The 72,089-nt window shown below is 42.3% G+C and overlaps 2 protein-coding genes across 3 annotated transcripts; one reads left to right on the top strand and one right to left on the bottom strand.

The window, feature by feature from the left end:
* The first annotated feature begins 33,132 nt into the window (after window positions 1-33,132).
* On the top strand, window positions 33,133-49,064 carry LOC306963864 (solute carrier family 41 member 3). Of its 2 annotated transcripts, XM_079557612.1 has the most exons (11): window positions 33,133-33,268; window positions 33,826-34,121; window positions 41,149-41,256; window positions 41,527-41,598; window positions 41,665-41,809; window positions 42,439-42,585; window positions 42,801-42,945; window positions 43,018-43,097; window positions 45,597-45,731; window positions 46,692-46,840; window positions 48,529-49,064. In XM_079557612.1, the coding sequence occupies exons 2-11, from the start codon at window positions 33,831-33,833 to the stop codon at window positions 48,700-48,702; spliced, it is 1,446 nt and encodes a 481-aa protein (XP_079413738.1). In that variant the 5' UTR covers window positions 33,133-33,268; window positions 33,826-33,830; the 3' UTR covers window positions 48,703-49,064. The 2 variants fall into 2 exon arrangements, with proteins under 2 accessions (XP_079413738.1, XP_079413739.1); XM_079557613.1 differs by lacking the exons at window positions 33,133-33,268; window positions 33,826-34,121 and adding an exon at window positions 36,924-37,993.
* Window positions 49,065-52,664: 3,600 nt separating this feature from the next.
* LOC306963881 (carbohydrate sulfotransferase 11-like) lies at window positions 52,665-67,064 on the bottom strand. The gene is made up of 4 exons (XM_079557636.1): window positions 66,574-67,064; window positions 55,525-55,604; window positions 54,270-54,431; window positions 52,665-53,601 (listed from the first exon to the last, which is right to left on the bottom strand). Exons 1-4 carry the CDS (start codon window positions 66,713-66,715, stop codon window positions 52,918-52,920), a joined length of 1,068 nt encoding a protein of 355 aa, XP_079413762.1. The 5' UTR covers window positions 66,716-67,064; the 3' UTR covers window positions 52,665-52,917.
* Between the last annotated feature and the right edge of the window lie 5,025 nt (window positions 67,065-72,089).

Genomic DNA, 72,089 nt, shown 5'->3' with positions numbered 1-72,089 from the left:
CAATAAAACCTACGGAAACTTAACCCAAACAGATGTACACCATTCTCTTGATCCATTACATGCAACTTGTCGTTTTGTTGATCGTATATACAGTACAGCCACAGATGCCCTGGGTTAACCTGACTGAAATGACGGCATCATTCAACCCCTGTGACCATCACCACTCACCCAGGATACCTACTCTCCAAGATCAGACGGGAACAGGCATTTACAAGCCAGTGCATTTCTCTCAACTACTGTGGATAGACTATATGGTTGTTTACTAGAATTAATAATAATAATAATAAAAACAAATAAACCAAAAACCTCATGTTGATAGTAAATGTAAAACCTCCATTGGGCCACCCACCAGCATCAGCACAAAAAAACGCTTTGTAACAGCAGTGTCTATATGTAAACATACCTGTGGATAATCGAAATACTGGAAAATCCAGTTCATGTCATACTGTGTTACTATGTTTGCTGAAGTTTAGATCACACACAACAACCAACGCACTGCTATGTGTCTTAGCATGTGGCTGAATCCTGCTAGGAGTTGTGAATATGTGGATTACTTTATAAAACTCAAATTTCATGCAAGAGTGTTATGGCTACAGTGTAAAATTTCAGAGCGTCGCGAGTGTCCCGCAGTGACCCATAAATTCCATAGGATTTGGACTCTTTTCTGGATGCTGGTTATGAGTTGACATTCGGGGCTTTACAGTGTAGGCCCTCCCAGGTCGACTTTTACAAGCATGTTTTGACATTTGGCCAAACAGCTCCACCCGGCATTAGGAGGTGTTAGAGGTGCCGTACCACACATGATGCTCAACATTTACAGTTCAGCTTGTAATAGGCTAAAGAAAGAGCTATTAGGGGGTTCACAAACACTTTAAAGTAAAATCTGAAGGATGGTATTTCATCCATCCCTCCACAAGTGCCTCAGGGCAACCTCTCAGGATCAGAGGGCGACCGCAGAGACCCATCTCCAGGTCCTCAAACAAGATCTTGGCTAAGCGACTGGATCATTACTCTAATGTTTATATTTAGGTTGTATGTTGGAATACAAGCTTGAGGACCCACTTAAGTTAAAACCCTGTTTGGTCTATACTATACCTTGCAACGCCAATTAAAATCAAATGCTGAGTATAGTTGTATACAAAGCCATTACCCCCTTGTGTGTTTGGCTTAAAGCATATTTGGTCTCAATTATAACAGGGCACAGGCCTAACTCTTCAGGCTATTAAAACAAAGCAACCACAATTTACACACTGAAAAACTGCCATAACTTGAGCACAAACTTTCTTTTTTCATAAAACATATCTCCATTATTACACTGTATACATCCAGCATCTGGTTTCTATTTGAGTGTGCGCGTAAAATGGTGATTGTGGCTGCTGTATATGCCAGGGTTTTTCCGTCTTTATTTGCTACACTTTTATTTGTTCTCAACATAGCTCTGAAATTGTATATCCATAATGTGCGCCCTGTGTTACAGAGCAAGACTGACAGTTTAATGCCATGATCCTATGCTGGCAACTACCACACAGAAGTCAGAGCAGTCAAGAGCCCAGAATTATTTCGACGTGGGATAAAGACGTTGAGTATAACACTTTGAGATCTTAATCTGTTGGTCTGCTGCCTTGCGCAGAACCAGAAAACGTACTTCGTTTTGCAAGACCACGGGTTGTTCCATGACTTGCATCATCTTATGCACTGAAAGATCCTATTTTTGTGACACAATTAAAAAAAGTATGTACAGTATGTGTCTATAAAATACCCCTACAACTTCAGATACACCCCAGGGCAGGTGTAGCTTCCACTACCACTACAAGGTGAATGAATAACGCATGAAACTGTAAAGTGACTTTGAGTCTGGAAAAGAGTTACATAAGACTAATGCTTAAATATGATGATGATGATGATGATGATGATGAATATTGAAATTGTTGTATTATTATAGGTTTGACTATGCATACAATAAGAAATGAGAGAATGAGTTATTGTTACAAAAAGATCCCGATTTGCTTGAGCTCTTGAGCTTTGTATGGGGATAATCTCTGCCCTCATACACAGCCACATGCAAAGGTTTAAACTGTCAGACAGGAAAGTACAAATAAGAACACATGACATTCATAAAAAAGGAACTCTCTATAACTCTGCTGCCTTGTACCGGAGTAAAGGAGGAACAGTGAAAGACGATCACAGTCCTGTCCCGGTCCCTGCTGGCAGCCCTGTGCTCTGTGGTCAGCAGGATTTCAACATGCCCCGCTATCTGTTACACTTTAACGCATGTGCTCCCCCCGTTTATAGTCCACAGACACGAGGGCAGACACATCTGTATGTCGGAGCTCTGTCCAGCTTCAAGACTGAGAAATCGTGATGTGTATTATAATTTGTGCTTTGATGTGCAATGATGCGTCTGCTCATTCACTTGAATGTAATGGAATTCAAAAGCAGTTGCATGCAATGTACATGGACACAGACCAACAGTAATTTAAATATTTCCAGCTGGGGGATGTGTTGCTTGCATTTTAAGAAAAAACTAAAGAAAACTATGTACTTGTACTGTGACTCCGTCTAATTCCAAACTACCATTAAAATGCTCACAGTACTCACAGGGCCGCCCCAACCCCTGGGCTTGCATGGGCTGGAGCCCAGGGGCCCCAGGGACCCAGAGGCCTCCAAAATCAGTTCATGCATACATTTTTTTTCTCCACCTCCACCCTTTCTCCAGCCATTTTAAAATTCATAAAATGGCTCTGATTGCTTACATTAATGAGTAAGCTGAACGTGTAGTGGAGTCATCTCGGGTTAGAGTGAGTGGGTGTGGGTGTGAATCAAGATTTTCACTGCACTTTGCGGCATGACTGACCGTATGCGATGATTGCACTGCGCTTTATGTGTGTACCTGACTACCTGGAGAAGCCCGCCCTACCTGGCCCAGAGGGATACATGTAGGAGTAGCAGGGTTAGGGTTTTTGTGGGATTTAGGGTTAGGGTTATAGGTTAGCGTGAGAGTTTGCGCTGAGGGGGGGTGGGGGCCTACAATTCTGTTTAAGCCCCGGGGCCTATGGGTGCATTAAGGTGGGCCTGGGTACTCAGCGTTCTGAGCCTGTCCATCTGAATACTGTGTTTTTGTAAAGTTGATATCCATTTTTCATTTTATTTATTTATTTTTCCCCCCAGGGCCTGGCCATTTACTTTGCCTGCAAGCTGAATTCTCTCTGTATTCACCGTTAAACTAAATGTGGTATTAAATCATAAGCATTCATTGCCTGGCCTACCAAACTACATGCTTTTTCAAAGATTTTTCAATCACCCTGTCGGCGTGATTGACAGACGGAATCAACCAATTAGAGAAAGGCTGGATAAGACACAGGAACAAGCGGCAGCTGCACAGAGGGTTCTTCTTTAGAACAGAAAGGAGGAGCATCTGGCTGGCCAGGCTAAAGCATACATTGTTGTGAACATTGGTGTGCCAAAACATTTGGCTCTAACCCTTTCGCTTACTCATTTAATTAAGAAATCACCAACATAGACAACACATTTACACACTGCAATAATCTGCATTAACTGTCTAGACAAACCCTCCACCCAGAACTCTCTGGAATTAATTGTTTCAAAAGGTCTTGCAAAACTCCACGTGTTGGTCTTTCTCCCTGCAGGTTTGTTTATCCCTGTCTCTGAGAAAGAGATTTTATGTTTTACTGGCTTTCATCAATCATTCATCAGCGCTGTGTTCTGTAAATCAAAGCACGAAGGCAACATGGCATTGGACATAAAAATAAGAAAAGATGTGTTTGGTGTTACTTCTCTGACTATCGGGTGGTGACGATACAGCAAAGAGGAAGCAAGCTGTCTGTCTTTGATATCATATACATGTTAAGTGAGACAGTGGCTTAGATGCACTGTGATTACAGCAGACATCATATAATTTGCAAAGGAATGTGGGAAATGCTCTGGTGGTGGCAATCGGGGGTGTGTTGGGTTATGCTGTGGCTGGAGGAGACTGTGTGAAGAAGGCTAAGCATATGAAAGTTCACAATGAGCACTACTAAACAGACTGCATAAGGATGTCTTTACTGAGGTAGATATTTGGGGTTTCAGCATTTTGACTTCTGTGCAACAGCGCCGTGGATCAAATCCTACAGATGAGCTTTTGCAGCTTCTTGAAATCAGTGAAATAGTGAGCAACGAAACTCGGTTAGATGCAGGAATAATGCTTAGTAAAGTAAAGTTGAATAATAACAGCAAAAAATCTGTCTGTCCTCAAATACTTTGAAGGGGCCAAATTTGCCTGTGACGAAGATGAGGCTCCCTGCAGGCCTGTCGGAGGCAGTCCGGGACCCGACTTCGACCGCAGCTCCGTCCTGCCAAGCCATTGTAATGTTAAAACAACCACTGCATTCCTCACACTGCCGCGCAAGACCCGAGCCAGCCCTGGAAACTTACCCACTTGGGGCCCCAGCTATCCCAAAAGCCGTAATAATAGCCGCTCGATTGTAAAGCCAATATAACAATGAGCTGCGAATGAATGGGACTTTGTGGAGACAGAATAGTGAAGAGGTCTAAAAATAGACAAAGCGTCTAACTAAGCAACATAAAGAACATTTCTGACAATAGTTTATTTGATGGTTATATCAAGAGGGCCAAGAAGTTAGTGTATTCATGTGTGACAGTGTGGAGGGCATCTGCCCTCCCCATACCTGTTTCTCGGGGCGCTCCTCCTCGCGCTCCTCCTGGCGCTCCTCCTCGCGCACCTGGCTTGGCAATGATTGGGGGGTGGAGACCCGAAGGGATTTAGGCTTGGGTTGGTGGATCAGATCCCTCTTGCCTCTTCCCCGCGCTGGTCTGTTTGTGGGTCCACGGAGTTGCGCCTTGGGAAGCGTTTGTGGTGGCTTCACACGCCGTGGTCACCGCAGTACTCACTGCTTTTACCCTACGTTGGTGAGTTCTGTATGCCGCCTGTTACGCACAATTCATGCACACTTGGCGCTCAACTGTGCTCTTTCCAGTGCTCTGGCGCATGTTGACGCCTGGTCGGCTGTCATATTCGGCTGCTGCTTTTGGAATCACCGCTTACTCCTCTCCGGTGAGTTTGGCACATAGTTGCTTCTCATGCCACGGTACTGTGCATGGCAGACACTTACGAGTGTTCTTCTCCTTCCCCAGTGTCACTGCGGCCCGTAGAGGCTGCGACAAGGCTCGTTGTGCCACCAGCGTGGGACGTTGGGTAGGCGGCACGTCTTGCCTTTTTGACCCGTCTGGCCGTGCCCTGCCCGTCCTATTCCTGGTCTATTCAGTGTGGTGCGTATCGCGCACGTTTGCGGAGGCTGGGAGTGCACCTCCGCCGGGGTCTAGAGACCGGTGCTTTTCCTGTCGGTAAGTTGCTGGTTTCTGCCTGACTCCTCTTTTCCAAATTCCAATCCACGGTCTCCTAACATGGTGCGTTTCCACCATAGCGGGACCAACTGCACCTCCCGCGTCAGCTGGGGATACCGCCTTGGCCCACACCATCCACGCGCTGCTACAGCGAAAACTCCTCCCACCCTGTTGTTCTGGATGACACGAACTGGTAAAACCTCTTTTGAGTTCCATTTATTTCGACCAACGAGTTTCCGCAGTTGTTCCCACAACTGTTCCCATCTGTTCAACGGGAACAGTTCCATGTACATATTGTATATTTTTAACTGTATATAACGGTGTTTGATTTATTTTGCAATTTGTTTGTTGCATGGTTTGTACTTTTGTTTGGGTTGTCTTTATTTTGTTCCACTGTGCGATTTTAAAGAACATTGGCCTTTTAACTGTTAAATAAAAATATACATTTTTATATTAAAGGTTTTGTCTCTGCCCTACTTTAAAAAAAGGTAAAACGAACCTGTGTCTGCCTTGTGCAGGGTCCTAGGCCTATCCTAGGTGGCGTTGTTGACTAACTATTGACCTGCATTCCTCACCATGCCACATTTTGGCGTTGTTGGCAGGATACCACAAAATTAAAGGGGCAGAGACATTTTTATTTTTTTTGGTAACTTTTATATTTGCAAAAACAAAACAAATCCAGAACAGCAGTGGTGGTGTTAGGACTCAAATTTTTCTGTTTGGAGCGCTTGGCAGTTTTCTTCAGACGACATGGAAGAGGAGTTGCAGCAGCTAAAAGATCTTGTTTTACAGCTTCAGGCAGACAACGAGCAGCTCCGGCAGGGGCGCGCTGGTTCTTTGGACCCTGGCGTGGGTGCCGCTCAGCCCTCTGCTTCATCTGCTAATGCACTGCCCCCTGCCCCCGCTGTAACGGAGCGGTTGGTGGTTATACCTCGGGACCGCAGGTGCTCTATCTTTAGTGGAAGGACTGGGCTGGGGATCGCTGAATGGGTCGAAGAGGTTGAGGCGTGTATGCGTGCTCGACATCTCACTGCTGCTGACCGCGCTTTATTCATCTTCGACCATCTGGAAGGAGAGGCCAAACAGGAAATCAAGTTCCGGCCTGTTGCTGAGCGTGGGGACTCGGTTAAGATTCTTTCGATCCTAAAGGAGCTTTATGGCTGCCATCAGTCTTACATTACTTTACAGCAAGATTTCTTTGCCCGGCATCAAATGGAGGGTGAGAGCCTTCAGGAATTTTCACTTGCCTTAATGTCGCTGATGGCACGGGTTAAGCAGCAGGCACCAGATGGGATGCCTAATGCGGAAGTGTTGCTTCGAGACCAGTTTACCGAATACGTTCTTGATTGTGCCTTGCGCCGCGAGCTTAAACAACTTGTTCGTAGGCAACCAACAATCACCTTGATGGAGCTTCGTGCGGAGGCGATCAGGTGGGAGCGCGAGGGCTTGCCAGGGGGCGCTAGGGGCCGGAGCTATTCTGTACCTTCGGCCTTGGGCCTTCAATGTGGGGTGCAGGGTCGTGTTCAGCCTAACCCTCAAGTTGACCCACCCGGGCCTAGTCTAAGAGAGCTTATGGACCTTTTGAAGCAGCAACAAGAACAGTTGAATAAACTCACTCAAACTGTGGTGTCATGGCAGGCCCCCCGTCCTCAAGAGGATAACTTGGATCCCTTTCCACTCATTTGTCACAGGTGCCAGCAACCAGGACACTATGCTAGGAACTGTACGGGTCCTAGGGTTTACAATCAGCAGCGACCAAGTAGGCACGATGGTCAGGGGTCAGGGAATTCGAGGCAAACCCATTCCAACTGGCCGTCGGAAAACTAGAACCCACTGAGCTGTTGAGCCACAGTTCAGGTGGGGAGCCCTTAGGCTCACGATTAGACACAGCTTGTGGATTGATTGCGCCCTGTCCGAATATAGATGTCTCAATTGGGGGGGTTTCGGTTTCGTGCTTGGTGGATACTGGTTCCATGGTTTCTACCATCACAGAGAGCCTGTTTGTGGAGCAGTTCGCACAATGGGGACAGGATCGCCTTCGTTCCTGCAATTGGCTTCAGCTTAAGGCGGCTAATGGGCTAGCTATCCCCTATGTCGGCTATCTGGAACTGGATGTGGAGTTGTGTGACAAGGTTATTCCGCGCTGTGGGATCCTGGTGGTAAGGGACCCCCCTGGTGCTGGTTCATCTGTCCCTGGTATCTTGGGGATGAACGTCATTCGACGGTGCTATGCTGAACTTTTCAGCGCGCTCGGCTCTTCTCTTTTTGATGCACCGGCCGTATCCAAGGCCCCTCACCCGGTCGTCATTGCGTTACAACAATGTCACGAGGTGCGTCCGGAAAAGGATTTGTCAGTTAGCACAGTGGAAGTTCGAGGCAGACGAGCAGTGCACGTGCCGGGAGGTACTATGAGATTGGTAGCTAGCACTTGTTCTGGGGAGTTTGCTGAAGGAAATGTCCTGCTAGAACCACCCGAGACTGGGTTACCCGCTGGCCTGCTTGTTTCATCATGCCTGGTGAGAGTGGTTAGAGGGACAGCGTATGTTCCTGTAGTCAATGTGGGGACTAAGGACGTTCTCCTTTATCCCCGGACTACGCTGGGTAGTCTAAGTGAGGCGCAGATTGTGAGCTTGCCGGTCGGTGTCACTGAAGATCGAAACACGTTGGCATTTACACACTCTCAGACTGTGTCGCCCCCCATGCCAGATAGGATAGCGTCGCTGGAATTGCCCGCTCTTTCGGACCAGGATAGGGACAAGGTGCAGGTGCTATTGCGAGAGTACGAATCAGTCTTTGCTACGCACGAAAACGATCTGGGATGCACGACCCTTCTATCGCACGATATACCGCTGGCTGATGATGTCCCAGTTCGCCAAAGGTATCGTCGCATCCCGCCTTCAGAGTATGAGGCTGTCAAGGCGCATATAAATCAGCTGCTTGAGTCTCAGGTAATTCGGGAGAGCAGCAGCCCATACGCTTCACCAATCGTATTGGTGCGAAAGAAGGATGGTAGTCTGCGCCTTTGCGTGGATTACCGCCTACTCAACAGTAAAACGCGGAAAGACGCTTTCCCCTTGCCTCGGATCGAGGAGACACTGGACGCTTTGTCCGGGGCCATCTGGTTCTCTACTCTTGATCTTGCCAGTGGCTACAACCAGGTCCCTGTGACTGAGGCTGACAGGCCCAAAACAGCCTTTTGTACCCCCTTCGGCCTTTTCGAGTTTAACCGCATGCCTTTCGGTTTGTGTAACGCCCCGAGTACCTTCCAGCGGCTGATGCAGAGGATGTTTGGCGACCAACAAGGCCAGTCTCTTCTGCTCTATCTTGATGACATTGTTGTCTATTCATCCTCTGTCGAACAACATCTACAGCGTTTGGAAATGGTGCTCGGTCGGCTTAAAACAGAGGGTCTGAAGGCGCGGCTCGAAAAGTGCTCATTTTTCCAGCATGAGGTGGGGTATTTAGGCCATGTCATCTCGGACCAGGGGGTGTCAACGGACCCCAAAAAGATCGAGGCTGTGTCCCAATGGGAGCGTCCCACCAATGCTTCTGAGCTGCGCTCATTCTTGGGCTTCGCGAGCTACTACCGCCGGTTTGTCGAGGGATTTGCCAAGTTGGCTACCCCTCTGCACCGGATGCTGGCTGAGCTGGCAGGCACGAAGTCTAAGAAGGGCTCGGGCAAAGCTCTAGAAGCTGCATGGACTCCGCAGTGCGAGCAGGCGTTTGAGGCGTTGAAAGCTAAGCTAGTGTCTGCACCCGTTCTAGCATTTGCAGACTTTTCAAAGCCGTTCATTCTAGAGGTGGACGCGAGTTATAGTGGGCTGGGAGCTGTCCTCTCCCAAGAAACAGACAGTGGGGTGAGACCGGTGGCCTACGCAAGCAGGGGGTTGCGGCCCACTGAGCGCAACATGGTAACTTTCAGCTCCATGAAATTGGAATTCTTAGCGCTCAAATGGGCCATGACGGAGAAGTTCCGCGAATATTTGTTGGGTCACAAGTGCACAGTATACACCGACAATAATCCGCTGAGCCATCTCCAGACTGCAAAATTGGGTGCTACAGAGCATAGATGGGCCGCGCAGCTGGCTGCCTTCGACTTTGAAATAAGGTATCGTTCAGGTCGAAGTAACAGGAATGCTGATGCCCTATCCAGGCAGTATCTGGGTTCTGAGTCTTTGACCCAATATCTGCCCGGAACTTCAGCCCCTCTTGCACTGCAGCACGGCCCGCTGCTAAACCCTGTTGTGGCCGCCACCCAGTCTTTGGTCTCAGCACTCCCAGGCCACTCAGTTGCTGACCTTAGGTCCTTACAAGAGAATGATCCCCTGTTAAAGGAGGTCCTCGTGTTTTTGCGGGAGAAAACCCAACCTTCCTCTTCTGCGAGACGGCGTCTGTCCAAGCGTGCCCTCGCCTTGCTTCGCCAACGCAAGCGCTTTGTGGAGCATGATGGGGTTCTCTTTCGTAGAGCTTACCGTTCTGACGGTGGGGAGGAAATTTTCCAGCTTCTTCTTCCAGCTTCCCTACGGGAGGAAACTTTGCACCTTCTTCATCAGCAGCATGGCCATCAGGGCATGGAAAGGACCACAGAGTTGGTACGTCAGCGGTGCTATTGGCCGGGAATGTCCAGTGACATCCGGGATTGGGTCCAGGGGTGTCAGCGGTGCCAAGTGGCAAAGGATACTAGCCAAGTGTCCCACAGCTACATGGGGCACCTACTTGCCTCCCGGCCCAATGAGATCCTCGCCATGGATTTCACCTTGCTTGAGCCCTCACGAAACGGGTATGAAAACGTTTTGGTTATGACCGATGTGTTCAGTAAATTCACCGTCGCAGTTCCAACGCGTGACCAAACGGCTTCTACTGTGGCCCAAGTGCTGATTTCAGAGTGGTTCTATAAGTTTGGCGTCCCTGGTCGTTTGCACTCTGACCAGGGAAGGAGTTTCGAGAGTGCTTTGATTCGGCAACTTTGCTCGTTGTATGGTGTAGAAAAGTCTCGCACAACTCCATATCATCCCGCTGGCAATGGGCAATGTGAGCGATTCAATCGCACTCTCCACAATCTCCTTCGGACATTGCCGGTGCCACAGAAGCGGGATTGGGCTTTTTCGCTACCCCAGGTCCTCTTCTGTTACAACACAACCCCACATCAGGGCACAGGAGAGTCTCCGTACTACTTGATGTTCGGCCAAGAGCCGAGGCTTCCAATCGACTTCCTTCTCGGAAGGATCGAAGAACCAAGGTCTGGTGAGGTGCAAGGTTGGGTGGCCGAGCACCAAGAGAGGCTCAGGCTTGCGTTTGGCTGTGCTCGAGAGAGGCTTCTTGCAGCTGCGAATCGTAGGAAAGAGCGTCATGATCAACAGGTGCGGCATGCGCCACTGCTTGTGGGTCAGCGGGTGTATGTGCGGGATCATAGTTTCAGAGGGCGCCATAAAATCCAGGATCTTTGGAGTTCGGTTGTCCATCAGGTAGTGAGTGCTCCATCTGGAGAGGGCGCAGTTCACACCGTGGCTCCTGTTGACGACTTGCATAGGGTTCGGAATGTACATCGCAACATGCTGAAAGCCGTTGTAGAGCCTATGGACGTTGCTGATCAGGCCCCCTGCTCACCCCCTCTACCAAACGTGGCCCCTCTTGAGGATTCTTACTCTTCAGACAGTGATGTGTGGCTTTTGGTCTCCGAACCTCACCAGCCTGTGGGTGCTCCTAGCGCCTCTCTTCGGGCTCCAGTGGGGACCTCTGCTAGTGCGCCAGCGGCGACACCTTCCCAGGGACCATCTTCAGCTGACCTCGATCAACCAAGCACCAGTGCTCAAGCATTACGTCGGACCACTCGGTCTAGAGCTGGTCAACATTCAAACGTACATCGGCTTCCCCAGACTGCTGGTAGTCAACCTACTGAGCAGGTTGGTAGGGCTCTGGACCCCATTTCCAATCTTCAGGCTGCTGTCTTTAGACCTTGGTCTTGATCTTCGATCGTCGGGACGACGATACAAAAAACGGGGGGTAGATGTGACAGTGTGGAGGGCATCTGCCCTCCCCATACCTGTTTCTCGGGGCGCTCCTCCTCGCGCTCCTCCTGGCGCTCCTCCTCGCGCACCTGGCTTGGCAATGATTGGGGGGTGGAGACCCGAAGGGATTTAGGCTTGGGTTGGTGGATCAGATCCCTCTTGCCTCTTCCCCGCGCTGGTCTGTTTGTGGGTCCACGGAGTTGCGCCTTGGGAAGCGTTTGTGGTGGCTTCACACGCCGTGGTCACCGCAGTACTCACTGCTTTTACCCTACGTTGGTGAGTTCTGTATGCCGCCTGTTACGCACAATTCATGCACACTTGGCGCTCAACTGTGCTCTTTCCAGTGCTCTGGCGCATGTTGACGCCTGGTCGGCTGTCATATTCGGCTGCTGCTTTTGGAATCACCGCTTACTCCTCTCCGGTGAGTTTGGCACATAGTTGCTTCTCATGCCACGGTACTGTGCATGGCAGACACTTACGAGTGTTCTTCTCCTTCCCCAGTGTCACTGCGGCCCGTAGAGGCTGCGACAAGGCTCGTTGTGCCACCAGCGTGGGACGTTGGGTAGGCGGCACGTCTTGCCTTTTTGACCCGTCTGGCCGTGCCCTGCCCGTCCTATTCCTGGTCTATTCAGTGTGGTGCGTATCGCGCACGTTTGCGGAGGCTGGGAGTGCACCTCCGCCGGGGTCTAGAGACCGGTGCTTTTCCTGTCGGTAAGTTGCTGGTTTCTGCCTGACTCCTCTTTTCCAAATTCCAATCCACGGTCTCCTAACATGGTGCGTTTCCACCATAGCGGGACCAACTGCACCTCCCGCGTCAGCTGGGGATACCGCCTTGGCCCACACCATCCACGCGCTGCTACAGCGAAAACTCCTCCCACCCTGTTGTTCTGGATGACACGAACTGGTAAAACCTCTTTTGAGTTCCATTTATTTCGACCAACGAGTTTCCGCAGTTGTTCCCACAACTGTTCCCATCTGTTCAACGGGAACAGTTCCATGTACATATTGTATATTTTTAACTGTATATAACGGTGTTTGATTTATTTTGCAATTTGTTTGTTGCATGGTTTGTACTTTTGTTTGGGTTGTCTTTATTTTGTTCCACTGTGCGATTTTAAAGAACATTGGCCTTTTAACTGTTAAATAAAAATATACATTTTTATATTAAAGGTTTTGTCTCTGCCCTACTTTAAAAAAAGGTAAAACGAACCTGTGTCTGCCTTGTGCAGGGTCCTAGGCCTATCCTAGGTGGCGTTGTTGACTAACTATTGACCTGCATTCCTCACCATGCCACACATGCAAAAGCACTTAACATCTATTTTTGCAGTACAGTAGCCAACAAAGACACAAAGCCAAAGGCGTGCTGAGGTGCATTTGTGATACAAGATACTTTGACCGTGTTACTCACCTAGTTCATTGTTCAGTACAGTGTATCAATAAATTGGCATGAAATGTGGTTCTGGATATTTAGAGCAGATAGTGTACAAATTAATTAAGTAGAAAATAAATAATACAAAGCATTCTGTATATCCATCATATCTACTGCGGCCTTCTGAAATTTATAGTAGTGTGCGTGGCATATCGAGCACATGAGTGGCTGTTGAGCCACCACTCAGTTCATAAAATAACACCAGGGGCATTTCGGCCCAAATAACTAAGTTAACCCATATGCAACGAAGGTCCATTAACATTGACAAGACAAACATGGAGGATTTATTCTCATTTAAAGCAGAACTAAGTAACTCATGCCTCTAGAGGCCACAAGCGCCACAGCTGGTGTCGAAGCATGTTACGTTTTTTTACTCATTAATTGTCCGTGAGAGTAAATACTACGCTGACAGAAAAAACAAAGGGAGAGAGGGATATTGCACATCCAATTACACAATGGAGATATTTTTTTTCTCTCTCAAACTTGGCTGTAAATACTGTTTAAGTGGTGCAAGCCCGCGGTTAGCTTTGCACGTTAGCCTGTTAGCCTCTTCGTGATTCCATTAGTGTGTATTGCGTCTCCGGGTCGGAGCAGCGAAAGTTTCTGGTTTTCTGGCCAGAGACACCAGGAAAGACGCCCCAATTATCCCATCAACACTTGTATTACCCTCAGAGGGACTTAATATAGCACAGACTACGAGCTACGTACATACCAGGTGAATGGTTGTATTGTGCTCTCCGGACGAGCCATTCCGGGACCCCAAGCATCTGACCCTGTCCAGCTACGCAGAAGCCTCCTGACCAGCGCTAGCAAGCTAAAAATATTAGCGACCACCCAATCATTTCAGTACAAACACCTCAGTTGCTGGCCTTACGCCTCCAGCCACTGACTTGACGCGCTCCAACACGACTTGCACTACTTCTAAACAACTCGTCCACAGCATGTCTCGCCCGAGTGCTGCCTGGCGGGCGTGACGTCGGAGAGAGGAGAGGTCAGGTACGGCAGAAAGGGCTCCTTTTATAGCATAACCCCCTACCATCTGACTTGTTAACTGCAACAGATGTCAGGAGAATTGGATTAAATTAAAAACTGCAGGAGGGACACCAGAACACGAGTGAATCAGCATAAACATCCATTACAAAAATAAAAGTGTTATTAATTGTAAACTTAAACACCCACAGATTACAACATAATGAGGAAGATAGGCAACGAAAGGCAGTATGATTTTGATCCAAAACGCCAATGAAGACAACATAATTTCTTCAATATTAGCGTTTCATTAATGCAGATCAAGCTTTGACTGACTCTCATCTTCTAAGGGCCTCTTCAAACCCTCGCTGGTGTGCACTGAATGAAATGGTGGAGTCAACCTTGGTGCTGGCAGCCGCTGCGTGTTTGCGTGTGTGTTCTCCATCGTATACAAGTTCTTCATTAACCTGTGGCGTGACCCTGTGACCTCCACCATCACATTTCCAGTGGTCGCTGCCAGCCCTCTCTGCTTGGTGCCCGCTTGACTAACAAACTCATTCATTATAGGTGGAGCTGGCAGGGATGCTGAGCCACTTAGGACCTGGAAACCAAAGCTCCACTCCGCTGCAGTTTTACGTATGTGGCAGCGTTTATAAGCCACTGGTGCCGCCGCTTTACAGTCATTCTGTTTTGAATCACATGTTCTATACAGGACTGTTTATTGTCCAGCTGTAAAAAGGTCAGGCCCATGTCAGTGTGTGCTCAAGGTGGACATATGTTCATGTTCTGAACATTTTGTTTACTCCTTGGCTCCACCGTGTATCAAGACTCTTTGGGGGACATACTGTACAAATACAATTTTAACAACAAAAAGACCAAAAATGCAGCAAAAAGATGTGACAAAGAAAGCGATGAAAGTGCTGCAACAAAAAGACAAAAACTCAAAATATGAAAAAAGTGACAACAAGACGGCAACAGCGCAAGGCGAAAGATCGTTTTTTCTCAGGTCTTAGTTTCCAAATGATGTGTTATACTGGCCCTTAGGCTGTAAGCTCCAGTCGAGAAGCTTTTACATTTGGGAAGGCGAACTGCAGAAAATGCACTCTGTTAAGGCGGGTGGTAAGAGGTTAACAGCAACTCCATGGCACTGTAAAAAGGAAGAAGAAAGTGAACACTAAATGAAGTGAAATACTACAAGGTGTTACTGGATTTGAATTTATACGCAGGATTACTTGCACATGAAGAACAAGACGAAAATCCCAATTCCATTTATGTTTTTCATGGAGTGTGCGGGGAAGTTGATTGAGCATAATATGGCCCTTTTAAATTGACTGTCCAGTAAATGGCACTGAAATAAACACGATACAATCTCTGTTCGCAGTATCGCACCATCACAACCTGGTACCAGCCCATACCTATGCTTTCCATTCAGTGTCACCCATATAAAAACATGATATGAATGACTGAGTGTGGACTGCGATGAGTGAACTCCAATCTCTCTAATTGACCTTAATTTTCTGCACGATTTCCAGATCAGATTGCAGCGTTACAAACACAGCATGATTCCAGCTCTCTCACAGTACAGCTTTGTGCTGGTGGGAAAACTGGAGCGGTCCCAGGTTGGATCTTTGCGGGACTCCTTCATGTGAGAGAGGTATACCTGTTTCTGTTTTATTTATACAATCCAAGATCAGTCATACTGTCTCTATTCTCACATCAGACTTTGTTTCTCTTCGCTCCATGCGCCATTATTCTCTCGTCACTTTAGCCGGGAGCCCCGGAACTGGCCACACACTCAAACCATTCACAACAGCCAGTTTGGTCGAGCTCTTGTAATTACCACTGCTCTGTGTACTGCCAAATGTTTGTTTGAATTGGAGGAACTTGAGGTACATTTACTGTAACCGATGTGATTTCATGGTGTCTTCTATTCCAGACCTTCTTTAGAAATTGAAAATCTCTCCGAAATCCAAAACTATGACTCAGGTAAATAGGCTGTTATTTATTTTTACTAATTAATCAAGGCCATTATAGCCAAAAAAGTCGGTGCCATCAAAACCACACTGCACAGACACCCATTTAGAGCTAATTTAAAACATGACCTGTTTTGTTTGGGTTGCTACCAGTTTGCAGGCATTATGAATATACCCCTCATATAACTTGGAAAACAGGGATTTATCAGATTACGAGATTGAAGGGAACATTGAATAGAAATGTGTACCATTCACTAGCGGCGCCAGACATTTGTCCCAGGAGGGGCTTAGGGGGTGCCGAGGTCTTCCACGGGGGTGCTCACATAACATGCAATTTTCGGGCCATTAAACAACATAACACAACTGTTCACAACTGCAACCCAGTGCACGGGACATGCGCTGTGGACCTGCCTTTCTCTCCATTGCGCACCGAGGAGCCTCTGCGGAACGGCTTCATGTTAAACTGCGGGAGGTCGCGTGCGCACTCACACTGCACTCTCCCCTCACAACCCGCGTCCCAGAGCCTCTTCTATGACCAGGAATGCTTTCACACAGTTAATCTTAAAGTTGAGCTTGATTATCAGACTGATGCCCACGACTTAAAAACTTGAGAGGAGGACAACAAGCATATAAGTAAGATAAAATGAACATCATTGTGTGTGTAATGACTGTGGATTACTGTTGGAGAACTCTTAATTTGATATGTGTAGAACTCGGAGTTGAGTTCTAACTCAACTCAGAGTGAGTTAGAACTCAACTAACTTTACTTGACGGTTTTAAAAGCCTGTAAAAAACATACACTGCGTTCCAAATTATTATGCAAATTGTATTTCAGTGTCAAAAAGCTAAAAAAAAAAAAAAAAAGTTTTTCAATGAAACTCATGGCTGGTATTGTGGCTCGGGTCTCTTTGAATCACTGACATCAATCTCAGACGCCTGGGATGATTCGTTTTCAGGTTAAGTCCAGTTAAGGGAAAAACTACTGAAAAAGGATGTTCCACATTATTAAGCAGACCACCATTTTCAAGCAATATGGGAAAGAAAAAGGATCTCTCTGCTTATGAAAAGCGTGAAATAGTTGAATGCCTTGGTCTAGGTATGAAAACCTTCGATATTTCATGAAAGATTAAGTTGAGAGATTGTGGATGATTCAGAGCACACTTGGGTTTGTGCAGATAAAAGCACAATGAGGAAGGTTTCTGCCAGACAAACACATCAGATTAAGAGAACAGATGCTACAAAGCAGCAGACAGGTATTTGAAGCTGCTGGTGCCTCTGGAGTCTCCCGAACATCAAGGTGTAGGACCCTCCAGAGGCTGCAGTTGTGCATAAACCTTCTATCCGGGCCTCCCCTAAACTGCTAATTGAATGTTCACGAACAGAAACGGCTGCAATGGGCTCAGAAATACATGAAGACTCATTTTCAAACAGGCATGTTCACTGATGATTGCCGTGTAACCCTGGATGGTCAGATGGATGGAGTAGTAGATGGTTGGTGAATGGCCACCATGTCCCAAGGCTGTGATATCAGTAAGGAGGGGGCAGAGTCATGTTTTGGGCCAGAAGCTGGTCGGCCCCTCTTTAGGCCCTTTTAGGCTCCCTGAAAGTATGAAAATGACCTCTGAAAAATATGTGGAGTTTCTGACAGACCACTTTCTTCTATGGTACAAAAAGAAGAGTCGTGCTTTCCCTTACAAAATCATCTTCATGCATGACAACGCACTATGTCCTGTTGTAAAGAATACCTCTGCATCATTGGCTGCTATGGGTATAAAAGGAGAGAATCTCATGATGTGGACCCCATCCTCCCCTGACCTCAACCCTATTGAGAACCTTTGGAGCCTCAACAAGCAAAACATCTATGACAGTGGGAGGCAGATTTCATCCAAACAGCAGCTCTGGGAGGCTATTCTGACATCTTGCAAAGAAATCCAATCAGAAACTCTCCAAAAACTCACAAGTTTAATGCTTGCAAAGAAGGGCTCCTATGTTAAAATATAACTTGTTAAGATGTTTTTGATTGAAATAACTTTTGATTTCAGTGTATATGACCTCCTAATGTTACAAATTCAACAAATGACCATTTTAAGTTAATTACAACGTTTAAAATGTATTGAAACGATGAGTTGCATAATAATTTGGAACAGTCAATTTTTAGCTTTTTACTACTACTACTTATTTTTGAAAAAACTACTGTTATCACTGGGAGTTTTTTTCAACCACACTTAAATGATCCTCTAACAGTTAAAGACTTGAAAATTATGCTGACTGTTATTTGAGTTGACAGTTTGGAAAATCCGAGAAAAATGTCATTTGCATAATAATTTGGAACACATTGTAATATTGGATCTCGTCAGGGCTCAGCTCAATAGTCGACTCCTGCTGAAGTGACTTGTTTTCGCTAGAGACCTGCACTCAGTAAATCAGTGTGATTAGGGAGAACAGAGGGAAACAGGACTCCTGTCTGTGACTCCGACCACAGCTTTAGCACTTATCTGCACCATCAATCTGCAGCCATTACCTTCTGATTCAGCAGACTCTTATTCAACGCAAATGCATGTCCACATTTACAAGGTGTAGAGTTCTCCTCTGGCATTGCAGCCAAGAGGAAAAACTTTTTAGTCTGTAGCCTCGCAGTTTAACCATCCTTTTTCTCTCTGCCACAATCCATGAAGAATTCTGATGTGACTTGTTGGTACAAATTAAGTTACATAATTTGTCTGTTTTTTCTCTCTTTTTCCCAATTGAACCTGATCTTAAGAGTCTGGTTTTCTGTTTTGAGCTCAGCCTTGGATGAGGAAGTGTTGTGGGCGAATCCAGATCAGTTTTCTCTCAAGGCCAGAGTCCCAAATCCCCAAATCCTGCTTCTAAAAAGACAGATGCTTATGTTAGTCTGCCTAATCTTCTCTGGGTTGACCTCAGCCCTGGTCCATTCACACAGCAGCTCTGTCCCTTTGATGCCTGCTGCTGGTTGAACGTATGTGTAAGAACAGAATCTAAACAGAAGCCTATCTTGGCCTCTTCGCTGTGCACAGTCCGCTCTCAGTGTGTGGCCTTGAGCAACAAAAGATTGTTTGTTTCCAAGATTCAAAATACCATACTGATGTGACTATATTACATTACTAAAGTGCTTCCATCTGACAATATAGGAAAGTGCATTCTACCTGGGACATTATCCTATTTGAAGGAAGTTATAATGATGCAAGCCTTTGGGGTTATTCCGTAAGGGTTATGTCCTCAACTCATGGCCCATCAATGCGGGACCAATTACTGGGACAAGAAACTGAGGGAGGTTTCCGGACACTACTCTTGCTGGTCTCGTGTGTAGGATGGATGAATTGAAGCAATAGAGACAGAGTACTAAAACAAGATGACATAGAAAGAAGGAAATTGAAAATTAAGTGAATATAGTGATAGTGAAGTTGAAATGTTTTCTTGCTATCACCAAAATTCTGAAAATTCTTGTGATATTTGAAATTCATTTATCTTTTGTCTACTCCTTAGTCCTTAGGAGACTAGATCAAATCCCAGAATGTTTTATTTTTTATTTCTTCTATGAGGTGATACCACCCAACTCTTTCAACACTTTTGATGGGAGGAAGCAGATAGAACTTGGGACACCCACGCGGCCCGTCACCACCTGCTGCTGACACTTAACTTTATATTTGCCTGGATACGTAATTTGCCAGAACTTTACATTGTCCTATTTACTGCTCTGTTTTACTGCCTTAATGTTTGTATGCAGAAGTAATTCCAAAGTTTAGTGCAAGGTTTAATAAAGTGTAACAAAGAGGTACAAAGTGTAGTTGCAGGTGTTTTGGCCGTCATATAGATGTGCCAGCTTTATAAAGTTTCATAAATTGCAATTGTAACTAATATACAAATACACCATACCTAATGTATAACTACGTCAGTGCCGGTTGTAATCTAAAGTGAGACACTATGTACACCTTTGTTACATCTTGTACACCTTTGGTGCACATACACCTATATACTTTGTAAAAGGTTCATACTGTCTTCTTAGGTTAAGCCTATTTGTTTTGTTCTTTTGTGCACCAACATCCATGAACCGGCACGACAGAGCGTACACCTTGTCCCACACCTGGGATGCTGTCCTGGAGAAGGCGCCAGTCAGTAGGGGGGCGTTTCCCTACTGACTGGAAAATCCATGTAAGCTGCCTACGACACATCACCTCCACCACAAGGTGATGCTTCTGAGGAAGATCACAGGAAGTGATCAAAACTAGTAAAGCAGGTAAACTAAACCTTCTGTCTTACTGAAAGAACAACACCTACATGTTGCACACCTTTGTTACACATACGCCTGCATGTTGTACGCTTTTGGTACACGAACACCTACATGTACTCCTTTTGTACACGTATACCTGCATGTTGTATGCCTTTGGTGGCACGGTAGTTCAGCGGTTAGCACTCGTGCTTCACAGCTAGAAGTTCGGGTTCGATTCTCACCAGGGACGGGGCCTTTCTGTGTGGAGTTTGCATGTTCTCCCCATGTCTGTGTATGTTTCCTCTGGGTACTCCGATTTCCCCTACCACTAAAAACATGTACAATAGGGGCATCCTCCAGCCAGGTGTTTCTGACCACCAGCCTGGCTGCACATCATGGAGATGGGTCCCCGAGCCCCGGTCGCCCCAGTGGCTTTGAGGATGGGTCAAATACAGATAATTATTTTCAAGTATACCTTGACCTTAACCTTAACCACATACACCTACATGTTGTATATCTTTGGTACACGTACAGTCGTACACTTACATCTTGTATGCCTTTGTTACACTTTGTACACCTTTATTGAAGCCTGCACTTTAAAGGAACAGGCCACCGTTTTTAAATACTGAAATATGTTCTTACCTGAGCTTAGACGAGTTGATGCGTACCTGTCTGGTCTTTGTGCGTGCCCTCAGTCATGCAAAATGACCAAAGATGTTGTTACGAACGGGGGTGAAATTGGAAGCGACCAGACAGGTATGTATAATCTCGTCTAAACTCAGGTAAGAACATAATCTCGGTATGGAAAAGCTATGGCCTATTCCTTTAAAGTGTAATTACATGTAGCTACTTGTGTAACTACTTTCTTGTTACCTGTACCTACACATGGAACTTGCGGGCTGTAATCTCCAGTGTTACCAAATTCACTGTCCACTGAACACAAGAATCACATGCATTTCTGACCATTTTCTAAGAGGTCTACAAACTAAGCAGCGTGTATTTGTGATTTGCTATATGCACAGGCTCTAAGGTAGCACATTGGCTACACATAAGGTAAATGTTTGTAGATGATAATACATCTGTGAAAGACCATGCCTCAGACCGTGCAGGTGTGGTTAATAAAGCCGCAGAAGGATATAAACACATTGTATCCCTAGAGTCTCCCACTGTCTGTATAGGCCTGCAAAACAGGCGCCCCTCCATCTGGCGTTATACTGTACTCTCTTCTCTGGGAGCGGTGCATGTGCCGGGATAGTGTTTGTTATAAAACAGCATGTCTCTGGGGATCTCCACTTTCTCTGCTCCATCGGAATGTACAGAAATGGAAGTTGGGAGGGTCGGGTATCCAAGAAGATGATCATGGAAAGAGAGTGGTGTACAGTTGTGACTTAAACCAGATATCAGCTATAAACATATGTAATTGTTTCCGATCTACCAAGCTATTAGGTTGTTCATTTTTGTGAAATGTCAGTAGATGATAAATATGACAAAAGATCATCATCATAGCCCCTATTGGAAAATTTGTCCATTGCATTTGACCCATTATTGAAATTTACTGGGGAAACCAGCTAAAAGGTACTATCTCCAGGGACCTACCACCACATTTTGAGCTCGGCAGGAAATCCGATATGTTTAAGATTGATGATGTGAACAGGAGCAAACGTAAAAACTCATACAGCATGAGAATCTTGAGGTATAAGCAGCCCTGAACTTAACACTTTGAAATGCAAGTACTTTTACAGATTTACGTCAAATGTACACACTTTATTACGCTGTAAGATTATGTCATTGCCTTGGCGGAGGTTGGCACAGTTGCATTTAGCTCTGGAAGTGGTACTCAAAGTAAATGTTCTTCCAAAAATGATCAAGTAAAGTGCCTGAACATTGAGTCTCTACCGCGGGGCTTAGAGACAGAGCTTTAAATGGTAACACATGGACCCAGACGTATATACCGAAGAGTTGTTTGTGAACACTTATGCAATGCCGTGTTTGTGTTATCCGAACGTGAATAGAGTTGACTGGTTTTATTATCCGCCGTCGATGCCTCAGACCAATTACAGGAGTGATTAGGCAGAGCTTGGCAGCAAACCCTCTGCTCTGCTAAAAGTCAAGAGGAGGAACCCGTCCAAGATCTGTGAGCCCTTGTTTAACTCAATCACTCTCGCTCTGGATGATGCCTATTACAATGCACAATAGTTATTATGTAAGAGCACTCATGGCCAGTATGAAAATGTCTTTAGCAGACAGGGACACGGAGCCAACGCTTCCTGGTCAGTGTTACTATTCTGTGCCCTTTATGTGTAGTAGTCATTATTTCTGTACTTTTATAGGAGTGTTGCAGCAGTCTTGGACAGTTCCACTACAGGAATAGGCCACCGTTTTTACATACTGAGATATGTTCTTACCTTAGCGTAGACGAGATGAGTACTTCGACAATCTAACTGTGCGGACGACGAAGTACTCCAGGTGTTTGAAAATCGACATGTTACAGTTATTTATTACCTGTAGAGCAGTGTTTTGCAGCCTTAATTATCTATACGCCCGCTGTGCTCGTGCAGAAGATGCCAATCAAAGCTCCAGGGACCCCCTACAACCTCTGCTGCTGTAGAGAGAACATTGTAAAAGCTGAATTTGTAAATAAAAGTGAGACTGCTACGTGTGGTCTGCACCATTTTGATTGTGAACTAAACCCGCAAGTGTTTGTGCTGGTGCTGTCATATTGTGAGTAGAAAATGAACATATGCATGCCTTTTGAACAAATTGAAAAAAAGTATATATTTCAAAAATAATATGATCTGAAAGGGGCAATAGACATAAAACAAAGAACTTTTTGATCATGTGTTGAATTAGAACCACACTTTTCTCCTCATTGGCTGCTCTTTGATAGTTTTCCAAAAAGTGACTCACAGTTACCCAGTTGAGGCAAAAAAAAAAAGAAGACTTGGTGATAGTGTTTTGCGTCATCTTCTGTACTCTGTGTGTGCTCACGCTTGGACTCAAATAAAGAGAAAACAGTCGGTGCGGTCAGCAAACTCGACTCAAGGTCACGGCGCTTCTGTCTCAGCTGCCGGTTCAGAACGGAAAGTGCTTTTTGGTGTTCATTGAACCAGGTGTGCAGTTTTGCTGCTTCTTTTTCCCTTGAAAGAAACAGCTTAAGAGTTGATAATTAAAGCAGTATTAAGTAAATCGCTACAGTTGCGTTTTTTTACTCATTAATTGTCAGTGGGAGTAAATACTACGCTGACAGAAAAGACAAAGGGAGAGAGGGATATTGTACATCCAATTACACAATGAAGATAATTTTTTTCACTCAAACTTGGCTGTAAATACCTTTTAAGTGACACTAGCACGCAGTTAGCTTTGCCCGTTAGCCTGTTAGCTTCTTCTTCGTGATTCCATTTGTGTGTATTACGGCGAAGTTGCAGTTGTGGTTTTCTGACCAAAGACACCGGGGGAGATGAAAGACCCCCCAATCATCCCACACTTGTATTACCCCCAGAGGGCCTACGAAAAGGATTTATTAAGGTAAATAAGTTACTTCCTACTGCTATAAATAAGTTGGTGTAAAGAAACATCCGCATTTATTTGTCATGTTTGCTAACAAACAAAAGTAAAGTCAAGGAAAGTATCATCCATCCATCCATCCATCTTCTTCTGCTGATTCAGGGAGGCAACACAGTGAGCCGAGATGCCCACACTCTCGTATCCACGATCACGTCCTCCAACTCTTATGGTGAGATCCCACAACGGTCCACGGCCAACCGAGAGACATAGTCCCTCCAGCGAGGTAATAGTGAATCCTCCCAACGCATCTAAACACGAGGCATCCGGATCAAACACTTGAACCACCTCAGCTGAAAGGAGCAGCGGCTCTGAACTCCTCATCCCGTCTTGAAGGGTGTGAGTGAACGTGTTTAGATGACAGTGTATGTATGATGCGGTTGAAACAATCTTTTATTAGGCTTTTTTTTTTTTTGCTTTGTCAATGTTCCTCTGTTCACAAACATCATTACATCATGGAGTATTTATGGTCAGATTTGTGGATCTCGGTAATCCAGGAGGTGGCTGGTGAACTGTGGCCAAAAGGACAGAGAAGATTAATTCACATTTACGACAGGCATATCCAACTCCACCACTTCATTCCACTTGCATCCATCTTCATAGCAACACAGCAACTGTCAAACAAACAAGCAACACCGCCCGAGTACGGCACTGTTCCACACCGCTGTGATGTCATCTGGAAGAGATTTCCCTGTGATGCACCGGCTATAAACCCATCCTGGAGTTTTCCCGATTCAGAAGTCCAGGTAACAGCTCTGACATTTCAACAAGGTGAAAAAAATCCCCAAATGCGACGGAGCGGCAGCTGGGTGATATTTTGTTCCAGTCAGTGCTTTACGAGCTCTGCCGTGCTCTGGCCGGCCGCTCTTTGCTCACAGCAGGCCACTGGGTCTGTGAGGGGAATCAAAGACCCCACTCACATCATTATGCAAGAGCACCGCAGCTTGTTATCGATGGACCAACCCTATTTTAGGAGAATTCCCAAGCAGCTTGAGGGCTCTGTTAGCAATGTATCATACACACACACACACACACTTTATAAAAAGGAACAAGCCCGAGGGTCTGTGTAAAATACTTTATAAAGTGTTAGATTCCACAAAGTGAGTAAGTACTTACGACTTAGACGTAGATGTTTGGAAAAATCATCAGTTTTAGACCTGGTAAAAAATATTGACGATAGATTTCTATTGTTTGCATGCAGGCTTATTTTGTTGAAGTGGAGATCATGCTCAGATCATTTGACTCTCGTTAGGTTTTCTGATTATGCTAACAGACAAAGGCCTCATCTGTCATCTCAACACATTTATGTGAACTCTAAAACTGTTTACGAAGCACTACTGTGGTGTGCCGCTAATGATGTTTTTTGTCATGAAGAAAGTTCTGTTATGTGTACAGTGCTTAAAGTGCCCCCTATGGGTATATTGATTTTTATTGACGGAAAGGGAATCTCCAGGTTTCATTTCCTTTATTAAGTGTGTGTTAGCAATATTCTGTGCGTTACGTTTTGTAATGCACAGAAAGGTAAAGGCGACATATCCAAATGCATCCAGCTGCATTGCCTGTAGATCATACAATGGGATCAAAAAAATGGTCCGATACACTCAATCTAAACAAGGTTTTTGAAAAGTCAGATGTTAAGCATTATTCAGGCTTAATAAACTACTTATCCACAGTTTTCACATACATTTCAAAATATAGGCGATAGCGTTTTTGTCAATCTTTTGCTGCTTTTTTGTCACTTTTTGTCGCTTTTTTCCCTTTTTTTGCGTTTTTGTCCTTTTTCTGTTGCTCTTTTGTTGCTTTTCTGTTTCTGTTTTCGTCACACATTTTTGTCACTTTTTCATCGCCTTTTTGTCATGTGTTTGTCGCTCTTTTGTTGCATTTCATCCTCGTTTGTGTCTCATTTTTGTTGCTATTTTGACACTTTTTTTCAAGAAGCTTTCAGGTTTGGGTAAAGCCAAACTGGAGAAAACGTGCTCGGTTCAGGTGGGGGTTAAGAGGTTAAAGGGCCTATACAGTCATGTTATGCTTTGTGTTTGTGATGCAGATTTTGAACTCCAAATGTGCTGAATAAGCTTACGGGACAGTCATGAGCACATTAGGAGCCTATACCAAGAAATACCACAAACAAGAAACAACAGCAACTGACACGGGGAATCACAAAAGACACTCTGGCCTTTTTCTTTCCCCTCATCTTATGAACTTTGTCAAAGGGGAATTCAGTCAAAGCGCTTAATGGTCCTGAGAGGATAATCCTGCATGTGAACATACTTTGACACTTGATACTAACATGTAGGTAACACGAGCCATCCCCCCTTGCACCTGTGGACTGGTGTGTGCTAGACGTGTTGAGATTTACACTGACACTGGACCAGAAATCACTCTGCGCACATAACTGCACAGCATGGATCGGCCGAATCCCAGAAAGAGCGTCTTTCTCCAGAGCTAACCTGAGATCGCAGGAAAACAGGATATAGTGGGTCTCTCTCCCCGCTGTCTTCGGTCAGTCATGGTGCAGGCGAGACACTGCAGTTGACCCCTTTCACACAAACCAGCTGACAGCTTACGCACCCAGTGCCTTTAGCCTGGCCCCTATAGCCTTACAGGAGTTCACAAAATGCCAAGAACAAGGCTCATTTGACCTTGAAGCAAGAGGTTAACCGGGAGGATTGGCAGGGAGAAGTTATTAATTAGCACTTTGAGGTTAGCAGTTTACGCTTTAGTTTTAGTTGCATTTTTAAGGCTGAAAAAATCACTTTTTTTATTTTTTATTTTTTATTGCTGATTGCTTTTTTTTTTTAACCAGACAATGATGCGTCTTATCTCCAAGTCTACTGATCAAAAACACCAATTGGTAAAATGGTAAATGGTCTCAACTCATATTCACCTTATTCCAGAGGCTCGCGTGGGCGCCGCCATGAATTGTGCCCGCCCCTTTTCTCCTATGTGTTAACATGGGACTGGAGAAGTCCACATTAAATCAGTCACTACACGAAAACAAAGCCGTTTTCAGGCCGCGCAGAGAAACGGTGCAGTGTTGACATGTCGGTGCAAATGAACATTGGACATTTTACACAAATCAATCGACTAAACATCAGATTTGAGCGGAGAATATTTTCCCTCGTTCTCTGTTAAAATGAACGGGCTTCGCGCTCGACCGGAAGTGTCTGGACAACGGAAGTGCCGAGACAACGCAAAAAGTGGCAAAAGTGGGCGAGGCGGAATAAGGTGAATAGGACTGTTCTATCTTCATTAGGCCCAAAGCACTTTACAGCAAGGAACCAGTCACCTATTCACACTCTCAGGCTATATGTGCATTAATGAGTATTGATGATTATTAATGAGAATTGTATGTAATAGGCCATGAATAATATGCTTGTAAAGATATTAAGCTTAATCCGGAAGTTTGTGTGGGCACCGCCATGAATTGTGCCCGCCCCTTCTCTCCTATCTGTCAACATGGGACTGTAGTCCAGATAAAATCAGTTACTACACGAAAACAGGCCACGCAGAGAAATGTTGCAGTGTTGACTTGTTGGTGCATATGAACATTTGCACATTTTACACAAATCAATCTACTAAACATCAGATTTTAGCGGCAAATATTTTCCCTCGTTCTCCGTTTAAATGAACGGGCCTCGCGCGCGACCGGAAGTGCCGAGACAAGGCAAAAAGAGGCAAAAGTGAGCGGGGTGGAATAAGGTGAATAAGCTGCTCATTATATATAATCAACGACTATGCTTCTAGGCCATTAATAATATGCTTATCAATACTTTATTAATACTTAAGGATAAATGGTATCTACTTATATAGTGCTTTTCCACCTACGTTAGGCACTCAAAGCGCTTTACAATAATATAGTCAATTAAAATAAAGCAATACCAAACATTGCTCTTGCAAATGACCGCACAACGAAATTGTGTTCAGGTGTCAGTCCTGAGCCACGCTGCCACTGTGAGCCAACCTGACCAGCATGTTTTTGGAGGTAGGGGAAACCTCCTCCTTCCTCTTCCTCTTGCGCAGCTCCCTCCGCTCCACAACAGTCTTTCACCATCTCTTCCTCGTTTGTCCTTTCCTTGTTTCCTGTAGTGCCTCAAATGTGTTAAGCTCATAAGCTAGCTGTTTATTTACTTTTTAAAAACTGCTTTCATCAGGACCATTATGGACTCTCTGAGGTCAAAAATCCACCGAATCCCACAAAAAACATGGCAAAGACGTACAAAATTATCCAGTTCGCAGAAAAAGAAAAAAAAACACAGCTGTACCAAGAGAGAGGAAGTTGCTGCTTGTTTATGCGCCGCCATGGCAGAAGGTTCTCCTGCTATTCAATTTTCCTTTGACTAGCCCGATATCAATTCAATAAACCCTTATAATGATTATTTATTTCAGAGTTAGTTCTTCTGAGAATGTCTTCCATATCCAAGTAAAATGGGTACTGTGTTATATCCTGAACTGAAAATCAATCGAATCAGGCACTTGTGTGAATCGAAATTAATCGATTTGGGAAATCCAAATCGATATCCAGCGCTTATAATTATCATGATGTTGCGAGAGAGCTGCTGTTCTAAACATCTTGATCAAATAGTGGGAAAGCTACTACAACATATTTGAAGTAGACTTGTTAACATTTACTCTTTCACTTCAAAGTGTAAAGTTGGGCAAAAAGCTTTAGTTCCTCGAGTGTACTGTTTCATTGTTTAATGTTTCATGTAGCCATCTGTGTCTAAAGGCTGCTGTGTGTCCCGTGTGATCACTGCGCTGTGTGGAAGATTCTCCTGGAGGTGTTGGGACAGACTCTGAAAATATGTGAGCTGCAGTCATCCATCAAAATCACAGGCAGAGTTATGCAAGAAGTCTCCTCAGCAGATGGTTGGTCTACGTTCATTCAGAAAGAAGCGTCACAGGATCCACACATGTGCACTGGACGGTGACAGGGACTTAAGTCTGATATTAGGTAACACTGTTGCAAAGCAAAAGGTCGGCGGCATGTCTGTCCATGGCTCTTATCGACTAATAGAATATCAGTGGTTGTATGGTTGGTTTCACATAAGCATGAGCTAACTTACATGATTTAATACACATTTCTGTTTGGGCTGGCAACATATCAACATCTATTATTAGCACTTTGCCTAATTTATTAGGTTCGAAGCCAAAGAGCTTCAAGAAATATATGGGTATGTGAAATTAATAAGTTTTTGCTGTCAAACTCAATAAGAGGTGATCAGAAAACAGAAAACACTGATCAAGCCAATCTGCCTCTCTTTTTCTGTTCACTTTAAAATATGATAAATATTAATAAAATACAAATTAATTTGATAGCATCTGTGAGGCTATATTTATCATGTATTTCTACACATACGGCTTTTAAAGCATTCGTTGCTGAAAGCTCATAAATAAAGCTATGACTAACCACATTACAAAAGCATGATAAGGATCATATGTTGCGCGACAGAATCAACACTGTTGATGTAACACCGATTCTGCAGGCTTCTGCAAACTTTGACTTTCAACTTGGCCTGATCTTTAAACAGATTTATGAACCGCTCGGAGAGCAAAGCGTAAAGTCATGTCCTCACTGCCAAACTCAGCCTCCACAATTCTTGTGCGCTTCTCAACAGATGTAGTCTCATTTTCACTGCTTTTCTTTCCATTTTCATTCCTTGCAAGAACTTGTGATATTAGAGAGCAGATAAAATATCTACTGAATACATTATGCCCAGCTTTGTTCTCAAGTTTATAGATGATAGATAATGTGACAGGACTTGGGGAAACTCAGGGAAGCTGTTTTAGGTTAAATGAGGAAAAACAGAGCACCTAAATCAGACCTATGTGTATTATCCTTAAAACCATTCACGTTGAGGACAATGAATTCTGACTGTGGAGAAGGTGAGGAGGCTCATGAGAGCAGAGCGACTGCTCCCCCAACATGTGACAACACCTGACGCGTGTGTCCCTGTCTGATGATGTATGCCTGTGTCTGTACATTCGTGCGTTATGTTCATGTTGCGAGCGCGTGTGTTGTGTACTTTTTGTGTGTGACGTGTTCAAGTTGTGTGTGTATCACAAGGTCAGCAGCTGCTCCTGGGACAGCGACAGGTGCTAAAAAGGTAGAACAGGACGTATGTGCCAGAGAGGGTGACTTCAGCGGACTTCTAATAGATAGGAGCGGTAAATCTAGTCTCACATCTGGTGCAGTGGGTTCATATTGAGGGTATGGTGTTTGGTATGAAGGGCATCTGATGTGACAAATACAATAAATCAATAAGAAATCTTGCCATTTTATGATTCAGGGTTGCCAGCAAATCTGTGTCTTTCCCAGGTGCTGTTCTATTTCCTGGCCCTATCGGAAAAAAACTGAACCTTAAAGGGATATTTCAGGATTTTTGACATAGGACCTAATTTCCTATAATAGTTCCTAATTCCTATCCGGAGTGTATTCCAGATATTATTATTTTTTTTTTTTAATTCATGCAGTCCTTATATTTGAAGAGTTCAGTGTTGCTAGGCTAGTGCATGTCTATGGTAACTAGTTGCCTGCATTAAAAACCTCTTCAAAATCATCGGGTAGTCCCCCAAACATTGCCATATCTGATTTGTAGAAAGCTCCTTTGTGAATTCCACATGTAGTAATGCTGGCCGCAGGTAAACAAACTACTGTCTAATAAAGCCTACCGGCCAAAGAATCCATTTAAAAGTAAAAACAAAATGGGATTACAATTAGCATAAAAAAAAAAAAAAAGCATGGAAAAAATATTGAAATGATAGGGCTATGATTTTTTTCCCCCCATGAGCTGATACTGAATGAGGACTGGAACAGCAGAGCACTGGCAACAGGGCAGGCCAGCCGAGTATTTATAGCAGCATCACAAGTTTCCACGAGAGTTTCCACCACACGGGCTGGAAACACACAGCTATCAACTCTGCAGCACTCGTCACATGGAGCAGTCCTGTCACCACTGGCTGCACAAACAACAACCTGTGCGAGTTTGATGCACAAAACCATTTTAGTTGATTCACTGATTCATTTGTCTTGCTGCCAAATCCTTGCAAAGCAACAACTGCACGCTACAGACTCTTACTTGGAGAAGAATGAAAGAATATGTGGTGGTCGTTGTGCCTACACCACTCATGGCACGCTGGCTCCCCCTTGTGGTGCACTTAAGCAATTCAATTAGGCTCCATCCATGGATCTCACATGTTGTTGCTGCCTCATGTTCACTACTGAACACGTCATCGTTAAGTAAGTTCAGAACATGAGGGACTTCTGGACTCAATGCTAACGAGAGTTTTATTATAGAGTTTGGTTTTGGTGATGCGGAATAAGATCAATGTCCACTACTAAAATGGACAGAATATGTCAAGCCGATAAGATCTGATTTCATGTATAGTTGAAATATAAATACTGCTGATTGCTATTGTTGACAATGCTATGTAAACCAAAAGGGTACCCCACCTCTCTGTTGTTCATTTGTGCGAGTTCCATATGTAAAAATGGAAGAGCAAAATCACATTACTACTTTTTTTTTGGAAAGAAAATATGTAACATTTTATTATTTGTCTCTTCAATAAAAAATAAATGTGAAAAAAAAAAAAAGATCAATGTCCACTAAAATCTAATTTTAAGTGTGGCTGTTCCTTTTTGTCGTAAAAAATTGGAAACATGCATAGACGGGAGAGACACATATTAGTATTATTGGAAATAGGCCTATTTGTTACGGATATTATTAAAAGTAGCATTTGGAACTCTTATAGATAAGCTCTATGTCAAAACATGGAATAAAATATAAAGGGTAGCTGTGGTGGTTACATGCTTGAATTGCAGCTTTCTATTATTGAGACTGTGATTATGACCAAACATGCAGTAGTTTGTAATGAACGCTAGAGGGCAGCAGAGTAGCCAAAAGCAAATGATCTCTCATTTCTTGCATTCACTGACTCGCAAAATTTCTCCTGCTACTACTGCTTTGGCCAGTTGTAGGAACCCATAACCACGGTCTTTTACAGAATCATCTTTATCGATACAATTGATGTTTGGTGAATGCAGATAAGTCAAGTGATTGATATTACAATGTGCACAAATTGTGTGATGGAGTGTGCAGTGCATACTATTAAGTTCAAGTCTGAGCAACTTTATTTTTAGAATCTATGCAGTTTGGAACCTATATAAAGTCAGGAAAGAAAGAAAAAAAACATTGATGAAAAACATTAAAAATCTACACATTTTTTTTTTACGTTTGATGTAGTCACTAAAGAGAGTATGTCAGAATGATATCCTGAAATGATTGCTCAGACTGCAGCTGTCAAGGAATTTTTAGTGGGGAAAGTATTACGATTTGTAGTAATCTTGTTCTATGGAAATCTCCTCAATATCCCCACCACTTACATTTTGTGTGGAAAGCCACCAAATCTTCAGAATCTGGACAAGACAAAGCAGCAGTGATGCAATGGATGATGCATTACATATTACATGCTTTGGGGATGATAAAATGTTAAATAAGCAATATGCTTCTTGTAAAAAGTACAATGTTGTTGGTACATGTTGACAACACAATGTATTGCATTTTGAGCGAGTTTTTTAGCTACATTGTGAACTCTTCTATTACAACAATTTTTATTATTCAATCGATTTTTTTTGTAATCGTTTTTCAGTTTCTGTTGAGCTTTCACACTCAAAGCATTAGGGGAGCATAAGGTATTTTTGAATGTATTGTACTATAAATAGGTCATTTGATTACCAAGTTATAACTAATTGTTTGGTCTCTCTAAAGTTCAAATCATTTGCAGTTTATAATCTGACACAACCATATTATGGCACAAAGCTTGAGCTTTTACACATGTTTTATTGCAACTCCCTCGTCAAAGTCATGTGTTTTGTTTCATACTTGTATGTTTGAGTAATCCTGCAAATTCTGCCCCCTCTCAAACCACTTGCCTCTTAATCAAAACATGTCATAAATGAATGAATGACTGTAGAGTGTAGCCATGTTCTTTGGTCACTCTGCTGACTGGTGAGATAGAAACAGGCAGGAGAGGGCTATCCTTAACTGCAAATGCCATGAAATTTAAGATGAGTGCCGAGATACATGCGCACTCGCTCATTCTGTATAGGCCGGCACCGGACAGGACCAATGTAGGACACAGAAATCACATGGCAATTGTGAAACAATATTGTTGATAGGATCTTTTCTTAACTTTCATTTGGACCATATTCAACACTGCAACTTACAAAGGTAAGGCCATGACACAACAATGTTGTCTTTGAGGTATAAATAGGCTATGTACTTTTATTTGTTTTTTGCTTGTGTTGGATTATACTAAAAAATGATTTCAAGACTGCTTTACATGAGCAACAGCTGTAAACATGTGCTAAAAAACAAATGGTTATGATAGAACTAACAAAGTCCAAGACTAAGAGCAAGATTAGTGTATTTATTTAGGTTAATTGTGTACCCTTTACTAAATTTAGCTGGGATTCCCTTGCAGCTGCTCGCTCACTCTCAAGTACCAGAGAGGGGCGTGGTTACACGTCAACGCAATGTTTTTCGTCCAATCAGATTGCACCTAGTGGGTAACCCCTGGTAACGGGGGCGGGACTTACTGGACTGAGGAAGTGGAGAAATGTCGCAAGTGAATCACAGAAATCTGGACCGCTTAATGATTTGCTGTTTTCTCAAACTCGTGGAAGCAAAATGGACCGACTGATACATTTTCGAAGATAACCTAGGCTTTAAATTGGGTAATGTATAGAATGTGATGTGTTGTATATCTAGTTTGCATTACTCGCTGAGAGCATCGGCAGACTTGCTCTTCATTGTTTGGTAAACAACAATTAGGGTTCTACAGATGTGCACCAGCAACATGCTATGTACCTGCCATGATCGCCAACTGCGCGAAAATGCATATTTCTTCGACAAGGTTTTAGCTCTTCATACAATAATATGATAAAGCATAACTTGTCCTCATAGACCTTCCTCGATTGTTTTTTTGTTACATTAAAAAAGGTACTTTAATTATTGTGCTATGTAGTGCTAATTTTATTCATCTGGGTTTAATTTTGATCTAACTGTGATGCTTATTTGTTGCTTTTATTATCTATTCTAAATGTAAAATGGCAAACGCTCTTGCCTCCTCAAGCATTGGGATGGTGTCACACTGCCTCTCTGGATGTATGTGGATCTGCTTATGTCCTGTTGTCTCTCTCTGTGTTCTGTACCTTGGCAAATGTTTAATATAGTATGCGCATAGTATTAATCTTTCATGTCTATGTTTTCATGCGTACATTATATTTTACAGGCACCATGGCAGGAGAGGACAAGCCTCCGAGCCAAAGCCGGCAGCGGAAAAAGGGAAAGAAGTCCCGCTCAAAAGATAAGAGCCCTGGAAGCAATGCCAGTGCGGGCCTACAAGATGAAAACGACTTTCTGGTGCCCCCGGTTCCACAGCCGCCTCCCCAGAAGAAGAAGCCGGAGGAAAAGCCAGCCAAAGTGAAGGAGGAGTCATCCATAGCCATTTGCTTGCAGGTGCTGTTCCCCTACCTGTTAGCCGGGATGGGCATGGTGATGGCAGGCATGGTGCTGGACATGGTTCAGGTGAGTGCATTGATGCAAACATAAACTGCATGGGGCCTTCAACCCTTTTCACTCGTGAGCTACTTTTAACAAATACAAATGACAAAGACTTCCTTGCTGTGACAATATTTGTGAAGCTATGGGACCTATAGGAGTACTGCTATTAGCCTAGAGGATATTTCAACACAGTGAAAGATGACTTTAGTTTCCTCTCAATATTCACAATGTTTAAAGGGACTATAAGGAGTTTAAAAATGTTAAAATTAAGTATTTTCCTCCCCCCACATGTTCCAGCCATGTCCTAATGTGTAGAATGAGCTCAGACCTGTTCACCACAACTGCCTTTAAAATCCTGTACGGTCACTCAAAAATGTGTCACTTCGGCCCGAATTGCCGTCATGCACGAGCTTAATATAGAAGGTGCAGTTACACATATGGCCTGAGGTGGCAGTAGTGAGTATAAAATGGCGAACTTGCTTCCAGCCCCTTTAAGTCAATATTGAACTTGTGTTGTGTCAATATTGAATTTGTGTTGGAAAAAAAATGTCATCAACATCATAGACTCATCATGCTCACTGTATATAGGAATGTAGAAAGCCTTTGAGGATCTGCTGTCTGGAGCTGTTAAGGAAACATTTTGTTAGCCTCGTAGCGTCATTCTTTAATTTGTGTGTGAAAATGAAACAAAACCTCACACACCTAGGAATCCTCCTAAAAACACATGGACAGACTATGTTTCAAGATGCCTGATTGGCTGTGGACGGAATAAATGATACCTTAAAGGGACTATACAGAGTTTAAAAATGTTAAAACTAAGTATTTTCCCCCCTACATGTTCCAGCCATGTCCTAATATGTAGAATGAGCTCAGACCTATTCACCACAACTGACTCTAAAATCCTGCTCTGTCAGTCAAAAAGGTGTTAATTCAGTCTGATGTGCCGCCGTGCACGAGCTTAATATAGAAGCTGCAGTTACGCATAAGACCTGAGGTGGCAGTAGTGAGCATAACATGACTAACTTGTATCGAGAACATGTGTCCCAATTTTGGATCAATTTTGGATAAAGTTTTTTGTGGCGATATGTCAGCTTTTATGTCAGGACAATCCAGTTGGTTAAATGTATTGATTTATAATTTTGATTTATGAAATGGAAAATAAAGAAAGAATGCACAATACCTTTTGTTTAAGGCTAAAACACATCCTCGGGTGACAATGTGACATTTGGCTGATGTCCCTTTTTCTTATAAATTCACAGCTTGAAGCTTATTTCTTCACTCCACCTGCTGCCCAGTGTTTCTTTCTCTCCTCTTCATTGCATCTGTTGGCTCTCTGAGTGGACAATTAGTCATGGGTTTGGCACGGTGCTCTGTCCTGAAACACAGGGGACAGTGAAGGACGTAGAATGAGGCGCTCTATTTTGCCTCAAATGTGGTTGCAACAAAGCTTTGGTGATTACGCTTGTAGTTCAACTGTGGATGTTTTATGATGAACATGTGGAGCTCTTGTCTTTTTGCTTGCAAGTTAATGAAAACCTCTTATTGCCAGGAGACCCCCAATGTGTGAGTGGTTCAGGGAGCACGTGACATCCTTTTAACACATGGATTGGCCACCACGGAGTTCAAACCGGCCCGACAAGTAATTTAATCCGGCTCGCCGCTCATTTTTCATAAATGTATATATTTTTTTTTTGATGAGCCTCTGATCATCCTCCGTCCGCACAGCTGAGCAAGAGGCGTGTTGTTGGAAAAGCGGGGTCTTGTTGAAGACCTTCTTCCCCTGTAAGCCTATGTCTTGTTTAGTTTTGTCGTAGACCTGTTTTTAGCCAGGTTTATATGGATTAGGCCTGAGTTGGTCTTAGTCCTGACTCCTGGTTTACATGTGGTTCAGTCCTTGGTTTGATATGGCAAAATATTTACCGAAAGTGATTGTTCTATCCAATGCCGCTATCAGCTATTGTTGTTCAGGCTTTTCATGTGGCCCCTCATGGAAATTAACTACCCACCACTGTTGTAGAGTATCTTTTGACGTGCTGGAGAAGACTTTGCAGTGGTCACAATCTCCCATCATCAATACAAGATCTTAGGGAAAAATTAACGCAACACTGCACGGAATAAATGTGTCGTAATCGAAGCCACAGGCAAAGCTAAAGGAAACACAAAAAATATTAAAGTGTGGTGTCTTCTTGTTTTCGGCCAAGCAGTGTATGGCAATAAGTGCTGACATTGTGAATAATACGGTTGCTCATTTGATCTAAAAAAAAATGCTCCTTTGTTATTTTTAATGCTGCTGTTACAGGCTTTTTAAGAGCTTGCAGAAAACCTTTCACACCACTTTACATTTGTCTACTGCTGAGTCATACCATGAATATCTTCCAGGCTGAAGTTCTGAATAACCAAGTCAGCTCACATGGGACAAGTCTTTTATTTTTGTGACTTTACTTTCTTTCGGGGCTGACGGTTGGGGGCATGAAGGGTCATGTATTGTGACATCCGCCGCACTGTCAGACAGTGAATTTTCTGCATCACATTACGGTTGTACAGTCAGACAAAAGCACAAGCCATTCGCAGTACTTAATTATTAAACACAAATATTAATTGTGTTTGTGTAGAGATTACAGAATTAATTCATAAGAGGCACTTTTTTTTTTTTTACTTTATCCAAATAAAAAAACCTTACCTTTTACGAAATGCAGATTTACCTGATCTATGACTAAAGTTGTTACCCAAAACATCAGGTGGAACGGAGGTAGTGATGGAAAGCATGAAAGAATGAGTCACGACCAGTAGGATGAGAGAAAGAGCCAGAGAGAGAGTGAGAGAGTAAATGACCATTTGCAAAGACGACACAGAGGGAAGGAGTCAAATCTAGGATGAGCGGAAGCACGTTACATGAAATAATAATGATGCTGGTGGAGGGCAGGGGACCAGTCGTTCCGCTTCGGAGTGTATACGTCTGAAGGAGCAGACAGCCTCTTTCTGTGCTACGTCACAACCGACAGAGCAGGATGCCGCTGAAGCTGGGGGAGCCAATATACTCTCACTACACGCGCTGCCGGTAAGAAGCAATGACAGGATGGAGATGGATATTTGATAGAGTTTCTACGGCTTTGGATGCAAACCAAGGTGATTCAGAAATGGACTTATGGACAAAAGCAAAAACTCCTGCTGTCACTGCTACATCTTATTTTTGTTTTTTAAGCATCAGCATGTGTACTTGGGATGTGCCAAACAGACAAAAGTAGTGCTTGTTTGCACCAGGCAGAGTCAAGCAAGTAAGATGACAAAGATGGTAAAGTGTCAAGCTTCCCATTTTGAAGCTAGCCTTAGTGTCTAGACTCCGAAACAACATTCAGCTCAAAGTTAATCTGAAATTTGAGTGCAGATGTGAATCGTCACTGCCTGCGTGGAATGTCGTGACCTACGAATGAGAAGTGAAGCTAATGACTGCGTTCCCCAGTGGTGCTGATAAATGGACACATCATCAACATGCTGACTCACCACAGGAATAACAGGTGCCACGCTACACTGAAATCCAAATAACTTGTGACAAAGCATAGAACTTCTTTTCTCATCTTCCGAAGACCGATTTCACCTCCAAACAATGGCGTTGTGGACAGGATTAACTAGCCACATTTAGCTACTTAGTTTAAAAAATGGGGCAATTGTTTGATATTGTCTGGACATAGATCACTGATAAAATGGTGGTGACTCGTTTGGAGCTGGAGTTACGGTACCAGGGGAAGAAGTTGCGAGGTGTCACATGGAAGTTGACTCGTTCAGAATATGGCTTCCTTCCTGAGAGCTCCTGGCTAATCGCTGCTCAGGTCATAGTGCCCCTGCTGGTCTCTGGACTCGGGATGGTACTGGCTGGAATTGTCATGGATCTAATACAAGTAAGTGTTGTCAAAACAGCAAACGTTACATAAACTACAAAATGATCCACAATGTCTGAAGTCAACTTTGGAAAATACATTTTGTGGTTGGTAGTTGGTTGCTATTAAAGACAGTTTTCTTTTGCTTTTAGGTGCCTGATTTATAGTTACAGTAGTGCTAAAAAATGTACATATCCCATTAATTTGTTTTTACTATTTTTCAGAGAATATCAATGATAACATAAAAAGTTTTTTTCACTCACAGTTGGTGGCTGTGCACATAAAGTACCAAAATAACTCTGATCAAAAGTTTTCATACCCTGGTGATAATATGCACACAAGTTGACACAAACAAGTTCAAATGGTTGCTGGTGGAGGCACTGAAAAATGGGCTGCCAAACAGCACAGAGACAAGCTTGCCTCAACATTTCTGAAACAACAGTCATTTGGAATGATGAAACCAAAATGGAACTTTTTGTTCAGAACCATAAGGGTTACATTTGGAGGAGGCAACAAGGCCTGTATCAGCTTCACTTTATTAACTCTGAGTGATCTTCTTGAACGCCGACTGTAACAAGTGAATTTCTCCTTTGTGAGATCAATAAAGGTTTATCTTATCTTATCTTATGAACGGTGCACCATTCCTGCAGTGAAACACAGACGTGAATCACTGATGTTTTGGGTTTGTGTGAGCTTCAGGGAACTAGGTCAAAATATATTTCAGGATGAATGCAGCATGTTATTAAAGAATACTGGAGGAAAAGTGTCACTCATCCGCCTGGCAGCTGCACATGGGACCCACTTGGACATGACAACGATCGAAAGCAAAAGGCCATGTCGACCTCTCATTGGCTAAAGCAGAATAAAGTGAAGGTTCTGGAGTGGCCATCTCAGTCTCCTGACTTCAATATTATTGAACCATTCTGGTGAGATCTAAAACGTACAGTTCATGCAAGACAGCACACGAATATTACAGGAACTGGAGGCTTTTTGCCAAAAAGAATGGCCAAAGAGGTAAAGAGGCCCATCCACAACTACCACAAAAGAATCCAAGCTGCCAATGATGTTAAAGAGTGCAATACACAGTATTAAGAACTGGGGTATGTAAAAGGAGTAAACAGGGGATGTAAACTTTTGAGCACAACTGTAACAGCAATAAAACTATAGTATGCAGACTCCCTGTGTTTATCATTATTCTGTCTCGAAATCAATTATCCGTCTACTGCATTGAATAGTTTTAAGTTTACAAAACTGCTTATTAGGGATGCAAGGTTTATCGATATCAAATCGCATTCGAGGTTCTGACTACTGCAATAACCTAACCTCAAGAGGTTGAGTTTTTTTTCTTCTTTCTTTGAGTGACAGAAGTTGACCAATCAGAATTGTTGAACCTGGCGATCTCAGGTTCAGCTGCAGAAGATAAAAGGTCTGAGTTTTTTTCTATAAAGCAAATTCTAAAGTGTTTAGATAGACCCTATGCAGTGACGTGCACAGACATTTTGAGGAGCGGGTTTCAACCAAGACAAGTGATCCTTCATATCCCACCTCTTTAGAGTTCAATAACACCTGCCTGCTGATGTCATGAGTTGATGCTCCTCTTTCTGTGAATTTCAATGCTCAAATGGCCTCCATTGCTAGTCATTTCTCACTAGTAGTTGGGAGCTATTGTTTGTAACTTTATTAACACTGTTCTACTCTCCTCTCTCCAGCAAGTGTTTCATAGGCTCAGAAATTGGGGATGAAATGTAAATTGCTTTTATCTGTGTTCACCACTTTTCAAATTATTAAGTTAACTTTACAGATAGACCTCATGTATGGTATCGGTAGCAGGACCTTCATGCTCTGAAACATTTAATGTCATTTTAACATGCTCTTCTTCTTTTTATAGATAAGTAAGATATAGATTCTGCACTTTTCAATCTTTTAGAAATGTACTTCTAAATAACGTAGGCTATCTCTGCATCATGCTGATGGTGCACTTTCAATACGCTACAGAGTACGTATCTCCCTATTCAACAGATGGAGCCCCACATCTCCAATCTTTCCAAATCACATTAGATGTATCAGATTGAGCTAAATGTAATAACATCTGCAGGATGAAAAATAAGAAATGGAGAAGAAGGTGATGTATCCAGGATCAAATGACATACAGTAGATTTGAGTTATAATGCTTCTAGGGGAGGGGGGACACTGTGCTGTCAGCCTCTAACCACAAAATGTCTTCATCCCCTGATACCTTGAGTCCATTCGGTGGTTCTTCTTGGCATGGGGCCCGTCTCCTTTAGGCAGCAGTCGTACAGAAGTGGGCCTTGTCCCAAGATAGCCTCCTGATATGACAGCCGTCTGCTAGACCTACAGTACAGAGCTGAGGGTAAAAATAGACGGACAAGTTAACTGACAACGCAATTCTCAAGTGGACCCTTTTCTTTCTTTTTTTCTCTACATAGAGGAATGGCAAGGCTTGCTTTGTTTTACATGACAATGGTGATCTGTGACTGCAATTAGTCTAGTGATCAGAATTGTATGAATGACTTTTATTTTCCTGGAGCAGCCGTCTCAACTGTTATACTTACTCAATAACTAATTACATATTGCCTGTTACCTAAAGGCCTTTATCTTGAACCATGCTCAACCTGACTTTCTCTTCCCAAATATACTGTTATTTTATGCAAGAAATGTTCTAAAGGGTTTTAGAAATGCAGAGAGTGCTTCCTGGCAGTCACATCCAAAGCTCTTCAAAGTCCTCTATCTTTTTATGTCTTAACACAATGTTCTGTCCGTGCCTCCTTCCACGATGCAAATCATCACATCTGACTTAATGAATGCAAAAGAACGCCCTTCCCCTCTCCTCTGATCCCTTGATGTGTATTTATGATGCGTCCAGTCAGTACGGTCTCATCCTTTTTTTCCGTCTTTTTTTCTATTGGTTTGCGTTTTTCCTCAGAGCCGACATAGCGCCTGGAAAGCGGTCAGAGCCTGTGACCATGTTTAAACCCACTGAACCGGCCTAGTGTGAGGGTGGTGTGAGGCAATGCTCAGAGATGTGGAAACTAGGCTACTGGGTTATGCAAGAATATAAGATGTGCCTCTTTTCAATGTCAAGGAGTTCATACTATGTACTGCCTTAAACCCTGACGTCTTGTTGTTGTTTCGTTTTTTGTTTGTGTTTGTTGTAGCATTGGGAGATATTCAAGGTGATTACCGAAGTATTTATCCTGGTACCTGCTCTGGTGGGTCTAAAAGGAAACCTGGAGATGACACTAGCAGCGCGTCTTTCCACTGCTGTAAGCGTAACAAAGTACTACAACATTACCTAAATTATACTCACATTAAATACATATAAACATGACAAGGGCTCTTGACATTGACATGACATTTGAATAAATGAAAATGACTTCCCTGAACGTCAAAGTAAAATACTGTACTTGAGACTTCCATGTATCATAAGATGCTATTGGAAACATTTATTCCCTTATTCTTAATTTAAAAATATCACCCAAACATAATAATAAACTGACAATTTACTGTGATCTTGTTTGTGATCTTGTCCTCAGGCAAACACAGGTCAGATGGATGATCCTGATAAACAGTGGCTAATGGTCTACAGCAATCTGGCACTTATACAGGTAACACTAAAAAAACATGTTTTGTTGTTTTGATTCAGTCACTGACTGAGGTCCTCTTGTGTGCAGGTCCAGGCCACAGTAGTGGGCTTCCTGGCGGCTGTGGCTGCCATTTGTTTAGGAGCTATCTCCAGAGGAGGGGTGGAGCTGGACCAGGCGGCGGTTCTGTGTGCCAGCAGCATCACCACTGCCTTTGTGGCAGCTCTCTCCTTAGGTCAGAAGTTTATCAAATATCCCTTTCAAAACAAAGGATCTACTTTATTTATATAGGACATTCTCAACAACACCTGCTACATAGTATAGAATGTAATCACTCATGTTTCCCATCCTCCAATCCCTGCATTGGTTCTGTTTGCACTTGATTCATTTTTATTTCTTTATGGATAGTACATGGATTACATGGATTGTCCCCCGTCTGAATTAATTCATTTTTTTTTTTACATTACAGTTGATATGTTAAACGACCCACATTGTTTTCTATTGAAAAGGTTGTGTCCTGAAGTCAAATATTTGCCCGAGACCACACTGAATTTGGCAGATAAGGGTTTACCCATTGTCCCTCAAACTAAAACAAAGAGATACTGTTCTTATTCTGGGACTTCTCCATGTGCTATAATGGAAGTTGGACTGTAATCTTATAACATGAATCTGTCTCTGTCATGCTGTGGCTCCATCTAGTGGCATCACACGATGCTACAAATAAAGCTGATTAGTGAAGTATTATAATAACATTTTATTCTTTTGTCTAGATTTATTTCCAATAGTTTTCAGGCACGGTGTATTGAAGTTGACATACGTGAGGCTGCATATACTGACCACATAGTGTGCTGTCCTCTGTTATAGGTTTGGTGATGATTGGAGTAATCATCGGCTCCAAGAAGGTGGGCATCAACCCTGACAATGTGGCCACTCCTATAGCAGCCAGTCTGGGAGACTTGATCACTCTGTCCCTGCTGGCTGGGGTCAGCAGCACTCTCTATGAGTATATCGGTGAGTACTTCACGTGGTCTTTAAGCATTGATTTGATACAGTACTTTGTTCTTTACCCAAATATAATTTGTTTGATTTGGCACATAGGCTTTATTAGATAGGAAAGATCAAGGTGAAAAGGGGTCAAGATACAGTTACAGTTTTTTCTTAGACTGATCATTCTGTTTCAATCAACATTGCATTTATTAATACAGTGAACTTACTGTGATCTTCAGATGTGTGGTACCTGTCCCCGCTGATCTGCCTGGTCTTCCTGGCCCTGATCCCTGTGTGGGTGCTGGTGGCCAAACGTAGTCCTCAGATCAGCGAGGTGCTGCGATCTGGTTGGCAACCTGTCATTGTAGCTATGTCTATCAGCAGGTCAGTACTAGCCTTTGTTGTTCGCTCTACACTATGTAGCATCTGATAGACGTTTTCACAATCCTTTCACAGTTTTGGAGGCCTTATACTCGACAAGACAGTCAGTGATCCGAACTTCAAGGGAATGGCCGTCTTCACACCTGTCATAAACGGTAAGAAAATACTGTTTAAAAGGAAGAGCCGATTTGGCAATTGAAAGGGTCGAACTCTCATTTGCTTATCCCTCCTCAGACAATAACACAGTAGATTATGGTTTCTGCAGTGATAGGACAGGTTTGTGATAAAATAATGATGAGATTCTGCACAGAGAGCGTATTTCTAAAACATCTGTGCTGCTCCCATTTGGAAGCAATGTGTTGGGATTTAGGGTGTTTCTTTAACCTGCAAATTGAATACAAATTATTCTGCCAAGTTGTTTCTTTTTGAATCTATCTAATAAAGTTGTTAAGCATTAAGCCTATAGAACATTTGAGCATGAACCAACTAGTAGCATATTATTGGAGGAAAAAGTCTATGTTGGCTTTGTATTGTAGCTTAAGATTTTGGTACACACTATGGAATCAAACTCCATTGCAAAACAGTGAAAATAATGCAATTACATTGACAAATGTAACAAAGGTTACAAGAGAACAGATTCATTTTTTCTACTCATATTTGTGCATAATTGTTTAATGTGAGATTGATGAGTAATGTAACTACCTAAGCTCTAAATACTTAAAATTATTCCGGCATCTTTATTTCTCAGTGTAACACTAGATGAAACATCTGCAAAAAAGTTTAAGCTCTAAACATAAGTATGTTATTTGAAGCAAATGGACTAAAAAACTGGCTGGACGGTTTCAAATGAAGCTTGAAACGGAGCGTTTTCAGAAGCATCAAGAGCTATTTCCGTCTGCTCCTGTGGGTAAAACTCCCATTTAATCCCAATGTGGAAAAGTGTACTTTTTAATTTCACTGTCCCAGCTCTGCCTTAGAGCCACCATCTTGGAATGGAAGAAAGTACCAGACTTAGAGCCCATAAAGAACTCATTTATTTACAGTAATCCTGGATTACTTGGTGTTACAAATGCAGTTTTGAGAAAAGCCCTTGAGACATATTCAGGAAGCCTGGCCAGCCATACACACTTGGAATAAATAGAGACGAGTAACGTAGAGGCCAGGTTAATATTTGAGTCAACAGTGAGAGAAGTGCTTTGGCTGTGAGGTGGTGCATGTCGCGTTTAGGAGCCACTAATGCTGCAGAGAGCCCTGGCGTCTGCGACAGTCCAGGGCTGGGACTCACTGTCACTACTGTGCATTTAGTCTGTGCCCATCTGGACTTGTCCTGCAGCACTGTTGAAATCTCCTCTGTTCGCTTCTCTATTTGCCGATCTGCTTCAAATTTCCTTTTTTGCCTCTAACTATCTACCACACAAAAGAACATGTGTGTTGTTTTTGGCCCCAATAAACGGAATAAGTGTTTCTATTCAAATAAAGCTCAGATTTTTCTTATGACAATCAAATAAGTTGGGTCTTAAGAAAACCCTGTATGAGGCTCTGAATGTAGTGGTAGTACAGATCAACTCCAAAATTTAAATATAATTTAATTTACAATAATCTTTTAGTGGTGTTTTGCTCCAATTTGGCGACAACATGACTGGATAAACTGCTATCCTGAAGAGTGTGCGTGCGTGCGTATGTTTTTTTTAGTCGACAGAAATAAGTCAATAGATGCTGTTTCTCAGATCCCGGAGAAACAATGTGTCTTTGATATACCCATATCCAGGGTGCTAGAGGGCCCATGAAATGTTGTCCAAACCACTCTTGAACTCTTAGGCTGCTCAAGGTTTATTTGATCAAAAAAGCTGTTTAATAAAGAAACAAAGGGAGTATTATGGAGTCTGTCATAGGACTCCATTTAAAACCAAGATTCTGTTCAGATCACACTTTTTAAACATGTATCAACATTTGATAGAGCACTTAAACAGTACCTGGAAAACTAACTTTTAGAACATGTTGGTTCAGTTCTAAAGGTCAGGGTTAGCACTTACCAGGCAGACTGGATGTTTTTTGTTTGCAATAGACAAAGTAATTGTAGCATTTGCTTATTCACAAATCACAATTTGAGTCCAATGAATGATGGCATAGTCATTTTAGAATATGCCTGTGCCATCAAGAAGATAAACAAAATATCTGGTAGTTCTATCAGGAAGCTTTTACCTGCTGGCTTAGTTTAATCCATGTAGTGAGTTTTGGGGCAGATGTATTCCTTATCAATTGGAGTTATCTGGTGAAAATGCACTTAATGGCTTTAGCACAGCCTGAATCACTGTTCCAAATGTGAACCATATGCTAGAGTGGCATAATGGTCTTTGGAATGGAAGTTTATTTGTAAAGAGCTTTTCACATGACACAAGTCACAAAAACACTTTACACAGTGTGTAGTGGTAAACTACGTGTGTTGCCACAGTTTCCCCGGGGTACACTGACAGAAGCATGACTGCACACATCTGCAGCAATCACCATTCATACATGCACGCGCGCACGTTGTTGTTTTTTTTGCATATTAAGTATTGGCTTATGAATCAAGAGAGTTGTGTGTGCACATTTCCGTTGTTTAATTGTTAAGCTGAAGCTGTATGTTAATGCTTTCTTCATTGTTTCTTGTGCAGGGGTTGCAGGAAATCTTGTGGCGATCCAGGCCAGCAGGATATCCACATACCTGCACTTCTGGAGCATCCCTGGAGTGTTGCCGTATCAAATGAGGCAACACTGGCCCAACCCACTGATTACGTTCTTCTCCTCAGGTAAGACTGGCATTTGCTTTGACAAGATTACAATAAACGGTATCTGTAAAACTGATGTCAGAGGAGGTTCTGTGTTCCTCTAGTGTAGAACCTTTCTGTTTGGATGTGCTTCCCTTTTTCACCAAATGTAAAACACAGTGATTAAGATGTTCCCAATACCCCACCTTGACAACTTGACATTTTTGACAGTCTCTGAGGAGCAAATCAATGGGGGACAATTTCCTTGCAGGCACAATGGAGTGTAACCCTATAAAAAGTTGATATGACCCAAACAGGTGCCAAATGTCAGGAATGATGGACCTACATACTTTACCAAGGACACTGCCTGATCCCCTGCACAAAAAAGGTCACATGCTCTGATATTTTTGTTCGACTGCCTTAAGCTTTGATTACAGCACACATTTGCTTTTCAATGAGCTTCTGCAATGTCAAAAGATTCAGTGTTGCATACATTTTTCACCAAGATCGTGTATTGATGATGAGAGTGTGACCACAGCACAAAGCCTTATCCAGCACATCTCACAGAGGCTCAATGGAGATATAATCTGGACTCTGTGGTGGCCAATCCATATGTGAAAAAGGATTTCATGCTCCCTGAGCCACTCTTTCACAATGCGAGCTCGATGAATCCTGGCATTGTCATCTGGGAATATGCCAAATGCCATCAGGGAAGAAGGAATCCATTGTTGGAATAACCTGGTCATTCAGGATGTTCATGTAGTCAGCTGATCTCATTCTTTGGGCACATAGTGTTGCTGAATCTAAACCTGACCAACTGCAGCGTCCTCAGATCATACATTGGTTGCCAGTGTATCTCCAAAAACATTGAATGTGAAATATGATTTATTAATCTTACTTTTTACCTTTCCTATTTTCTTGTTGGTTCTAATAGAAAGTGCACATGATAAATTATTTCTAAACTCACAAATGGAATTATGATGTCCTCTCATGTTGTCCTAGGGGTAAACTCGAAGTCTGCAAGGGTGCTGCTGATGTTGGTGGTTCCAGGACACCTGGTCTTCCTCTATGCCATCTCTCTTTTGCAGGGAGATGAGGCTCCTATCTCTTTGGCCTTTGTCTTCTGCTACCTTTGTGCTGCTGTACTCCAGGTAATGCAAAAACCCCTGTGTGTTAACTTGTTATAGTGATAAATAAGTGATAGTGATAAATAAATATTAAATATTATTATTTTTTGTATTCATTTATTTGTTGTAATATGTATATTTTTATATATTATTATTTTTATTCCTTGCCTTGGTTTATTATTTATTATTGACTGTCTCTTATTTTTGTTTCAATCTTGCTAGAACATTGCAGCACCACAGAGGTCTAAATTCCAGTCTCTGAATGTAACCTGAACGCACCATAGTTGTGTACATTATTGAAAACCCGTATTCTCAAAGAAGAAAATCCAAGCTTGAATTGAGATTTGTATTCCTGATTAAGAAATTACAAAGATAACAGAGTTTTTTTTTTTATAGCTATAGAAAACAGGCTCGTCTTAAGTGACTACTTCCTTAACCCTTATAAGGACATTAAAGGGGGGGTATTATCCAAAATCGACTTTTTCAAGCTTTACATCATGTTATTATGTCATTCCCTCATTAAAAACATGCCTGAAGTGTTGCCTTGGCACATTCACGTTTTTTTGAGTAATCTGTAAAAACTCTGATGTCAGCTATTTTAGGGACAGCTTTGCCTGAGTCCTCCTAGGAACGCCCCCACCTCCTGGAGACGCCTCCGACCTTTCGTCATCAGCCGAGTAACCAACCACTGCTCCTCAGCAGAACCCCCTCCCCACTGATGCCACAGACAGCGTGTGGAGGGGGCGTGTCAGAAAGGGTCAGAGGTTCTTAAAGAGACAGAGGCCTATTTCAAGACATTCACTACAGCCATTTTGAGAGAGCAATTTTATACAAGGCAGTTATTCTAATTTACTGCATTTACAGACCAACAGAAGGTTGCGTCATCATTGTAGTGTGCTATAGACTGGTGCCATGTGGTTGAAAAAAGCATAATACCCCCTCTTTAACTTTGGTCTCCCATAGGATTTATTATTATAGAGCATTATATATGTGTTTACTGTTGTTCAGCCAGTGCTTGGAGTTCTCCATTAGCTGTCAGGCCTTATCCCTTTGTACAAAAGAATGATTGCTTTCATTAATATTATTTTATTGGTCTCAGACTGGAATGGACTTTGAACTTCTTTGTTTTAAATTGCCATGCTTCTTTTAGCTTGCAGTTGGACTGTGGGCAGAAATGGTGACTTAGCATCCATGGTAAATAGCTGTGGTTTTTGGTTTTCTGGCACAGCCCGATGAGATAACGATTAGTTCTAAAAGTATGGCCCTCATATAAGGAAATCTGCTGCACATTATAAAGTATAAACATTAAATTCCTCACTGACTTATTGTGACTTTTTTGTGTCAGCTTTCGGACAAGCGTGGTTATGAATGACAGTGGTTTACGGGATTATATCAGGTGGTCGCCAGATCATACTGTATGTAGTTTGAATGAAAACCAGAAGGGGTCACGACATAAAAAGGGTTGAGATGCTGTTGTATGATACATTACACTATTTTGCGAAGGCTGTCAAAGACACTTTGGGATATTCTGTCAAGAAGTGTTAGCAATCATTTATGGCTGCTAATAAAGGGTAAACAAGGTAATGTGATGTAATAATGTGATGCCACTTCTCTTAATGTATTTCTGGTTAGCTTTTCAAGGAACCAACAACAACACGATGAATTTATTGCACATGTTGATTGTAAATATTTCCCCCCTCTTGTGCTTTTAGGTTGGCCTCCTCTTGTATGTCGCTGATCTGATCGTGAGGATGATGTGGAGGCGCAGTTTGGACCCTGACAACTTCTCTATTCCCTACCTGACCGCTCTGGGGGACCTGCTGGGGACTGGGTTCTTGGCTCTGTGCTTCCGTTCCGCGTCTATGATCCACACCCTCGGACTCTGAACACACACCACAGTCATGTTTACCTCGCACGCGGAGATGCTTTTGGACTATGAAGGGTTTTGTTTTGTTTTGTTTTTTTGGGGGGGGGGGTTAATTCACAGGGCCAGTACATGATATCACCACAAATTAACTTATTTAGAGACATTTTCGGCCAGATTGTTTGCCTGGAGTCATTCCTGTCATTATTCATTAGTTTTTAGTTTGTGCAACTTCAGCCTTTTTACATAGCATCTGCTATCACTGTTATGCAAGTTGTCAAAGAGAATGTGTCAAATTTGTTTGTTTTGATGTGAAAAAGGGAAATCTGTTATAGTTTAGGGAATGGTCTCCAAAAAGGTGTAATGTATCTGGGTGAGTATGGCGAAATAAACAAGTAAACTGGTGTTCAGCTGATAATTTGTTGTTAGCTGTCAGTTTTGCTGGCTTTTAATGAAAGCTATTTATTGGTCATAGACTGGAATGGATTAGACGTCCTTCTACATAGCTAGGATTGCGACATTGATATTGACTGGAAACAAACACAGAATTAGCAGCACTGACTGTAACAAACTAGCTACTCAACTTAATTGTTGTTGAATGCTAGCTGTTCTCATTGGCTTATGTATTGCAGTGTTTTAAATATTCAAAATGTAAGCAATTTTTTCAGAAGTTGCACCAGCACTCTTTCTGCGTAATGTATCTTTGTGTACAATGACTGTTGTTGTTTGGCAAAGAAGAAAACTACTATCCCTCACTTCAATTGCAATAATTCAATAGAATGTGATGATCTGATTGCATATGATATTGTATGTAACACATAATCTCTACACGACGGAGAGCCTCCAGATCCATTTCACAGAGCAGTTCAAATGTGTCAGGTGAAATGTACGAGTACATGTTTGTCACGTGTTGTGAACTTCGTTGTTTGTTGTTCAGTTGCAGTATTGCCATCAGTACTTGACATGAACTGTCCCTTTAAGAGGACGCACAGCCTTACTCTTCATACCAAACCACAAAGCCTCATCTTTTCGTAACTGATTGTTGCTTACATAACCTGGAGAGTTTTTTTTTTTTTTTCATATTTGGTTGCTGTATGCCACTTTGTTCGAAAAACTCGGTGAAATGGAAAGGATGTGAATTACTTTTACTACCTTTGACACTGTGCTTTTGAGGTACAATATTTAGACGGATTGTTATTTTTAAGGTACAGTAAAATGCCATATGGATATTCCATCTTCGTGTCCTCACTGACTTCCTCTCATTTCTTATTACCGTATGAAATCTTATTACCATTTCAGAAATCCTTTGCTGCCATCCACGTGAGCCGGGATTGTTGCAGGTGTAGAGTCTTATACAGCAGTGAAATATCTCATGTGTGCTAAACAATGTGATTTTGTGGCATAAAAAAAAAACATATTTTATTAAAAAACAAATGTGGTATGTTTTTGGTGGCCTTGTTACCTGTAGGAAAATGATTCACTACTTCTTGGACAACTGCTGGAATTAATTATTGGTAATAACCGTCTTCAGAGTGTGCATCCTCTCTGTCAGTACTTCAGCGACGTCCTTCAAATTATCAAAAGAGAACCACCACAGGCCACTGAAATCCTGCACATTAATGGTGTAAGGCGTTTATCAGTATGCTTGGATAGATTGAGTGTGGAAAAAGTGGAAAATGACTACTTATTAAGAGGGGAAAAAAAAAAATATTTGACAGAAGCTCTTCTACTCTTCAGCTTAAAGCAGTATCTTGTTTACCTTAATAAATCCTTTCCCTTAGTCCCTCTGGGGGTAATACAATTGTTAAAGGGATGATTGTGGGGTCTCTCATCTCCCCCTGGTGTCTCTGGCCAGAAAACCACACTTCCCTGCACCGGGTTAGAGGCCCCAATACACACTAATGGAATCACAAAGAAGAAGCTAACAGGCTAACGGGCAAAGCAATGGGCGAGGATCGCGCTTCTGTATGGTCCTTATGGCAGGAAGCTGACATCGCTGTAATACCACCCCCTGGTGGCCAGGGGCGACTCCAAGAAACACTTGGGCGCATTGATTCTAATGGGACTTCAAACGTCCCAAGAACAGCTTAAAAGCCTGGCTCTGAAAAGTTTTTCTTTTTCTAAAAATCGCTTTGACCCATGTGACCACGCTGGGGTAGGTGAAATATTTCTAACCACGCTGTTTTTTGTTAATCAGCCCGAAAATTGGAAGCATTTTCAGTGCATTGACTGGCTCCAGAGCCTGTCAATCAAGCTCCGGATCTCTGTGGAGGCGCCGCCCGCCCCACGAGCGAAGGGCTTCCCGCCTTTTTGCCCTTTTAATGCACAGGCTGCGTAGGAGGAGATAGAGCGGCCATTAAGGCTCACGACTTGGGAACCTTTTTCAATGAATGGGGCTGAATGGGATCTGCTCATCTTTATTATATTATATCTATGGGGCAAAGCTAACTGTGGGAAAGCGCCACTTAAACAGTATTTACAGCCAAGTTTGAGTGAAATAAATTATATCCATTGTGTAATTAGGTGTACAATATCCCTCTGTCCCTTTGTCTTTTCTGTCAGCGTAGTATTTACTCTCACGGACAATTGATGAGTAAAAAACATAACATGCTGTGACACCTGCAGGGGTGCTTATGGCCTCTAGGGGCAAGAGTTACTTAGTTCTGCTTTAAATTGCGCTAAACCAACTGAGTTTCCTGCTATAACTAGATAACATGAGTTAACCCCTGAAGGGCCAGAGTCCACCCCAACAATGGAGCCTCAGAGCTGGGCAGGGGCAGCGCTGGGCCCGGCCTCCCCCACAGCTATGCAGCTGTTTGTTCAGTGTATGACCAGCTGACCACAGCTAAAACTGGATACAGGAGAGAAACTGGAATGTACACATTAGGATATACTAACTTAGTGTGTGGGTTTATAAGAAATTCAAGACAAAAACAATAAAAAATGTTGTGAAAACTTTTATTTAAAACTCTAGCAGAGACGGCAAATCTGTGCGTGGAATTTGTAACATTTTCAACCTTCAAAACTGAAACATATACAGTAAGTTCTCTCAAAATGTAGCCCTCATCTGGTTTACAACGAAGCCCATACAAATAAATACTCAGCCACAACATGACATACATAAATAGGACAAATTAAAGGTGGTGAGATGTGCTAATATTCACATTCAGGGCATTCACCTGTGCTAGTATGAGAAGAGCCTGCTTCTCTGGCACTTTCTAAAGGCTGTGAGTGCCTGGGCAGAAATTATTACTGTAGTGGGCAATGCATAACAGAAGTTCAGAATGACGCAACATAAAGGAAGATGTGTCTGAATCTACACACTAGGACTGGGCAAGGAAACCAATACAATTATTTTGAGTAAAAAACACACCAATCTGTGCGTCGATACACTTTGAGAATCATTTAGTTTTGGCAAAATACACTTCATCACCTTCAAGAGCACGGGGTGGATTTAAGTTGCCAACAAACTTACTTGGCTAAGTTGGCCCAATCCTCCCGCACACCTTTCTCCACTCTTTCAGTTTGTAGTCGTGATGGGTCAACAGTAGACATGTAACGCTGAGCCCTCTCCTCACCGCAAGAGACCAACACACTGGGCCTAATGCTGTTCAAGCTATGCATAGTATCCATTTTACAATCTTCTCTTTATTCTTTTCCTCATAAACTTGACAGTAATGAAATTGAGCCATCTCCTGCAGCCAAAAAATAACAACTCTAACTACAGCATGTGCAAATGACGATGCCATTTTGCTACCGTTCATTATATCTGAGAGCATGAAAATTACAAGCTGTAACTATGTAAAGTAAATCATGGTAAATACTGTGTGCAGAGAAGTATTGTACTGTTGCCCAGCCCGGGATACTGACACACGTTCTTTGTAATTGTTAACTTTAGACCTTTGCACATACATTATGGACTTGGCTCATTACATTAAAACCACAAAATTTCTTGCTTCTTGTATGAATGTATCATACCTATGTTTAACGTTAAAAAATATTTTTCGTACAAATATTGTGTCCCATGGCAAGGAAAGAAAAGTTAACAACCAGACAATAATAAAATATACCACAAAGTACATCAGACCTGCAGTGTAATACCCTGTTGCTGCATTTGAAAGAAATCTTACAAAAGGCTCATTTTGAACAGTTCAGTCAGTAACTGCAGATGAAAATCTGTGACAGAAAAATAAATAGTGCAACTTTTTTTTTTTCATCCATGATGTTTGATAATTCCTCATCTAGTTCTGAGATACCCCGGAGTGGAGTAGTTAAAGAGCAGGTAGTCCATGCGGTACAGGTTGAACAGCTTCTTTTGGTAGAAGGGGCCGATGTGCTGAAAAAAGTTTGCGGCCATGTTCCCGTCAGTTCGGGTGCTCTTGTGAGATGTGGGAAACTGGACCTTCTGATCGACTCCGGCCAGTTTAAGCACAGCCTGGGCGTCCGGTTCTAATGTCTCATACTTCCCCACCACATCATAGTGAATCAAGCAGGGATGGCAGAGGGAGTGCACCCGCTCCCAGTGCTCATTAAAGGAGTCTTCCCGTTGCGTTCGGGGGTCCACCAGATACTGGACAAACTCCACAAACGACACGTCACTCCCCTTCTCCAGAGATTCCGGTTTGGGGTTGGGCCTGTGCCGTCGAATTATTTTGGTGCCGTAGCGTTTGTGGAAGGCAGTGTTGTAGCTGCGGGTGAACTTGTTGCGGTAAGCGGACACCAGGCGCTCGAAAGGCTCGCGCACAAACAGAAACTTTAAATAGGTGCGGAGGCGAAGGTTGATCTCAGAAACAGGAAGGTCTGACATGCGCCGTAGATTCCCCGGGATGTGAGCCTCACTGGCCGGAATGGCCAGAGGGTCAGTGTAGTGGCCTTCACTGCTGAGGACCATCAGAACACGCTTCCAGTTGGTGCACGCCACCTGCAAAAACAGACAAAAACGGTTATTTAAGAAGTTAAGTGGCTAAGTTAAGGCTGTCCCAATATTACTAATAACATTTTGAGCAAGCAGATTACTTTTTAATCATCCAAGGGTTATTATAATATTGCCTAAAAACTTTAAAGTTGATTAGTACTTTTACGGTGCACTTTATTGTCCTCATCCTTCAATGCCCCTGGGGGATCTGTCAGGAGCAGTGAGCTGCTGCAATACCTGGACAAAACCCACCCAACAAACACATTTTACACAGACAGGCCCAACCGGTCAGGAATCCAACACTGGACCTCCTTGTTGTAAGACAAGAGAGCTAAGCATTTACTGTGCAGCCGGTTAAGAGTTTAACACTTTACTGACTATACTGCTATTGCTGGACTATAGTCCATCGTAGATGTCCAAAGTGTAACTGTGCAAAATCAGTATTGTCCAGATGCATCTCCAAACTAGTTATTCTCCAATAAACGTGAACCCTGTCAAGTTGTTTCATCTGTTGAGACTTTCTATGAACACTTCAGTGGTCCTTGGCTATTTCTGCACATATTCACAGAGCTATTTTATATATTAAGTAAATATATTTGTTCGATAGCCGTGAAAACAGATTTAGCATTGACTGATTTTGGAAGAGCTCACACTTTCACCTGACTTGAACTCACCTTGGGTACATAGCAGTATATAAGGCTGTGTTTGTCATCTACAATGAGGTGTTTGAGATCGCTGGGCGCGAGCACTCGCCGTTTCTTCGTATGGCTCAGACAGGCCTGATCCAGCAGCTCCCGACGGCCTTGGAGGGACCTCTGAGCACTCAGCATCTCCCACTGTGCAGAGATGGACTAATATTTGAGCGCTTAGAAAATTACTGAAAATACACCAGGAAATAGACTGCTCAGTTTGGAGCACAAGAGTGAGTGCGTTTTTTCTTACAGATAATGCAACTGCGATGTGATTTCAATTTATGTTTTAAAATAATGATTCAGCTCACACTGCGCATTTAAACACGTTTAAATGTTTTATTCTCTAAAACATTTGTTGTTTTCTTTGTTTGTTTTAACACAGAAACAAATTGGTAGAAAAAAGGAGGTCAAGTAACTAATGGTGCCTTCATGTGTTCAAGTGCTTTAGTGTCGTAGTAAAGTAAAACATTAAAGAAACGCACACAACAATACACTATGAACAAATATAAGTGAGAAAGCTCAGCTTTTTTTCCTTTGCCGCTTTAAAAATTATTACCCAGTGGAAAACACAACATGAGGAAGTGTTCATGTGCTATTCAGCAAGTGGTATTGACCATAATTACGAGAGCACATGATATGTCAAGTCAAGTAAAATGAGGAAGAACTGAGCGCTATGATGATAAGAATGTAATCATGGTCTAACCCTTGTGACTATCTGCCTATGTAAAGAGATTGTCATATGCATCATCAACGGGAGCATGATTTGTAAAACACAACCCATGCGCTTTGAGTTGTTGGCTGTTTGTTATTCCTATAATTAAAGCAGAACTAAGTAACTCATGCCCCTAGAGGCCATAAGCGCCACTGCAGGTGTCGTAGCATGAATCCATGTACATCCAAATAAACAATGGAGATAATTTTTTTCACTCACACTTGGCTGTAAATACTGTTTAAGTGGCGCTAGCCCGCAGTTAGCTTTGCCTGTTAGCCTGTTAGCTTCTCCTTCGTGATTCCAGTACTGTGTATTGCGCCTCCGACCTGGAGGCAGGAAAGTTGCAAGGGTGGTTTCTGGCCAGAGACACCAGGGGGAGATGAAAGACCTCCCGATCATCCCATTAATACTTGTATTACCCCCAGAGGGACAACTAAAACGATTTATTAAGGTAAACAAGTTGCTTAGTTCTTCTTTAAATTCGCTCTGCATTAGAAGTACATTTTCTGAAGTAATATCTGATACCTGATCTCCATTGTAAAGAGTTTGGAGTGGACTCCTGCGGCTTTTCCCCGCCACTCTTTTGCTCGTCTTTACACCAGCGTCTGCAAGCACAATGCACAGAGAGAGTTAAAATGGACACGGCAAGATATAAGAGGTGACATGATAACTCAAGGCATATGTGTCCATATGAAAGGCATATCATTATGTGGACTCATGATTCGGGTATTGAACTTTTTTCTTCTCTGGAAGTCTAGAGAATGGACAGAAATGAGAAACACATTTTACTATGTGTCACACGTTTGCACTGCAGCTTGAGTTACACTGTAAAGATGACCGTACAGAGTTATAGGCGAGTGAAGAGAGGGCCAACTTTCCGAGTCTGCTCTGCCTCTCAGCCTGACATCGCTCCTCCTCTCATTATAGACTCCATAGGAACACTCTGTTCCTGCAGCAATTTATCTGGGACTCCACACAAACTTCAGAGCCTTCTGCATTTAATTGACATTTATGTTTGTTACACAAGCTTCAAACAGCACTATGAACACCAGAAAGGCAACTGAGAATCTGAGTCCATTGTTAATGCCAGGTGTCACTTGGACGCATATTAAATTATCTGGCCTGGGACCAGTTTGGAAAGGCCCACACTGGATGAATGTCTACAACAGTAAGATTTTCAAATCTCTCACATTAGCCATCGGAGTTTTTGGTACTGCTTTATCTTCCACAGTGGTTAGATGTGGACTGAGATGGGAATGTCCATGATATACCCTTCCTCCAAATGAAGCTTATAGAATGTGGGAAGCACACGTTTGGCTCATATGGAAAGCATATCAGTGTGAGAGTAAGCACTAAAACGCAGGGGCAAAGGGTACAGCAAGGAAGAATGTGGTCCAGGGCCAGGCATGACTGTCTGCTGATTTACATGAAACAAACAACTGGGGATTATTCATATGGATGTAATACTGGTTTGGTGGTCAAAAGTTTGTATAAAAGACAATGTGGACCCTATTTCTCCCTCTCAGCTGGCCTTTTACATAAGGATGCAAAGCAGCCTTTGGAGCCTATTATGCTAGGACTTTTTAAGCTTATAATCATGATCTGAACCAAAACATGCCATCTTGCATATTTAGTCTGTCTCCTTCTAAAGTGCTCAAAACGCCTGCCTAACCTCCGACATACATCAGCCCCTTTGTGTTCTTAAGTCCAGGGTAAGGATGCACATTTCTGCTCAGTTTTTTTAAATCAATTAATTGACAGCTTTATCAAATATGTTCGATTAACTGTTAACCACTGGCACGGCATTTTACATGGACACCCTTGTAAAAGAGATTCTATATCTCAAAGGATCTTTCCCGGATGAATTTTTTATTTTTTTAAACATATCAACAAGATATGAAACAACATTTTCCAACAGCAGACTTAAAACATCTAGGTATTAAAATTAAATGTGATTATAGTGCATTAATAATTATGAATCAATCAATTAAACTTTCTTCACTTAATGCTGATGTTTCACCACAAAACATGTGGATATGTCAAAGGCTGGGTTAGTAAAAGTGTCCAACAATATTGACATGAAGAGTGCACAGGAGTCTGAAAAACTGCATTGAACCGATTAGGTTAAAGGTCACGTTTCCTCTTTCCCAAGGACATGGTAAGAATTGAAACCAGCTACCCTTTGGATAGTGAGTAGTAGATTACTAAAACAATTCAAACTGAGAATCAAAGTATAAATTTGGCAACAGTAAAAAAAATAAAAAGAACACATTTAGGCTTTTACTATTATTTAGCCAAGAAACATTCAACATCAGTTTATTTTTGGGTCTGAAGGCGGCATTGCTCATGGCAACATGAAGTGCGAGGTTTGTGATAATTACAATACAGCAAAACCCAACCTATTTTATGCGATAGAGCATTAGTTTATCAAAATCTTAGTAATCAAACGCCAAACCACATCTACTTCCTGTAATTAGAAGAAATCCAAGGATAAAATTGAGAAACCTAAAAGAAGAGCATGGCACTGGTGACGGGGCAAAACAGCAAATGATTTGCTCTGTGGGCTCTGTCTGCATCAGATAAACATGAATCAGCAAAGTTCCAAACTTCCTCTCAACAAAACCGCGCCACATCATCTTTCCAAAAAGGTTTCAGAGTCCGTCACTCTATGCCATTCATGCCTTCATTCACATTCGATGTCCGCACATTGTGAACACCTTACGCTCTGTTTCTGTAATTTACTTTTCATTTAAATTCAATGATTTATTGTCAAATGACAAGGCTTTAGGGACTTTTTTGGTGAGTTTAGTGCAATTCACATAATCCTCACGCATTCACAAAGTTTCCATACCATACTGCAATTCCTTAAAGCAGAACTAAGTAACTCATGCCCCTAGAGGCCACTGCAGGTGTCGTAGCATGTTGCGTGTTTTTACTTATTAATCGTCCGTGAGAGTAAATACTACGCTGACAGAAAAGACAATGGGAGAGAGGGATATTGTTCATCCAAATACACGATGGAAATCATTTTTTTCACTTAAACTTGGCTGTAAATACTGTTCAAGACGCTAGCCAACAGTTAGCTTTGCCCGATAGCCTGCTAGCTTCGTGATTCTATTAGTGTGTATTGGGGCCTCCGACCCGGAGGCAGCAAAGTTGCAATTGGGGTTTCTGGCCAGAGATACCGACCGGGGAGATGAAAGACCTCATAATCATCCCATTAACACTAATCTTTTAGTTCTTCTTTAAGGGACTCTTAATGAGTCGGACTTCATTTTGTATTTATCTTGTCCACAGTCAAAATAAAATCTCTTTAATGTATTATATTATAAGCAATCATTATATATTCAGAGCCAATAGCCTGCCTTTCTTGTCTTTGTTTTGTGTACCGACCAATGTTGTTAGCACATATATTGCCCGTAAGATCGACATCACACCTGGAGTCTTCACAAATGAATTTTGGAAGACTTGGCACAAATAATAATAAATAGTAATTGTTCTATTACTATTCTGATCGCACATGTATTTAATGTATTCAATAAACAAACAATTGGCAGGTTCTGGTTGTGCAGGTGTGTTGTTGTGTTTTCACAGTTTGCGCCATAATTCAAAGATTAAGCTCAATTTCTTCCACTAAAGTCCTTGACGTTTGACTAAGGCTTGTTTTCATATCATAGTATCAATGTAGTATCTGTAGACAGCTTTACCTTTTAGCCCCACACTTAGCAATTACAGTACTGTATGCATCAGTGATAAAATAGTCCCAGTATACTGTAATAAAGGGTAAACATTACAATCCTGCTGTTGCCTTCAAACAGCAGTAGGCCCAAGCTATAAAAGCCACACATAAAGCTTGCTTAAAAGGCATCGAATGGAAAATAATTAATGGGGAATCTAAGCTCTGGGTAAACACAACTGTATTTGCCATCTGAAAGCCCCGTGCAAGCTCTTTAAGCTTCTACAGGAAGCAGCAGTAAAAAAAAAAAAAAAAAAAGAGAGAAAGAAAGAAAGAAATTGGCTAATTTTAAAGACTTGATAATTGGAGTGGTACACATGGAAGAAATGGCTAAGCTAATTTTATGTTCAGGGGTGTAATTATGAAAACTGCAAACTTGGATTAAAAGTGCAACAAAGCGTGGGTGGCCTCACTCTGAAGTCAAAGCTGAGTCAAGTAAAGTTGAGTGTGTACTTGGTTTATAAAACACAACGGAACATCAAACAGGGATTTATCTCTCAGACTCGCTAGTTATACACGACTAAAGCCGGATGTACACTGCGTGATTTTGGCCCTCTGACATGATAGATCACTAGTCGTAGAGAAAATGTCAACGTTGATCCATCACACAGTGGAGACGAGTGCTAAATCATGATTTAACCGTACAGTGTGATATCCAAAAAATCTTTGAAGACAATAATGTGTGCAACGTACATCTGGCTAAAGATGTACAAGTGGCTCTACTGCTTTGATTGGCCAATGTGTTCAGCAGCATTATGCAATTCAGACTTGAGGTACCATGGTATACCTCAGTTAAAAGAATAGGGTTCTAAGTTCATAGAGTTGGAGAGACTCTAGTTTGTGTGGTTGGTTGTTTTCGTTTTACACATAGGAGTAGTTTTTCCGTATCTCAGAAGTGTGTTCCATCACAGAGACCAGAAAACCACCAGTTCCGCTGAGACTCAGGAAGTGGCACAATTTGTTCACATGAACACGTCAGGTTTTCTCCTTCAGAAAGGACAGTATGCTGACGGTCTAAAAACATGTTGACTTGTGATGTTCACATTTTGTAATGAGGCAGTTTATAATGCAGATGGTTATTTCAGAGTTTCATGTAAATGACTTGTCAGTGAATGGTCAATTCCAAGCAGGTACTTTGATATTTTTGCTTCTCTGTGTATTTAGACATTAACAAAAGGCTTCTGAAATACAAGATTGTGCTTTTCTGAGAATTAAAATGTTACCTGTTTAAACTGCATTACAGTAAATGACAATTGTAAACAATATTTTATGACTTTATATTACCGTCTTTTGGAGAGCAAACATCGAATATGTTGCAATCTAAAGTTCTTAATTATAATACCTACCTACCCTACCAACATCATCACCATCTCACTAAAGTTGCGTAATAAACACACAAAATAAAAAAACATTCTGTGTCCAGAGACCCATTATTTCCTTGACCGTGATGGCAATTTATTCAAGGGCACTTCACAAAACAACGGAGTACTGAAGAATAGGATGCTGCATATTTAAAGAGCTAAAGACAGGAAGAGATAAGAGGCTAGTAGTAACAACAGGATGTAGCTGTGTGAGATGAGCAGGCGCCTGCTGCATGTGCTGCTAATTACAAGAACAAGATGTTGGCGGCTTCTCAACCACTGATGACAGTGAAGACGTATGCACCCTTTTATTCAGAATCACACAGAGGGCTTTACAGGATTAACACCTCATGCAGATGTAGACAGCTAAATGAAGATATTTCAATTCTAAGTTCAACCAGATGCAAGTTGCACTGAGGACAGAGCAGCACAGTGGTTTGACTTGGCAGCTCCATCCCAGAGGAGATGCCCTGTGCTGTGCAGTCAAGTAGGTTTGAACATGACCGACATACAACCGACGGTCCTGCATACAGTGTTAGCTATTCTTTTAATAGGACGTCATGTGGCCTCTATGACATACTTCCTAGAGTGATACAAAGTGTATTATAACTTCTAATCTAGGTACTCAATAAAGACTGATAAAACGTACTGGTTTGTTTAATATGATTCGACTCTTGGTTGTACAAAGAAATATCAGACTATATGGGTTAATCATTATAATTTTTATTTATTTCATTTGACCTTTATTTACCCAGGAAACTCCCACTAAGATTTCCAAACCACACATTATACAAATGTTTGGTTTATGTAAAATGTAATTTATTATTAGAAGATAGAACCTTTTAATGTGGGCATTATGTTTTCCCCCCGAGAACATTACAAAACGCTGCTTATGAAGGCGATGTTGTTACAAATTAATTTCCACTTCCTCCCAGACTGCTTGCTGCAGTTATGGCCAGAGGTGCAGTATGACCATTTATGACGCAAGGGATTATTGAGTCCAAAACAGAAGCAGCTGACTGCTGGCAGTCGTGTGTCAGTGTATGTGTAACACTATGTCCAGACACGGCTGCAGACAGTAGTAACAGCACAAAATGGCAGTGATGACAGAGTGCTTTAAATGAAGGCTTTAGCTCCATGGGAGTAATTTGACATAATGGGCTGACGGTTGCCTCATTGAGTGCACTGGCACCTTGCCTGGTACGGTGGCATTTAGGACAGGACTAATGTGTACAGTATGAGATATATAAGTTTAAACAAGGTTATACAAGGGAACCTGGTCTAAAATGCAGCCACTATTGGCAACATTACTATATTTATTTTTATAAATAATGTTGGAACGTGAAACACTCTGTAAAATAAAAGAAGGTAAGGATTGTATTTATTTATTAGAATAACACAATGAGCAGTAGACTTCCTGCTCTGATGACCTCTGCATTCACATTGACTGTTGGTTATAGTCAGAAACCAACAGGCGAAATGTAAACCTTGACACAGTGAAGAGCCACATCACGCACCACACCAGAGGTGGACTGAGCAGTCAACGTCACATTAGTGGGGGATGACGGATGAAAATTCAATCTGGCGTGGCGTATGTTCATTAACATGCACTGTCCCGACCAAATAAATACATTTGAACATTTGTGCCATGGCTTAAGTTTTTTTTAGGTAATATAATCATTGTAATGAACTACCTAAACCCCAATTTTAGACAAGACCAACTTTTTTGCAATGCACATTGCATTGCAACTGTTGCCAGTGGCTATTATCTTCGTGTCTTCACCTGCAACAATGCTATATCAACTTTTAAGATAACAGGAATTGATTTTTGGTTTTCTGAAGAAAATGTGGTCTCTGCTGAATTATTTAGATATTGCTCTATAGAAAAACATACTGAATCTGATGACTAAGATGACTAAAGCCGTGTGCTTGTCACCACCACACTGGAGGTTCACAAATGGCATTCTTGAAAACAATCTTTCTTTTTTGGGCTGATTTTGAATCACCTCTTTCTCTACATGCTGACCCATTCACTCTTTCACAAGTTCTCAACGCTGACCTAACACTTCCATATAATGTACGTGTAGACAAACACAGCACTTTCATTGCTAGTTCCTCTTTGTAAAAGAAACAAACATCAAAGTAAATTTCCACATCATGTCCAGAAATGTTCATACACCTTGAGGGGATTTTTTCAGCACTAGGGAGAAAGATAAATAATCAGGGACCTATAGTACCGGCAAGTCTGAACATGTAGCAAATTCCCTGTATAGATTGTGCTTTGCACAAAAGTTGGGTTTTGTGGTGCTGCATTTTCTTATTAAATAAACCATGACAGTAGTTTTCATTGTACATTACATTCAACACTACAAGCACTTTTTTTTCCTAAATATAACGAGTCGTCATCAAAAAAAGTGTAATTTCTAAGTAAAGACAAACTGTATACCTGAAGATTATAGGAAAGTGTTATTTTTCTGTCCTAGTTTCGGTTCATAGTAAATCTTCCCTCAGCCAGTGAGTTTTGGCTAATAATAAATCTAACATCATTTAAGTAATAGTTTTCTAATGAGAGCCTCTCTCGGTTTCCTGACACAGGGTGGTGGCACAGGAAGTGACAGAATGGGAGAGCAACAATAATGCACTCAGAGCTTCCTGTCCAGTGGGAGTAACAGTAGACCTAATTAGGACAAATGGCTTTGGGGGGAAAAAAGTATTGGTAAAATGAGTGTGGTCTAAAAGTGAGACTGCCACCGAAGCAGAAAGGAATTTTATCTGAACAAAAACACAGGTAAAATCAACAGAACTAACGAAACGTCGTCTATAGGCTTATAGAGTAGCTGCTAAACATAAAAAGGTTCACTATGAATTTGAGCTTGAATGAAGTTAGAAGCAACCAAGCTCTTCCACATTTTCACTATTTAAATATGATTACACGATCCAAGTATAGCCACGTAAAATTAAACATTTTGTAAGTGTATAAAAAGGGGAACTATCTTGCATAGTAGTATGTGTAGTAATATTACTATATTACTAATATTACAATACGGTACCTCTTTTTATCCAGTTAGAAAATGGACATGTTTAATTTTGCGTGGCTATACTTGGATCGTGTAAAGGCTCATGTAACCGTATTTAAATCGGGAAAATGTGGAAGAGCTTGGTAGCTTCTAACTTCACCTCCGTTTGGATAACAATGTGAAGTGTTATCTGTGGCGATACGACGGCATAAAATCCATTCACAATCTATCCCCGTGACAATCTCCCAATTTGTAGAGATTGTCATATTGGTATCTGGTGCTTTTCTATCATACAGCTCTATGCTCAAACTCAGACCCATGCCTTCGACTTTTCTCCTATTGGTGAGGCCAACACATGCCAAGTGAACCATCAGAAACAGCAACCACAAAGTACAGTTTTCCCTTAAAGACAACATAAAGCTACTAACACTAGAATTGAGATGAATCAAAATTATAATCTACGCACTAGGAAAATGCTGATAAGATTATTGAGCAAAGTTTTCCTATGCTTTCCTATTTATTATTCAAATGTGTCTTGCATGAGATTGAATCATTAAAAAACTGCAGTAATTATTCCGTGCCACACAAACATCCAAACTCTCCTGACAGGACATTCTTCCTGGTGAAAGACTAATATTCAGAGGATTTGCCACAGATGCGAAGATATGAAAGCCATCGCTCTCCAAGTTCCCTGGGATACACAGAGTCCAGCCTGTGCATCTGGACTCAGTCTTACCATTAGATCAACCTGACGGAGCCAATAAATTAGACATCTTTGGAAAGATAAATAAGACCATACCCGTGCACACTGCTCACACTGTCATGCTCTGCTTGCTGCTCTGCAAGCTCTACAAGAAACTCCCTTTATTAAGAAAAGGCTGGACACAATGTTTCACAAGATAAAAGAATGGGAGAGGTTTAATCCAAAACGGCTTAAACAAAGGCACACTCCCTGTATTGAGTTCCCATCTTATCATTTCTGTTGCCATGGACCACCTCTGGGAGAGAAAATCTGAGTAAACCTACAGAAACAAAAAAAGGTCTCCAACAGAAAGGTCTAACAGGTCCAAGAATTGACGGTGGTAGATTAGAATGATGACACGCATACACCTATTAAGCCTGTTATACCTCTCTAATGAACAGTAAGTATTTCTATTCTCAATAAAATGGCAAAGATTACGCAGCCCACCATCCTGCAAACAGCAATCGCAGCCTTCATAGCTTCTAAAGTGAGAAGAACATAATCAAATCAAAAGACGTTGAGGCGTTCTTTGTCCAGTTACGATAATTACACGAGCGCGCTGCCATGTTGACATCCTGCGAGTTACCCTTCTTTAATGTGGTGCTGCTGCTCTTTTCATGTGGCCTGCTGGCTGCTGCTGCTGCTGCTACTGGAGCTGTAACACAGGCCAACAGGCAAGACAAGACAGGCAGCAGGAGGCTCCAGCTATTAAACTGCAGGGTGGAGTGAGGGTCAGGGGGACGAGCGGCGTGTGCTGACAACATGTGCAGAGTCAGGCTGAGGGTCGGAACGTTTTGATTCACTGTATTCTTTTGCCATCGACGGGTCTCTCCAGATGCAGGCTTTGCACTCGTAACTCTCTCGGGAATTTTGCTGACTTGGACTTGATTGGAGTTCAGTTGCAATTGGTTTTTGGTGATGCAAGTTTGGCTGCCAATTAGAGTCACGATGAATGCCGTTTTTGGATGTTCTGAGGGTTTTGATTCGACGTCGATTAGTGTGGGAAAGAAAAAATATTGATAAATAGGAGGAATAATGAATGACAAGGCTTTGACGGACCACACAATGATGGTCTCCGAGGCAGGTCTTGAGGAAACAAAAAGGTTTGGATACAGAGGGAAGAAATCAAGCACCATGGTCATAAATAATTGGACATTCAAAGCTAAATATTTCTCTTGAATGGTGAAAAAGGCCTCAAAATGGCACCTCTATCAGGAAAAGCTCATGAGACTGAGAGCGGTGTTTAAGGCAAACCACATCCCACTGATGTAAGCCACTGATTGTGAGAAATGTTTATTATCTTGCACAACTTTGTGACAAGTTTGTGCATGTACACAACATTTTACCTACAGTTCGAATATCACAGCTGAACATAATGTTAAATGTATTTTTAAAAAAATGCATAAATTACTCCAAACAATAGCTCCGCTTTTCTGTGGGGACAGTTCAATGATTAAAAATAACAGCATTCGGCAGAGCAGCCACTCATACTCTGACATAATTCCAAGACCAATATGCCGAAATACAGATTTCCTCTCTCCTTTTTGTCACTTCAGTTAGCATTCTCGTTGGGTGCAACTCAATCAGCTCTCTTCACTCCCCGCTGAATTGGGAGTTCTCTTGGGACCAATCCGTCTTTCAGCGTCCAAACCCGGGCTCAAGCACCCAAACAAAAGGGACAGGAGAGAGTGTGGGAGGGAAGGGGTGAGGTGAGGAGTGGGAACCCATAGGAATGCTGGGGGTCCATGGGAGAGTGGAGAGGGAGGGGTGGGGGGGGGAATGGTGAGCTTCTGAAAACATTCCAGGCCACAGTGAGAGCATTCATACCTAATTTCACTCACTTTTCATTATGTTTCTGCAGCTTCACAAAGGGCATAGGGCCATACAGGTGTCCAGGTCACAGACGTTAATGAGCAAGTCTGGCGGTATGCAAGGTTTAAAGCCCCATGCTGAACAGTCATTAAACTAAGCTAATTGTTCGTGTTACCCACAGTGGAAAATGAGCCTTTTTAAACGCCCAGCATGTGTGCCCGGCATTATCACACGTGGCTTTAAAAGTGAATTGCAGCTTCAACATAATGCTAATTTGTAAGAGCTAAAAGGTGGGCAAAGTACAACAGACTAGGTCTTCCCATAAATTGAAATGAAAGTAAATGAGTTCAGCCGCCCAAAAATGTTTACACTTTTTCCTCTCACAATCAAGCAGGGCCATCTTGCTAAAAGGCGATGTTAAGTGTTGTTATGTGTTGGACTTAATGCTGGTGATACAAGACAAGTGTAATGCAAGTGAGGTTGGATGGAACCACATGGCCTAATCCTTCCCCCCCGAGCATCACCAGATAGTCAGATGAATCATGAGACACCAAATGACTTTAGTTTCACATTTTCCCATGTATTTCAACAAGTTCATATAATCTTAACAGTACCAACAGCATTTTTAATAGCCTTAGTCTACCTAAACCTCACCAGTGTGAATGTAATTGTTACATTAATCTGCAATGGCAACAATAAGAGTTAAGACGTATATTGGCCCATAAAGTGTACAGTATGTACAGTTTGAGAACCTGTCTAGTTTCGTTGTGTGCAGGATACTAGGAGTTGTATTACAAAAAACTCCTGGAAATAATGATTATGTTACAACACTTTCATGAAAATGAAAAAAACAAAACAGATAAATCAATGAATGCATTGACATGGATATGACCGAGACGCACGTACCTGACTTGGTGACGCTCTGGAAGTAGAGCACCAGGACAAAGAGCGAGCCGAGGAGCGTGACCAGGAACAGGAGTCCTCCCCTGGGCATCCTCATGGTGAAGCCGCCGGGCTCTGCCCCCGACCCCTCTCCGCTACTTCGCATTGGTTCATACGAGTCAACTTCATACAAAAGGATGCCAGGAGACAATGATCAACTTCTAGTCTGTTTTAAAGTCATAGTGAACAACAGCGCGCTGACAACTCCCGATTTCACTTGTTTGATTTCTCTCAAATAAACGGTTCTAGACACACCGCTTGGTGTGATGTGACAAAAATGAAAAAGCGTGGATCTCTCCGTGATAAAACGACGATTAGCCGGTAGATCAAACAGAATTTTGAGACAGCAAATGAAAACACTGAGGTGGCTGATTTTAGAGCTGAGCTGTGGATGTTGTCCTCCGGATCAGTGCGGAGAAGAGTTGGCCAAAGAAACACAAACTTCTCTCCGATGAACACGGGCCACAGTGGCAACATGCCATGACGTCACGCCTCCTTCTCTGCCTCTGCACCGCTGTGTTCACGGACCGTCGTAAATATCAAGTTAAAGCCATCCGTGAAAGCTGGGAATGTCCATAGAAATATCTACGTTTCACACATGTATAGCTTCATTTGGAGAAATACATTATTCTCAAGAAATTATCTCAAGAACGATTTCTTGGTTTCGAAATGTTGGATTATGAAACCAACATTTCAAAGTCAAGGGAAAAAAGTACAGTACGGAACATTTGCCCTGATTTAATTTTCAATAATATGGGAGGAATTTAATTTCTTCTCAAATGTAATTATTCTCTCGACAAACGACCCGTTAAACTAGCCTATATTCATTATTGGCTTGATCATTATTGTGTAATCAATTCAGTTTAAACTGTATGCTTTACTATACTGTAAAGCATACAGTATAATAAAAATGTTCGAGCAGGTGTCTCATCCAAGAGAGTCTCAAGAGAATTACCTGTACAAAAAGAATTATATAATAATAATCATTATATTATTATTATTAATAATAATAATACTATTAAACATAGATTTCTCTTCGTTCGTTTCGCAACCAACGATAATGGACTATTGTTTTTCTGAAACACTAGTTTACTGATGCTATCCCACACGCTCTACACCTTCTCAAAGACGGCCCAAAGACACTACTTTTTCTCTCTCTTTTCTTTTTTTAGGAGATTTGGATATTCTCAACAAAATATGTTGCAACAAAGATATACTTGTTGGAAACACTACAGGTGCTGCTCCAGCTCGACACGTCTGGATACTATATGGCAGTGTCAAGGAAGAAAACATATGGTGTCACAAACACATACTGTAAAATAAAGATAAAGGAGGTGTAATCTGAATATTGACTAATCTTGTAATTTCTGAGGACTGTACAGAAAATAAATGCATGTATTGTAAAAAATATTTTGTGATTCGTGTTCTTCCGCATTGTTGCGTCTTTGCTGTTTAATCTCTGCACAAATGTTAACTGTAAAGAATGATCAAGAAGTGGCCAGGGTTTGAACTGATATTGAGATTCTGAAATATTCTTTTGGTTTTCCATGTGGAGAAAGTAAGTGTAAGTGTTACGACCCAGCTCTGCAGTGCAGGGTGGAGGGAAGTAACAAAAACCAAGATGTAAAAGGTTAAATAAAGTGGTCATTTAATAAAAGGTGTGTAACAGATCATTTCAAACAAAGTGGTCTTTAACGATGAACAAAAAGGCTATTTACACATTTACAAGTGCAGTCAAAACCAATAAACAATGGTTGCAAAATACACAAAAGTAAACAAGTGAACTAACACAATTCAACCTATACAACAATACAAGTCATGACTAAACGAGTGTCACTTAACTCCAAGCCACATTAAAGTGAGCAAAAGAGACAAGGACGGATGGCATACTAGCCACAAAGGCCAGCAGCCCCAAACAGGTGAGTTCTTAAATAGGTGTGGCCGTTAAAGGTGGAGACAGGGTTGGTCAATCACTAAGCTGCCACACCAATCACACGGCAGGAGGAAATCCACCAATCAAAGACGAGGGCTCACACAGTCAACGGATCCATTTACAATAAAAAAACAAGTTTAAGGCACACATAAAACTAATATGCAAAAAGGAGGGAAGCTGGAAGACCTGGGGCCATAACAGTAAGTCTTTGAGAGCTTTAGGCCTACTTTGAGAGGAATGTAGCCTATATTTTAACTGATAAGTACATGTTGTAGCTTGCAATAAACTACTTTCACAGACACTGGTGTGACTCAATATGTATAAGCATCATTAGTTTAGTTTATTTGTTTATTTCAACAACAAGACGTTTTTCTGTGATTTCTGTGTGTGATTTTGTATCGTTTGACAGCTGCATTCGATCCTGTTCCTGAAACTGCAGGCCAGCACATTCAACATTTGAGTTATTCCACCATAAGGACTTAACAGTGTATAACACAAGGCTCTCATCACAGTGCACCCTGCTGAGTGCTGAATAAGACAGTGTGGCTGTGTGGGTTGACTGTGCAAATGATGTGGTTGTTGCAGCTCTCTTCAGCATGTTAGTTAGGCCACCCACTGATTATGATGCAGCATTCAGGCTGGTCAAGAGGGATACTTATGATAAGATATTGAAAAAAAAAGGTTCCAGAAGCTTGAATACAAATGGTTAAGGGGAGAGCCAGGCCCAGTCTAAAGAACTAACCTGCATGTTTAAAACCATGAGTGCCTCAGATCATAAAGTGGAGTAATGAAAATATGAAAGTCATGTGTGTAGAATTACCCCAAAGAAGCATGTTCTAAACCTAAACTAAAAAGGTGTTGCCACTAAGAACTCAAGACATCAGGAAATGAACCCATCTGAACCAGTAGAATCTCCTGTCCCACAGAAGTCATGAATGCTCCCAGTGTCTCAGCAGTGCGCTCTGTCAAACCTGCACTTAGTGGTTCTCCTCATTACCATGGCTTTGAACTGTGCTGGTTCTGTTTATGGCTCTGGGAAGGGCACATCACCGGACTCTGGGAAGGGCACATCACTGGACTCTGGTGGAGACAGGCAAACGTCTCTAAAACATGCAGTCGAAAAGTGGAAGCAGTTCAGTCAAAAAAAACAAAAAAACAAATTTGAATACATTTTTGATTCTTAGGCAAGGATATTGTCTCCCTGCGTTAGTGAGTTGTCCGTGAAGAAGACTATAATGTTTATTTAACATTAATTATTCCGTTGTCAGTTCCCTCTATATTTTCTATAAGTTGGTCTGCTTTCAGAACCTGTATTATGTATTCCACATGCTTAGAAGAGCACCAATGCTATTTTTGGTTGTGGGCTGAAGACTAAAGCATGTACGTATGTGCACAAGGACATGTGCAATACGGTTAGGATTTTTTAATTTTTTAAAGCATTGGTATAAAAATGGAAATATAAATTACTCAGATATCACTGCAGACCCAATGAATAGGTCATGATTCATTTTCTCTTTAGTGTCATTATTTGACCTCTCACAATTCCAGCCCTTTTCAGTGAAGTGCTCAGGATTGTTTAACTCACTATGCATTCTGGGTTTAGGGGAACAAACAATTTCTAAATTGAAGATACTGGAGTGATTGATCACATTAAAGGAACAGGCAACCGTTTTTCCATACTGAGACATGTTCTTACCTGAGCTTAGACAAGTTGATGCGTACCTGTCTGGTCTTTGTGTGTGTGCTCAGTCACACAAAACGACCAAAGATGTTTGGCGTCTCCCATCATATTCCTATAGTTCCAAATGGGGATGAAGTTGGAAGCGGCCACCCTCTTCCACAGGCACGCACAGAGACCAGAAAGGTACTTATCAACTCGTCTAAGCTCATGTAAGAACATATCACAGTATGAAAGAACTGTGTGCCCTCAGTTACGCAAAACGACCAAAGATGTTGTTAGCATTTGCCCTTTCCCAGTATATTCCTTTAGCTCCAAATGGGGGTGAAGTTGGAAGCGACCAAGCTCTCCCACGGGCGCGCACAAAGACCAGACAGGTACGCATCAACTCGTCTAAGCTCAGGTAAGGATATATCTCAGCATGGAAAAATGGTGGCCTGTTCCTTTAAATCGCTATGCATTCTGGGTATAGGAGCACAAACAATTTCAAAATGGAAGATTCTAGAGGGATTGGTCACATTTAAGCCTGTAGCCTAGTGACGTATACTATACCAGTATCTGTCTGGGTATAGTTCATCACAAAAAACTATTAATTCAGGAAGAGGCAATTTTTGAGTTAATTGGCCAGAAGCTTAGTGTGTAGTGGTTGAAAAAGGGGACACTGACGGTTAATGTCAGATTGCCCCTGGGCTTATGCGACACCAGAAAGTACACAAACTTTACATTTGTTGAATACGACTTGTGGTTGAAAGAAAACTGGTTCAGTCAAAGCTCTTTGTGAAACACAGATATCTTGAAATATGATCCGAACTTCAACAATCAATCGTTTCCAATGTTCTGTTTGCTACGTGGTACTTTTGTGTCAGCAGCAAACTTGATAAAAAGTTGAAATGCCCCCCCCACCCCACCCATCCTTTGAAAACCATCCCAAAGTGAGAACAAGCCACTGGTTCTCAAACATGCCCGCTGTCCGTATGTAGTGATTACATGACGTTCACCGCATGTGTAGGTCATAAATCTACACATCAACGAGCCCGTGTAAACATTTGCAGCACACATGTGACCCAAGTTCGAACCCCGCCCGCAGAGAGCCACCACCCTCCCCTCTATACCCACGCACTTTCATCTGTCAGGGAAGAGGTAAATACAAGCCCAGCCATCTCGAAGCATCTTTAATTTAGACAGAATTAGAAAGAAGAATTTTTGTGTTTGCAAAAGATAGAATTTTATATCTTTTGGTCGACATGCACGGTATGATAAGAGATGCTTTGGCACAATCATGCGGTCCATATTGTCTGTTCGAAGTTCAACCACTATAGTCCGTGTGGTTTGTGGATCTGGTGAAGGCTTGACCATGAGTGGGGAGGGGGTTCGGAAATCTGGGGATCAGGGCGCTCTGCTTCAGGAGCTGCTGAAGTCCCAGGACACGCTGGAGGGACTATTTCCCTTAGTGTGGCACATAGAGGTTATGCCTAAGTGCCTCAGCTGAAGTTTGCACAATGTAACGGATAGCCATAGTGGTTGGAATGTTTATGTGGCAAACACAAGCAAGATAGCATTACAACATAAATGAGTAAAGTGTATTGGTAAACCCTATAATGATTAAATCTAGCTGTAGGTTAATGCTACATTCCTGTCACAGTATCCAGGCCACAGGGTGCACTCTTTCCATTTCATTCCCTCTCAGCCCAGTTGGAGACTCTGTGGTCTGGAGCCACTGATTCATTCATATGTCTCTAAAGTAAAGCATGTGCTGCCCCATAATCACACTTTATTGTCTTAGAACACTGAGTAAGTAAAAAAATGAACCAATGTCCCTCAAAATGTTTTGCTGCACAAACTTCTTTTATTTTTTTTTACATGTTTGTG

This window comes from Gobius niger (genome assembly GCF_951799975.1).
Source record: "Gobius niger genome assembly, chromosome: 6".
Taxonomy (NCBI): domain Eukaryota; kingdom Metazoa; phylum Chordata; class Actinopteri; order Gobiiformes; family Gobiidae; genus Gobius; species Gobius niger.
The sequence above is the reverse complement of the archived record's forward strand: the minus strand, read 5'-3'. Positions and strand labels throughout refer to the sequence as shown.

Bases quoted from the DNA above. Each gene is read 5' to 3' on its own strand.
- LOC306963864 (XM_079557612.1), top strand. From the start codon at position 33,831: ATGGCAGGAGAGGACAAGCCTCCGAGCCAAAGCCGGCAGCGGAAAAAG. The intron at 41,599-41,664 runs GTAACACTAAAA...TCTTGTGTGCAG, and splicing joins GCAATCTGGCACTTATACAG to GTCCAGGCCACAGTAGTGGG. The intron at 46,841-48,528 runs GTAATGCAAAAA...TTGTGCTTTTAG, and splicing joins TTTGTGCTGCTGTACTCCAG to GTTGGCCTCCTCTTGTATGT.
- LOC306963881 (XM_079557636.1), bottom strand. From the start codon at position 66,715: ATGCGAAGTAGCGGAGAGGGGTCGGGGGCAGAGCCCGGCGGCTTCACC. The intron at 55,605-66,573 runs GTACGTGCGTCT...TTGTGCTTGCAG, and splicing joins CCAGAGCGTCACCAAGTCAG to ACGCTGGTGTAAAGACGAGC. The intron at 54,432-55,524 runs GTATCAGATATT...ATCTCTGCACAG, and splicing joins CTCTTTACAATGGAGATCAG to TGGGAGATGCTGAGTGCTCA.